We start from the raw sequence: 72,089 nt of genomic DNA, 5'->3' as shown, positions 1-72,089 counted from the left end.
TTCTCCCAGTGGGACCTGATACATCTGTGACGCAGCGCCACGGTTACTTTGTTCCAGTATTTGATATTTGGTCCATTATCATCTGCAGGAAGATTATCAGGCATAAGTAAGTTTAGAGGTCACATCACAAACCAAGGTGGAGGTTTCCCAGATGGCTGTGACACATTCTCAACATCTACAGTTTGAACAGTTATGAATACTGTATATTGTTATCTGTGAAGCACAAGTTTTCAAACCACTGTAAACTGTTATGAATATATTTGGAAACCTACCACTACAGCAATTATTAGTTGTACTGTACTGTATTTTACAGTTCAGTGAGTATTTCATAATGGGAAAATACTGTATTATATTAACCTAAATCAGGAATATTTACCTGTAGGCAGTTTATTACAGATGAGAGTGACATAAGTGGTGTTTTGAATTTCATCTTTGATGCAGGCTAACACCCTGCAGACTATCTGTGCTAGTTGTAATTGATATAACTGGCAAAGACAGTTGGCTAATTCTGGTTAGCCACTGGAGTATGCTGAAAAGAGATCTCCTGCAGTGATTTTCTACTTGCCATCTGATTGTAATGTTAATGGAAGTGCAATACAGTATGTGAGGCATATATTCTAAGTGAGGCGCATAAAGAAGTCCATAGGAACTGTGCTTGTTCCATAATATTTGCAGGGGAGTGTCAGGGATATTGGATGTTCATGAAGGAAGTGTAGAGAAATCCTTTGGCCAGTATCTGTAAAGAGGAATATTATCCACACCTTGTAACTGTATACTGCTGAAGTGTAGACCATATGTAGATATTTTTTGCACTGACGAGTAACCCACAAACCTTGCTTCCTAAATACTGTTAATAGGGTTAGGAAAATGCACTACTACATAACCTCTCACATGTCAGTGAAACCTTGTATAGTTAGCTAGGTCTTTTTTTTTTTTTTTTTTTTTTTTTTTTTTTTTTACAGAAGTATTTAGGGGAAAATGGGGCTTATTAATGGTTCCCTGCAATGCATATTACATTTTCCACAGATGTACTGGCAGTTATTGAGATGCAGCTAGACCTTTTGGTATTACATTAACAGATGAGATAGAGATACTTGAAGGTAATGACACCAGCTGCAAAGTAACCTGGTAAGTAATGTAGCAGTGCAGTTATTTATTCAACTTTGGTAATGAAAATGTTATTGTTTTTCTAACAGTCACAAACAAGTTTAAATGATGATAAGTATGAGATCAAGGTTAAACCAGTTGATTAGTAGATTTTAATATATGATGATGGTATATTGAATAGGCTTTTCAGTGTGAATATATATTGAATAGAATATTATAAATGATGATGCTGAATAACATTGTACATGCTGTGTGTTGTAATATGGCTTTTTGTACAGCTTTTATTAGTGATTAAGGACTGTATTTCAGGAGGAGTCTTGTGCCAATACTTGAAAGGTTAGGATTCTTTCTGCTTTCATAATTTTTATTTCTTGCTGTGTGGAGCATACAGGTTATAGGTGAGGGCAGGTAATCATTAACCCCCCCCTTTCTTTAAGTAATTAGGTCATTGCCTGATGATTTTATTCAGTTTAGGGGAGATTTATCATAGTGAAGAGGTTAATGACGGCTGTGGCTATTGTCTTTAGTATGGAAAATCTCCCCATATCTGAATAAAATTGTACAAAGGTAGCAAGAAAAATGAAAATCCATCTGAATAAAATTGTACAAAGGTAGCAAGAAAAATGAAAATCCATCATATAGAGGGGGTTAGTGACATGCCTGCACTGCCTAAAGGGTCATGTTGTACTAGTGAATGAGTGAATGCATTTTTAAAACTGTTGTTGGTATGAACTGTGTTAGTGTTGAAGAGTCTCATGATGGCAAGATATGATCTGTGATGAAGTGTGTTTGTGCTTTTACTAAATGTTTGATTTTTAAGTTCCCATCCTCAAGACCAGTCCATGTATATGTGTAAGTCAGCTTAGGGATGTATAATTCTTTGTAGAATGGCATTTTCATTATCTTATTATAATATTCGGGTTTTTACTTACGGATCATATGAGAATGAATTGTCAGAGAATGCTAGTTTGTTGTCCGTTATGTTGAACTAAACACAATATTGTAGAGGATAACTTCTGGTAGACTTGGAATTATTACCGTAGACACATATTTTTTACTTAATATTTAGCCTTTATTATGAGGTGTGAATATTGTTTTATATTTCATTTAACTAAATGAAGTTTACTTGTAAATTATATGAAGCAGAATATTGCATTTAATGCATGCTAAGTATTTTTACTTCCCAGGAGCATTACTGAGATGTTCCTATAAAAGAATGATTGACAATACAGTTTTGTGAGTGTAATGGCAATTTTAAATTATAATTACTCTTAATACTTTATTTATATTGTAATTCAGTGCTACACCTCAGATGTTAGAAGAAAATAGAACACTTGGCATGAGTTTTGGCTTTAATGAGGCAGTACAAAGCAGCCAGTGGCAAAGGTTTGTTACAATGTGCTCACAAGAGACAATACTTTAAAATAATCAAAAAAATTTCATGAATGTTATTATAGCTGAGTGTAGGTAGAGCTGATAGCAGCCCTGAGTAGTGGTTCAGCTTGTGGCCATTGCTGGGGCCACTGTAGTGTTCCTACCAGCAGCCCTTCCATACCACTTGGCTGGCAGCCCTCACCACCACCATCAACACCACCACCACCACCACTACCACCACCACCAAGAGCTGTATTTTTGTTGATTATGAGGCTCCCTAACACCTTGTCCATACTAGTATATTTCTGTATCTGGTGCACTAATTCATTCTCACTTTTGTGTGTGTGTGTGTGTATGTGTATGTGTGTGTGTGTGTGTGTGTGTGTGTGTGTGTGTGTGTGTGTGTGTGTGTGTGTAATCTGTGTTGGTGTTAAAAAATGATATAATTATCATACAAGAGAATAAGAAGCTGTACTGTAATATGTGAAATACGTTGTTAAGGTAAAGGTGGTAGAAAGCCTCCTACATTAACGAAAATAAGGCTCCACCACCACCTAGCTGGTAGCCCCACCTTCACTACCTTTCCAGCAGCTCCCATCACTGCCCTCCTGCCGTCGCATCATCCACATCTTGCTGGCAGTCCTCCCATCATTGTGGTGCCTGACCACCTTCTCCGGCAGCTCCCACCACTACTTCCAGTGAACCCAACTACAGTACCTTTATTTTGGTGAACCCTACAACCATGACACAGAATCCCCACACCACATCAGAAGGCAAGCATTTCCTCTCTCCACCATCCTCCACCACAACCCCACCTTACTCGCTGTCTCTCATCCAGCACAGTTGCCACTCTCCCTGCCTGGTGTTCCTCAACTTCTTTTGTATATTACTAGGAATACATCATGTGACTGGGTAATAAAATGTGCATAGTTCAAACATGCATTGGTGGTTTGATTGTTGATTCTATGGACTGTTTTATCAGCAAGCAAAATTTAATTGTAGGATAACCATTATTTGCTTAAAGTGTTAGTTGTATTTTGATGTACTCTCGATTCCAAAATGTACAGCCTACTGCCACTTATGAAAATGTCTTGTTACCTTTTTTCAGATCTAGCATAATGAATTACTAAGTTGTTGTGGTGAGGTCACTTTAGTCTGGTGGTCATGTTGTGCTTGTGAGGTGCAGTAAAGGTGGGCCAGGGACACCAGTGGAATTAGTACTGTAATTGCTACTAATTTGAGCTAAGCTGAAATTAGTGAACTTAGACCAGTATGATTAATTGATGTGATATTTTGAATGTGAATTTATATAATGATAGAAAAATAAAAGCATAGATTAATACTAAGCAGCTAGTTTAATGTACCAGTTGTGTCCCTGCTAGCCTGCATCTTGAGAGACTGTGCCATGATTAGGTAGCAGTGAAACTATTTTGTGGTCATTGTGAGTTGTGATAGTACCAAGTTTTCTCGTTAACTTGTTTCCTCCTCTCTCTTTTTAAGGTTTAGCTGGAGAGCCCAGTTATGTGACCACAATTTTTGTCACAGCAATGTTTTACCCTTGCATTGTAAATATATTACTTGTCATATTTTATATTTTACAATTATTCTACTGCCTTAATAAAACTTATTTCCTATGGAATTTATATTTATCCAATATTCTTATATGTTCATCCATAGGAAAAATGTTTGATAAATGTGACAAAGTTTACCACAATATCTGTAAATCATCTCAACAGTTTTTTTCAAAAACAGATGAAATTTTATTGTATGTTCTCGTATACATATTAACACACTGCTAATTGAACTGCAGATAATTTCAGCTCCCTTGGCCAGCTATGTATTCCCACCCCCCCAAGCCGAAGTAATCCCAGCTAGCCTAAAACCAATAGAAAACAATTAGAAAATCTTAGAGATTACCTGGAATGGCTTGTAATGGCATGTAAATCCCCCAGCTGACCACCTGCAGGTCCCTGAACTTGATTGTTGCTATCTCAGCAGGTTGTGCTTTTCTTTTACCATCGTCATTTTGCTTCTTGGACAACTTTTCATCATATAAAGGTCTCATTTATGTCATGAGATCACAGCACTTTATGTGTGGTAATTCATTACACAATCAGAGAAGAGAACATTAGAAAAATTAGATATAAATATGTGGCACACTTCATTATGATAGCATCAGTCTCCAAGCTGGAGACTTGTGGGTGCATTACTGGGCCGCTGTTGGCTGGGAATTTATAAAACAATTTATATTCTGTAATGGTTTCTGCTGTCTTTACAGCTTTAATGTATAGACATCTAAGTTGAAAAAATGTATTTTGCATTGTATGCACCCCTAACAGGGTTATGGCATCTGCCAATAGTTAGATAGATCAAACTTGAAGGTATGTACAGTAGATGTTGTAGTTCATGTGTGATAGGAATTTAGGAAAGGGAATATTAATTGCAAAGACATCATGCTGTGATGGAATCTGTTTTTGGTGGGATCTAGTTATGTTGTTTTTATGAGATTGATACTGTTGTAAGTGGAAGGTGGGGGCGCTTACCATCCATTCACTCAATGTAATGCTGCCCTCGGGTATCTGCCTTTCCTTCCTTCCTCATCTGTCTTTCTTTACTCATTCTTTCCTTGTCCTTCTGCTTATGGGTGACTGTACACTGAGTGACAAGCCGAATGGTTTTCCTGTACACCAGGAAACCATTTACAATGCTGGGTGGTAACCATATAACCAAATTATGGCGCCTGGTGGTTTAGTGGGTAATTACGGCGCTCCAATCTGATTGAGCCAGTGCAGGTTTATATCCAAGGGGTGGTAGGGGTTTATTGCTTACATATGCCACCCGGGGATGAGTGAGGCTGGTCACTCTCATCTTAAATGTCAAGACCAACTTGCCCAGCCCAGGGCTGCTACGCTCCTCATAGGGCAATATAGGATTCGATGATGAATGGATGGATGGATATTGTTGTAACACAGAAGCTTTCTGATGAAACATTTGAATTTTCTTCAGTGTTCGTTGTGGTAGGTGGGGGCACCCACCATCCACTCACTCAGTGTAGTGCTGCCTATGGGTGACTCTACACTGAGTGACAATACAAATGGTTTTCTGTAAACCAAGAAATCATTTACTACATAGGGTGGTAACCATATAACCATTATGACACTAGGTAGTTTAATGCCTGAAGATGCTCCAACCAAATTGAGCCTCTAAATGCACCAGAAAATGTTTGGATGATGATGATGTTTATTGTAGAGGTGGCAGGTAGGGGCACCCGTTATTCATTCACCCAGTGTATTGCAACCAGCTGGTGACTTGCCAAGTGGTTTCCTGTAACCCAGGAAACCATTTACCACATTAGCATTAGATGGTAACCTTATAACTTATCCATGTGATGGGAAAAAAGTCTGTTAACCCTGTAGTCCGTGTAGGCCTGAGGGCAAAAGAGAAAGAGGGTGGCAGGATTAGGGTTCACTCACCCTTCATCTTACCCCTGGAAAAAGTTTAGAAAAAGCATCAAACCTGGGTTCTGTTCCTGCCTAGGGTGCAGGAAATTTGTGTAGGTTTGTATGGCTGTGTGGAATGTGAGAGATTTGAAAGATTAATGCAGGAGAATGGAAACCAGTATGTTCAAGAATGCAAGATATAGTACAGTATGATAGTTTTGTGTGAAATAAAAGTTAAAGGAAGCGAAGTGGTTGAGTAGGAGGGTGTAAAGTGTGTAGGGTTAGGTATGTGTGTGCATGGCTGGTGTTGTAGAGTTGCCTTGTTGATTGATAAAAGGCAGAAAAAAATGAAAGATAATAAATACATCAACTTGCAGCAAATGTATGTTAAGTTTAGGTTCAAGATCGTCAGCACTGATGTTCCGTATGCACTTTGTAATGATGGGAGGAAGAGAATATGTAGTAAAGGACAAGTCTCAAGAATGTTGAAAGGAGCCCATCCATTCATCCATCATCCAGTCCTATGTTGCCCCATGAGGAGCATGGGAGCCCGGGGCTAGGCAGTTGGTCCTGACATTTAAGATGAGAGTGAAAAAATAATAATAATAATAATGTGCTTTTAATCCTGTTGGTAAGAGGGTGGTGCGAGGACAATGTAGGGACTTGTTTGATAATGTAATTGTGGTATGCAAGGTAAACCTGAGAGGAGTGTGGGGGTTAAAAAAAGCAAAAGTTGGACAGGAAGACAGAGTAAATCTGTCTATCTATCTATCTATAGCCCAACGCCCTAAAGAGTAAAGAAGCTGAGAAACAATGCAGTGGCAGATGAGTACCAGGTAAAGATAGTAAAGATTGGGTAAAAGAATTGGGAGTATATGGATTTGGAAAAATCATTGAGTGCTTGCTAAGTGTGTTTGGTTAGGAATACTAAAGCTGCATGCAATGTTCTAGGTAGCAAGGACTGAGGAAAGTACAGTAACAATGTCTATCTATCTGTCTATTGCCAAAGGCCTTAATCCCATAAGGGGTGGCAACAAACTAATTGCCTCTATGTCGCCCTGTCCCCCACCATTTCACTGCTCTCCCCCCAGCTCATACTTCCCTCTCTTATTTACCTCTCCACTCCATCCCTCCATCTCATCCTCGGCCTCCTCCATTCTTCCCCCCCCCCCCTAAAACCAAGTCCGTTGTAGTCGTGGGGGGGCTCTGGGGTCTGGGGCTGGGACCTGATGATGGGGGTGGTGTCCTTATACCCTGCTTCCCCCGCCCTTGGGTCCCAGTCCTTGGCCCTACTAATTTTGCTTGGTCCTTTTTCGTCTCTTCTCTTCTTTTATTTTCTTTCTTCTCACCTTCCTAAGGTGTGAGAGCCGTGCTGATGGGATGCAAGGCTGTCTCTTCTGTGTCAGTCGCTAACGGCCTCGGGGAACCATGGGTACGGTAGCCCTTGTATTTTTCGCCCTTACTCCTGACCGGGCTCTCAGGAGTGGACCAGTTTAATTCCTGTTATTTACAATTAGGCTCACCATGGCCAATAATGATATATTACTAAATTCTCAAGGAGCAACGGGAGATGCTCCTTCAAAACCTTCTCCTGGACGGGCGGATCCCCCACCCCCTACTTTTCCGCCTCTTTCCTCCTTTTCCTATCCTTCTGTTTCTTCTTCTCCCCCCCTCTCCTTCCTCCCCCCCTCTTTCCAAACCCACCATCAGTAACATCAATTTTTGGTCGCCAGACATGGCCCAAGTTCTTCAACATCCAGCCGACAACAAATGACCTCACTCTCCATCTCTCTCTCCTTCGACAGATAGGTCCCGACATAATATTTACATCACGACCAAATGGAGACCGCCTTTTGACTGTCCAGACTGCTGCGCAGGCTGAGAAGGTGATGTCGCTTACTGATCATTCTGGTCATCCCATTGCAGCAGTACCAGATCCCCACCTAAACTCCAGCACGGGAACTGTTCTAATCCCTTCATATATATCTATAGGAGTTCGCAGTTTCTCAGAATGCTCCACAGATATACAAGCCATCTTGTCAGCCCAACACCTAGCAGTACTGTCCGTTCAGTGTTACACGCTTCCACCTCAGGGGCGCTGGAAATACTCCTCCAACATTGCTAAGATCAGTTTTAAGGGCCGCGATCTTCCCACTTCTGTCATTATTGGTGGCACACGACTCAGTGTCAAAGAATACATACCTCGTCCGCGACAGTGCTCTTCATGTTGGCGCTATGGACATCCTGCCAAATAATCAGAATCAATATGCCCTACCTGCGCCCAACCCGGCCACACCTCAGTCTGCACAGCAAAGACCCAGGTCTGCCCGAACTGCCAAGGCTCTCATGCTGCCTCGTCCCGGAACTGCCCGGTGTATACCTTTGAATCCGAAGTCTCCAGGATTCGCTGGAAAGAAGGTCTTTCCCTCCGTGCAGCTCGTCAACGTGCCCATGATTTAGGTTCTCTACCAATACTACATATGCTCGAGTGGCCCGTTCTGTCCCCACTACCTCCCCCATTTCCCAGTCCCACCACTCTACCACCATTACAACCTCTAACTCCTTTTCTGCCGTCACCTCCCAATCTAACACACTTACTCCCTTGGTATCACCAGTCTCCTGCTCCCCTACTGTCCCAACCTCTTTTTCAGTCTCTACCCATACCTCCTCCTCCTCTTCTCCGACTGTCAGTGTTGTCTCCTCCCCCCCTGTCTCTGTTCTACCCTCTTCCACCTCCCCTTCTCTCTCTTCTTGTTCCACTTCACACTCTCAAACCCCTCTGGTTACTCTTTTCAACTCTTTCTCTGTTCTAGACTCTTCCACTCCAATTTCCTCCTTATCGCCTCTATTGTCTACTCCTATCACTTCTCCTCAACACCCTTCCTGTTCTGCTGCTACCCCTCGCTCCTCTTCGTCTCTCCACCAACAATTACTCCCTCTGCCACAGCGTGATGCCCGCCGCCCGCCTCTCTCTGGCAAACGTGGACTTCCTCCCACCACTTCGGATGCCAAGGGTTTCACAAAACCCACACATTCCCCCTCAACCCGTAAAATGCGTACCTCCCGCCCCTTGCCCTCCACGACAACTACTCCATCAAAGATCCCTATCTCGACTCCACGAACTAGTCCCAACCCTATCCCAACCCCACAAACTACTCCACAACCTGTATCAACTCCATTGCCGACACCACAGACGACACTCCCAGCAAGTGTCGAGAGTGAAACCCTCACAGACATCATGGAGTTTCTGGCAACTCCATTGCAGGAACCCATGAGTTCACAAAAAATAATCCATACAGCCGAAGTCCATTCTGTTCCTTCTGATCTCCCTCCCACTCCCACAGCTCCTTCCCCTTCTGCCCCCCTTCCTTCTTATTCTAATCCCTCTCCTCTATCCCTTCCGATGCCACCGGGCTATACTGACCGTCCCGCTCATCCACCTCCTCCACGTTCTGCTCCTATTCCAACTATCGAACCAACCCGGTGATAGATAATACCAGTCCCCTATAAATTCGTTTTTATTATATTTTATCCATTGTAAAAAATTTTCTTAAGCTTTTACTTCCCTTGGTTTTACTTTTTTAGTTTTTTAAATTTTAACATTTCTGTTTTACAATGGAATCTTAGAAGTTTTACGGCCCATCGTAATGACCTTCGTTATCTTCTCGCAGTTCATCGTCCTACATTAGTCTGCATACAAGAATCCCGTTTGTCTGCCCCCCCAGCACCCATACCTGACTATAGTTTCTTATTTTCTCCTGCTTCTCTTCCTGTTTCCGCCATTTTAGTTCATCACAGTGTTCCGCTAGAACGTCTATCCATTCACACGACGGTTCCGTGTCATTTTGTTCGTGTCTTCCTCGAACGATGGATTACGGTGGTGTCCATATATTTTACTCCCTCCCAACCTATCGATTTCCCTGCCTTATCTCTTTTATTAACACAATTACCCACCCCAATTTTATTGTTAGGAGATTTTAACTGTCGTCATGCCTTATGGGGCGACACCGTTACCAATTCGCGTGGCCGCCAACTTGAGACTTTTATTTTTAATAATGATTTATCCCTTCTAAATACAGGACCTTCAACACATATTGACGACAAAACTCATACTTTTTCCTGTCTGGATCTCTCCTTGTGCTTCTCTTCTATTTCTTTACATTTCCATTGGTCCGTTCTTTCGGACACTGTATATAGTGATCACTTTCCTATAAGGCTTACTCTTACTACATATTGCCCCATACTCAGGCCCCCTCGATGGAGTTTTCCGAAAGCTGACTGGCCGTTATTTACTTCTTTAACTGTGCCTTCTATACACTCTTCTTCATTACCCACTGTTTTAGATATACTCACCTATTTTAATGTGTTAGTTCTAAGTGCAGCTTTGACAGCGATTCCTAGGTCGTCCCGTCCTTTTACTTTGAAGTGTGTACCTTGGTGGGATTCGGACTGTACCGTAGCACTCCGTGTTAAACGTGCACGTTGGAAGAGTTTCCTACGCAAACGCAACACTCCGGATGAACAAGAGTGCATTTCTGCTGTTTAAAAAGGCCCGAGCGGTTCTTCGTAAGACTGTTAAACGGGCTAAACGTCGTAGCTGGAGATTATACGTTTCCACCATTACTGCCAATACACCCATTGCATCCGTCTGGAAACGTATACGCAAAATAGCAGGTAAACATCTTCCCATGCCCTCCCCTGTCCTACATTTGGATGGGGAGTCAGTTGCAGATGCGCATCTAGTTGCTAACGGCTTAGGTCTTCATTTTAGTAATGTTAGTAGCGGTTCTCATCTCTCACCTGAATTCCATACCCTTAAAACTGCTACTGAATGTACGCCAGTTGTCTTCAAGCTGTCGTCTAGTCAGTCATATAACGCGCCATTCACGCTCCATGAATTGTCCTCTGCCCTTCGTCTTTGTAAGAACACTTGTGAGGGTCCTGATGGCATACACTATAATATGCTCCATCACCTTTCCCCCCAGGCCATGGCCTTATTATTAACTATTTATAATCGTATCTGGACAGAGGGTATTTTTCCTCCCTCTTTTTGTAGTGCCACCATCCTTCCATTTCTTAAACCGGGAAAGCAAGGCCATACCCCTCAAGATTATCGCCCCATTGCTCTTACCAGCTGTCTTTGCAAATTATTCGAGCGTATGATAAATCATCGTCTTATGTGGCTCCTAGAATCCAAGCAACTTTTGTCATCTTCACAGTTTAGTTTTCGAAAAGCTCGCGGCACCTTAACTCCACTCCTAAATCTAGAGACTTATATCCGTCCAGCCTTTGCCACTCGACAATCTGTTATCGCAGTATTCTTCGACCTTGAGAAGGCTTATGACATAGCCTGGCGCTACCATATTTTACGCACAGTTCGTTCTTGTGGTATTGATGGTAACCTTGATGTCTTCTTAAAGAATTTTCTATCAGCTCGTTTCTTTAGAGTCCGTGTCCAGCATACTTATTCAGACTCATTTCCACAATACGAAGGTGTTCCCCAAGGCAGTGTTCTTAGCACTACTCTATTTTTATTGGCAGTTAATGGGATTGTTTCATGTCTCCCAGTTGGCGTCCGCTCTTCTTTATATGTTGATGATTTTACAATATATGCCTCAAATTCTGACATCTCTGCCCTTGGTGCTCTTATTCAACGTGCGGTTTCTGCTGCCTCAGAATGGGCCACTTCTCATGGCTTTCGGTTCTCTCCTCTTAAGTCTCATGCTATTACCTTTGCTCGTTCTCATCATATTCCTCAACCACCTCTTTTTCTTTATGGCTCTCCTCTCCCATACAAAACCTCCACTTCCTTTCTTGGCCTTCTTTTCGACTCCCATCTTCCTTGGAAAGATCATGTTGCCTCCTTGAAAACCTCAGCCTTGCAACGCCTCCATCTCTTACAAACTTTGTCTCATGTGTCATGGGGTGCTGATCGAACTACTCTCCTTCGCCTCCATATTGTTCTCGTTCTCTCCAAACTTGATTATGGTTGCCAAGTTTATTCTTCTGCTTCAGACACCGTCCTCCAACAACTTGATTCTGTACATCATCACGGTTTGCGTCTGGCTCTTGGTGCTTTTAAGTCATCCTCAGTCGAGAGTCTGTATACTGAATCAGGAGTTCCATCACTTCCGCCGTCGCGCTCTTCTTTCCCTTCGTACCTATGCTAAGTTGCACTGTTTTCCTCATACCCCTTCTCTACTTCCTCCCAGTCCTGACTCAGGCATATTTTCCACTCCTAGGACCAAGCCACCATTTGCAGTTCGAGCCCGTACTCTTCTCTCGCGCTCCTCTCTTACTGTTAGTAATGTTTTTCCTTTCCGCACATGTCTTTTTCCTCCGTGGCTACTTCTGCGACCCCAAATTTGTTCTTCCATTTTCCCTTATTCCAAGTCCAGTTCTCCTCCATTCATTCTCCGTTCTCGGTTTTCAGACCATCTCTCCCAACATTCCTTTGCAGTCCCTATATACACTGATGGTTCAAAAACTCCTGCTGGCATTGGATTCATGATACTCTTTCCTGACACTTTTTATCATTTTAGCCTTCCTACTTATGCAAGTGTTCTAACAGCAGAGTTATATGCCCTCTTGTTTGCGTTACGGTATATTTGTCGTGCCTCCTCCTCCTCATTTGTGATATTCTCTGATTCATATAGTGCTCTATCCCTTCTTCAGTCACCTTCTGCTTCTCACCCTCTAGTTCTTCGTATCTTGGAATGGTTGTTCCATATCTCCTCTCGTCGTAAAAGAGTCCAGTTCTGTTGGGTCCCGGGACATGTGGGCGTCGCGGGCAATGAACGTGCTGATCAGTTGGCTCGTATGGCAGTTACCAGGGATGTTTCTCCTTCCTTCCTCATTCCAGTCTCTGACCTTCTTCCTTCCTCATTCCAGTCTCTGACCTTCTTCCTGCTCTGTCATCCTTCCTTCAGCACCGGTGGCAGTCTTGTTGGGACTCTATCACTAATAACAAACTACGTGTTGTTAAACCGTTTATTTCTCCTTTGGTCGACCCCTTACCACTGTAATAGGAGGTGGGAGACGGCTTTAGCTCGCCTTAGAATTGGTCATACTCGACTTACCCACTCATATTTGATGTCTGGTGGTCGCCCTCCCTTTTGTACTCGTTGCAATAACATTCTCTCTGTACACCATATTTTCCTTGATTGTCCACTCTACACACTACAGCGACGTGTTGCATTTCCATTTTTGTCTCGTCTCCAACGTCCCCCCTTTCTTGCAGACTTTCTCCGAGAGTCATCATATTTTTCCCTCCACAATATCATGTCCTTCCTTACCTCTGTTGGTCTTCTTTCCGACATCTAATTCCGTTCCTTATTAATAGCCCCATCTGTGATATGATATACTCCTTCCATTGACCCATTTCTTCCGGCCCACCTAACGTACACAACTTGTAGCCGATGATCCGGCTTTGTGCTGGATTTTGGCACTAGGTTCCTATTGTTCTTCTTCTTCTCCATTCTTTCCTCCCCCTCGCCTCATTCACATACACTCTCCTCATAAGTTTCTCGCTCTCCATCCTCTCCACATGGCCAAACCATCTCAGTGTATTTCTCATAATGCTTTCTGTTGCATCTACATGCGCACCACAAAGCTCCTTTACTTCCTAATGTGTCAGTCTGTCTCTCTGTGTAACTCCACCTGCTCCTCTCAAATAACTCATTTCCGCTGCTCTCTCTTGACTTGTGTTTTTCCAACAAGGACCAAGCTTCACTTCCATACATTACAGTTGGTATCACAATACTGTCATGCAGCAACTTTTTTACTTCCATGCTCACTTCCCAACTTCTTATCATTGCTTTTAAAGAACCAGCAACCTTACTTCCTTGTTGTACCCTTTCAAGCATTTCGTCCTCCAAACTTCCATCCTTACTCATCACACTACCCAGGTACTTAAATGCACTCACATTTTCAATTGCCTCATCGCCCAACCTCACTGTACATTCAGTGACTTCATTTCTCTCAAAGACTATAACTTTACTCATCCCTACATTCACATTTAGATTCCATTTCTTACACACTATCCCAAACAGCAGTACAGGAAGTTTCCAAATGCTGCCTTCTCTCATTAGGGCCACTCCAATATCCACTGCCCTACCTTGTATCTCTTTTATAACCCCATCCATATACAGATTGAACAGCCATGGTGCTGATGCATCCCTGTTTCAATCTAACATTCAGATAGAAAATTACGCTCAGTTCACTATCCACATGCACTGCAGCCTTAGCTAAAAAAAAATGTGCCCTGTGTATATCTCAGCTACCACCCCAGAAAGTTCAGAGACGAAAGAGTCATCAAAAACACACGTGGGCATGTATTCGTGCCGCTTAAGGAAGCTCCCTAACACCTCTTCCTCGGGAATTTATTTCTGGATATGGGTGGCTAATTTTCTTTTGTATATTATATATGCAGAGTATAGTAATACTAGAAGGATTTATGTCCCACAGAAAAGGACAGCAAGATGTAATAAACAAAATACTGTACTGTATATTGCTTAGGAAAAGGTGTTAAGGGGCTTCCTCAGCCGAGTATGGGTCTAGAATCTTATGAAAACTCTGCTTATGTGTCATGGCATTACATGATTATCTACCTGCTGTTGCTGTTCCCCTCATTCAAAAATGATTGTCTTACATGATTTACATCTTGAAAACTTGCGAAGATTGCATGTGTAGCTTGAAAAATCCTTATTTATAATGTATAATTCAATGGTTTTCTCATTTTCCATACTAATCACTTACAGTTTTACAGATTGTACAGCATAGTGCAGGATGTACAGATATAACTACTATTATCAATATTGTCATGTCAAAAGTAGTGTATGTGTACTAATCATGTGGCTCCTTACATGGTCAACATTTCCTTTTCTCTGCTGCTGTTGCCTTTTCCTTTTGTTTAATATCATCTCTAGCATGCTTAGTACAGAGTGCAAAATGATCTGGATCTATTAGTATAAATTTTGTCTGATTACATTGGTTGGGAGTTGAATTATGAGGGTTAAGTTCTGGCTTGGTCTGGTTTCATATTAATATTGCCTAAACGTTCTGTTCATTTCCTTATTCATGTAGGAGGAGAGTTCTTCAGCAGTAAAACACTCTTAATATTTGTTCATTTAATGATGAGGTTCAGGAATCCCTCATATTATCACAGATGGTACCCCTACAAGTCATAGTTTGCACTTAACTAGTACAGAACTCATATGAGATTTATAGCACATGATTGTGGGCCAACTAAAAAAGTAAAACAGTAGAGTTGAAATTATGATGGTAAACTGAAGACATCGTTAGAATTTCACAACAACAGTTATGGTTCTAGGTTTTTTAATCCACACTACAAGGTATCATTCAGTTACAATAATTGGGGCATCTTCACTTGCATGTCTAATGGAGTAAACTATAGAATTAATGTTGCACTCAACCAGTCCTATCAAATTTCATCCCTACCCAATGATGTAAAATGTACCATCTCTTTGAAAGGACAAGACTCTTCTATTAGACTGGGGTACCAGCAGCTGACAGATACATATGAAATAAAATGTGGGTAAAATAAACTTAACAGTTTGGAAATGAATGTTGTACAGTTATGGTTAAACTAATATACCATTTGTAACCTGTGATAAAGTTCTGAGGCACCCAAGCCCAAGAAAAAAAGGAGCATTAGCCATTCCCACTGACCACCATACGTTAGTGCACTGGTGTTAACTCGGTCATCAGTCAAGGAGAGAGGTACAGTAACTCCACTGGATGTAGTATGTCAGATGTTGCCCCTAAAGTTTCTTAACCTGTCAATATTACTAATCTGTACAATTATTTAGTTGTAACAAACATCAGCACACATTACATGATATGTCAGTTTAACTAAAATCTAACTGAAACTTGTATATGTTTAGTTTGAGTGATGAGCCATTTGCACTTAATGTCACTCTGTCCCATTACTTACATGTACTGATCTGGTTTGAAATCACTGGTCCTATGCCAACCACACATCATTCATCATCCTAACTTTTTTCCCACCAAGGAAAGTGAAGTTTGAAAGCTGGACAATTATCAATGGTACAGTATGCCCATTTAAGTGTACCAGTCACATCACTTAATCCCTGGAATTCTGGCTCCACATTACAGGCCCTTACATTCATTCACTTATACCCATTTAAGTGTACCAGTCACCCATTCACATCAGTCAGTTCCTGGAATTCTGGCTCCACATTACAGGTCTTACCATCTGCACATATTTTAGTACTTTAATTTTCTTTGTAGATGCACTTCACATACACCTGCCAGACATTCAGCTATAAAGGAATATGAATTCCTCGTCATGTGTTCCACTATCAGCTCCCTAGCCTCATCGCTTTAAATACCTAGCTTTCTCACACCAACCACATCCATATAGAGGGCCAACTGTAAGTAATGAACATGTGAAAGAGTTAAGCATCCACATATAAAGGCAATAAACATCAGCTAATAAAAACAAGTACTATACAGTGACAGCATCAGATATGTATGACCATATTACTGTTATTTGTTTTACATGTTGCTGTTACAGTGTTATAGAAAGGCGAAAAGTTGCTTTTTCACGCAGCTCTCGGTTCTGGTTGTTATTTATCTTAAGCTTCATAATGAGGCTTAACCCTTTCTGACCAAGGATGTACTGTACTTTGCATTTTATTTTACCCAGGACCAGATAATTTTATTCTGCTCATACTGAAGGAGTGAGACTACCTCCCTTAGGATTTTCAGCTCAAGAATTTACTTTGCATTTCATTCTGACATGCCAAATAATTTTACTCAGTTGAGAATAGCCCCTCATGATGAATAAAATGCTAGTATTATAAGAGTTGCCCTCATTAATGCTGCTACAGTCAACCGCCCCTGCTTGAAACAAAATTAAAAAACACGAGACATATGCACTTAAGGAGATATGCTTTCACCAATGCCTGTGCCCTACACACAACATTGTACCTAATCAGGGTCTGCCTCACATGTTACAGCAGATATGACACATTGTCCTCTATCAGTTATAAGAGTCATTGTTTTCTGTTACAGTTGTCAGGTCAGACATTGTTTTGCTACTGGTACTATGTAATCCAGCACTACCTGTTTCATGACTGAATTGTTGACAACTAAATTGGCTGCCTCGCTGGGCTTGTTCAGTAAGGAGGGTTAGACACCCAACAGGACAAAAAAATAAGACCAGTCAAAAGGTGAATGAACTTAAGGCAGTATAAGGTCAGTGTTACTCATTAGCCTTTGCTGGTCAGATCTGGTGCCAGGGAACCATTGGCTAGTGGTGAAATTTCTCTTCACATGGAAGGCTGGGGAAAGGCTTGCACCTTCTACCTGCAAAAACTGCTACCACCTTGAGTATTAGAGGTAGGTAGAGGAATTTGGATCAGCTGTCTTGGTTGATCCTTGCCCAGGTTTTTTGCAAGGGATCCCTCCTCATGTACTGGTGAGGTAGGGCTCTTGCCCCAACCTGATGAGGGGCCCTGTTGAGATGGGACAAGTTATGAAGGTTGTTCAGTAAAGTCAACAGGACCCCAGCATTCAGATGTAGGGAGTAGGGCCCCAGCCTCCATCCTCATTTTAATAATCATTGTGGTGGTGCAGAGTACATGCCTGAATTCTGCCAACCTTAAGTGGGCACTCTGGGTATGGGCTTGGAACATTCCAAGCTATATTCAAGGGGCAAATGACTGACTTTGTTGTCATGAGAGTTGGAGTGACTTGGGGTTAGCATCTGAACTTGAGGCAGCATGGCCAGGGCGATGTCAGCAGGGAAAGTAGGGATGCCTACCATCCTCTCAGGTGACCATAGCTGACTGACAAGCCAAAGAGTTCCTTGTTCACACACACACACACACACACACACGTGTGCATGCAAAACAAACAAACAAACAAACGTGCATGCACACACACACGTGCATGCAAAACAAACAAACAAATGCATGTGCACACACACACACACACACATACACACACGTGCATGCACTCTCTCTCTTTCTCTCTCTCTGGCTCAGTGGCAACACTCTTGCCTGCCATCTGGTAGACTAGGGTTCGCGCTTAGCTCAGGATGCGACAAGTTTCACCGAAGAAGTGGGCAGTTACCAGGGTTGCCAAGGTCGCGGTTTTCCCGCCAAATTGGGCTCGTTTTGAAGCTCTTCCGCGGGCAGATTTTACCGGTCGCGGGTTGCGTTTTTTTTGGGCTGGTTTGAAAACTGTCGCGGTTTTTTGGGCTAGTAAGGAATTAAACCACATCACGACAATATACTGAGAGAGAGAGAGAGAGAGAGAGAGTTTAAACATATGGCGGAGAGAGACCCCCTAATACTCCCACAGGACCCAGTGGATGCAGCCAGTGCGAGACTCCGGAGAGAGTTTTGTTTTATCCCAATTATCGTTGCCAGCAAGCACTGCTGCAGTAGAGAGGATTTTCTCTCAGTATAATTTAGTGAAAAGTAAATGAAGAAACAGACAGCAACATGAAACATTTGAAAACACTCTTCATGTTAGAGCAATATGCAGACATAAAATGTGTTGTAATGATTTCACAAACAAAATTATGTTAGCAACTTTCACATATGACGCACACAGCAACGAAACACAGTGATGATGATCATATAAATTTTTAAATAATATAAGTGTGATGGAAAGTTGACTCAGAGGGAGAGAAAATACCTTCACTTGCATGTTGTATTACCTAGTGTAATGATAAGTATATTTCAACAGAATCATTGTTGTTTTATGGGCAATAGTGTATTTATGGCAAATAGGGAAAGTTTAAGTGAATCAAGTGATCATTTCAGGCATTAATAGGGACCTATATATGAATTATTAATATAAAACACTAATTTCGCATAATAAGAGGATTTTTAAAATAATTATTGGTGTTGGGCTACTTTTGGGCTGGTTTTCAGTTGGGTTTCTGCGGGCAGAGCAGGGTGCGACTTGGCAACCCTGGCAGTTACTGTCCTCCTTCAGCAAGTGTGTGTGTGTGTGTGTGTGTGTGTGTGTGTGTGTGTGTGTGTGTGTGTGTGTGTGTGTGTGTGTGTGTGTGTGTGTGTGTGTGTGTGTGTGTGTGTGTGTGTGTGTGTGTGTGTGTGTGTGTGTGTGTGTGTGTGTGTGTGTGTGTGTGTGTGTGTGTGTGTGTGTGTGTGTGTGTGTGTGTGTGTGTGTGTGTGTGTGTGTGTGTGTGTGTGTGTGTGTGTGTGTGTGTGTGTGTGTGTGTGTGTGTGTGTGTGTGTGTGTGTGTGTGTGTGTGTGTGTGTGTGTGTGTGTGTGTGTGTGTGTGTGTGTGTGTGTGTGTGTGTGTGTGTGTGTGTGTGTGTGTGTGTGTGTGTGTGTGTGTGTGTGTGTGTGTGTGTGTGTGTGTGTGTGTGTGTGTGTGTGTGTGTGTGTGTGTGTGTGTGTGTGTGTGTGTGTGTGTGTGTGTGTGTGTGTGTGTGTGTGTGTGTGTGTGTGTGTGTGTGTGTGTGTGTGTGTGTGTGTGTGTGTGTGTGTGTGTGTGTGTGTGTGTGTGTGTGTGTGTGTGTGTGTGTGTGTGTGTGTGTGTGTGTGAGAGAGAGAGAGAGAGAGAGAGAGAGAGAGAGAAAAGTAAGTCATGGTCTTGCTCTTAGATTGGACTGTATGAACTCTCAGCTCTCTTCTGGAAGGATAAAAGTTGACGATCACAACCATCACGTGATCCTGACCGACCCGGTGAGTTACACACACACGCACACACACACACACTGGCAATGTTTATGTGAAAATGTGTTGGGATGTCCCCTTGCAAAAAGATATTTACTCTTCACAATTGGGTTTCCTGTAAATGGTTATGCAAGTCTCCTTAGCTTTGTTGGCAATACAATTTTCATTCTGCAATTCATGAAAGTAACATTACAAAATGGTGAGATCCAACTGTAGTGTGTGTGCGTGTACTGTATGCACCCAACTTGTAAGCAAACAGCAATACAGGCTTTTGTATAAAATGATTAAGCAATTTAGCAAACATGTTTCTTCTGAAAACAGTTATCAAAAAATTACAAACCTCAGACTGTACCATCAGTTTTGTTTTTTGAGGTTTGCTGCCAGAAATTACATGCAGTTTCAGATGAAACACCAAAACTTGGTATATCTCAAGTTCAGTTTCAACATTTTGTCACAATCCCCAAACCTTGTCATTTCACATGAAGTATAGAAAACTTTCGTAAGTATATAACTGCACAAGTATTACTGTGACCTAAATAACTGGGTAAACCTTTCATAATAATGAAATCTATAATATTTAATATCAGTACAAGGCATTATGTTTTCTTCAGATCCAGTTACTATATAGTACTTGTACCTGAATTCTATAGTCAATGCTGAGTTTTGGGGAGAAGAGTGAACAGTATAGTTTCTTTCATAATTTACTCTTTCACTGTTTATTCATATTCTGTTTATTTCATGTAACATTATACATAGTGTATTTTTTCAATGTAAGCCAGTTTGTTCTATCCAAGGTTATCAGTCATATGACAGTGACTTTTGAATTATGAAGATTATACCAACTTGCCTAGCCCCTGGCTCCTACGCTCCTCATGGGGCAACATAGGATTGAATGGTGGTGTGGTGTGGTGTACTGTTATTAAAATGACGCTAAACAATCATATTGCCCTTTACGTCCCAGCTGTAAACCAAACAGGTGATAATTTTTTAAGGTACTGAATTAAGCACAGCTCATCCATGAGGTACCACATTAGTAATACAAGTAACCTTTCCTAAGCCTATATTTTCAGGGTTCCTTAATACTTACTACATATTTTCACAGATAAAGCCATTTATATAAATACATTTATAAGAATATATACATTTATAGTATACCATATCCTAGGAGAGCTCAAACCCTGAACCTGATGTTATAGCATACAGAAGTTTCTCTCTTAGTGTTTCCTCATTCCTGTACTCGGGCAGCTTGAGGAGGTTCATGCAGGTTGAGGCTGTTGGAAGCCGATCCTCTGTACCTGACGGCCGAATACAGAAGGCTGGCTGCAGGTCCTGACAACAAAAGAAAATTATATTCATTGACCCAAAGAGACAGGGAAATTTTTCCATTTTATTTTAGTTGCCTCCTGACAATCCAAAAACCTTTGCTATTAAGCTGAATAAAATCATCTAACAACAGCAAGAATGAACTGAGAAGGACATTACAGTACAGGTGGGTCCCATTTTACAAGTGGGATACGTTAGTGGAGGACTGTTTGGAGAGTGAGAACTTGTACAACAGGGCACATAACTCATGAAAATATAGGGCTTGGAAAATTTTACCTTAAATCCCAAAAGTGGAGGTCTTGAACAGCTTGTTACAAACTTCAAAAGTTGTCGCTTCTGTACTTCATTAAAACACCGGATAACCTGCCAAAATGCCTGTATGGTTGGATGCTGGGCACTGTACACACCTGGGCAGAAAAATAAAAATTACATTTTCACTAACACATTTACAGTATCTGTATAGCACAGTTTACCCATTCATAGCTGACACTAGGTTTGAATGGTTTTAATGATGATGGACAGTAGAATCTGCAATACTGTATTAGTTTATCATCACAAACAATTTCCCTAAAAGCAAGGTTTAGAAGGATCCAAATATGCTAACATCCAGTCCCATATTACCATCATGACAGGGTAATAACAAACAAAAAGTAATCAACTGTGTGCCATGTGAAATTATAGCTGTGAGCAACAATGCTGGAGTTCAGCAGTCATTGTACACAGCGCAGGCAACTGTAAGTGAAGGATGCAGCACTTTACAGTGGGTGTACACAGCAAAGCACAGTATGTAACACAGTGGCAATATAAGTGGAGGATGCCATCCACTTTAAAGGGGATGTATAAAAAAAGAGTGCTGCACAGCGAAGTGGGGATGTATATGTTGGTGTTACCAGAAAAAGTCAGACTGAGGGTGTATGGGACAGTATAACACAGGGTGTAAGAGTCTGTGTGTGTGTGTGTGTGTGAGAGTCAATGTCAGTATGATGCAGGTACATACTCTATGTCAGATGATGGCAGATTCATTCAAACAGTGTATAAGTAAGTGTAAGAGTGTCTGAGTTAAAGCCAAGGTGTATGAGTGGGCGTGAGGGTGCGCGAGTCAGCGTCAGGGTGAGAGTTTACGAGTAAATGTGAGGTTTATAATTCGCACGAGGGTGCATGAGTGGGTGTAAGTGTGAGTGTGATGATCTGAGGATGTATGAGTCTGTGTAAACATGGTTGAGGCGGTGCAAGAGAGTAGGAATCATCATAAGAGTGTATGTAGGTGCACAACAGTACACGAATGGACGTGACACAGTAAAGCTGACAGCAGCTGATGATTATGATGGCTGATGGTAATGTTGGTACGACACAGGTCCACGGACCTCAGTGGCTAATTGTTATGAGAGTTAATGGTAATGCTGGAGCGATGCAAGTACATGGTTGATGCAGCCTTGAAAATGTTTTATCCAAAGCTTAGGGCTAGAAGCACAAACTCACCAAATTTGGCTTCAACTGGATAAGTGGTATGGTTGTAGAGAATGCCAATGTGGCACAGGTAATCGGTTCGTGGAGACTGAAATATGTTACGTGAAAAGATGATGGTCATAGAGATATAAACTCACCAAATTAGGTTGGATCAGATAATCAGTCTAATTGTGAAGAATGCTGAAGAAACACAAGTGCACGGTCAACAAAGGCTGAAACATGTTTTGTCAAAAGATGATGGTCACAGAGGTACATTAACTCACTAAAATTTAGTTTGGATTGGATAAGCAGTCCAGTTGTGGAGAATGCTGATGAGACACAGGTACTAAATCAATGGTAGATGAATAATAAAAAGACGGTAGTCACAACGATATAAGCTCAGCATATTTGACTTGGTCTGCTTAAGCAGCGTGGTTGTGGATAATAATAATGCGACCCCCGTACTCAGTGGCAGTAGAAAATTTCTCTCAAAAGATGGCAGTCGTAAAAATATGTAAACTTGCTCACTCTGGCTAAAACTGGGTAAGCAGTGTGGTTAGGGAGAATACTATTGTGATGCAGGTACGAGTCCAACGGATGCTGAAATGCTTTGTCAAAATATGATGGTCAAAAAGATACATTAACTCACCAAATCTGATTCTGAATGGATAAGTGGTTTGGTTGGGAAGACTATTGTTGAAAGAGCTTTTTTTATTTATTTATTTATTTATTTTTTTTTATTTTTTTTTTTTTTAATAAGGCATTCCAAAATTTTGTTGCCAAATGATGTGGGTCAAAAGGATATATATGGTCTTGAAATTTGGTTTGGACTACACAAGTGGCTTATGAGTTATAAAGTTTTTACCAAGTGTCCAGAAGAGAGGATATTAATAATAATAATATTTTCATTCATCATCCAGTCCTACCTTCCTACCCTAGGGTAGGGTGAGTAGTAATAATAATTAATAATAATAATAATAATAATAATAATAAACTCGTGGTTGGTGGGAGCACTCATCACTCACTTGATGTACAGTAGTGCTGCTTTCAGGTGGCTGCCCTTTCCTTTCTTCCTTCCTTCTTTCCATCCTTCCTCATCTGTCTTTCTTTCCTCCATTCCTTCCTCTTCCTCCTGTCTATGGGTGACTCTACACTGAGTGACAAGCCAAATGATTTCCTGTACACCAGGAAACCATTTACTATGCTGGGTGGTAACCATATAACCAAATTATGGCACCTGGTATTTTAGTGGGCTGTTAAGGCACTCCAATCAGACTGAGCCTGTACAGGTTTATATCCAAGGGGTGGTCGGGGTTTATTGCACAAGTAATGCCACTCACAGATGAGTGAGACTGGCCACTCTCATCGTAAATGTCAGGACCAACTTGCCTGGCCCCAGGCTTCTTTGCTCCTCATGAGGCAACACTGGATTAGATGATGAATGAATGAATGATAATTTATTCACTCATTCATCATCCATTCACCTGTGAGTGCAATTTGCCCCCCCCCCCCCCAAAAAAAAGGTGAACCTGTCTGGGATTGAATTAATATGATGTAAAGTCCTTCTTTTAAAGACCATTCACAAACTGACCACTGAGCTAAGTCATGGAGGACACAATGGGCCATTTTGAACATAGTCTTCTGATAGTTTCATACAGTGATGCAGGTAGACTGTCATACATTTTTTTCTTTTTTTAACATACCTCCATAAGAAGTGTTCTCCATTAAATCAGCCAGATCTATGGGGGTAGAAGCTCCTGATATCAGCATCTGCAATTCCTTCCAGTCAAACATTTGTAGCCATTCCAGTGGCACCACATCAGTCACTCCTATGGTACCAGAAAGTAAGAGGAAATTAGTTGCATGTAGATACAGAATATAAAAGGTTATGACAATACCATTATTGTAAACAATTTTTCTTATATGGAACCATCAATTGCATATGACCTTCACCTACCTCAAGGTGTCAGGAAGTTACAAAAAAATGTACTGTGTTGTCCTGTTTTGTTTTTAGCACAGCTAAAAAAAAAACCAGTCATACTTGAGTACTTCCCCCTTTATCAGACTAGTTCTCTGATGCATGTAGTACTGATGTAATGCATTTGCTCTGTTGCCCTAATACAAAATTTTTTTATGTCTGGTGGTCTAGCAGGTTTACATGCATTTCATCTGGTTGTGTCCCAAAAGGGTCTACTGAGGGGTGGCTGGAGTTTACTGTTCACATACTGCTGCTATGGGATGACAAACGAGCTTTTGAATGGTAGGTTGCCAGGGCACAATAATAATAACCTCAATGTCGTGCGCCGCGACTATAGTCACTCTCACCTTAAATGTCTGGCTGCAGAGCCTAGCCCAAGGCCTCTAAACTCCTAACAGGGAATAACTGTTTTGAATGAAAGCTGGATGGATGGGTGGTCAAGCTGGATGGATGGATGGTCAAACCTTATTTTCATTCCATATGAAGATTGAAGACAACCAATAAGAAGAAAGCTTTTTCCCTTACAACTTCCACCAGGCACAATGATGGCAGGATGAAATTCTCAGATCAGTCAAAGCAGCAGCAAAATTACCAGGAATTCATCCAGAAGACATGTGTAAGACTGCTATGTAACACCTATCCAGTACATTTAAACTTGCATAAACTCCACTCACTTGATGGCATGCTGCCCTTCTTCCTTAGATATCTCTACACTAAGTGACAGGCCTAATGGTTTCCTTTAACTCAGGGAACCATTTACAATGGCGGGGGTAACCATATAATCAAATAACAGGCTGATGTGGAGCCTACTATGGTACCCCTGTTAACTGGGCGGGGAGATGCATATACAGCATCCATTCAGCAACAACTCAACACCCTTCCCCACTCACCACTGTGGCCAGGCACTGTTCACTGAAGGAGCACATCAGTTCATTGCATGGGACAGCCCTGCAGGAGCAATTCCGTGCCTGTGATTGACGGGTCTGCTCAGCCAGACAGACCAGGGTTATCCAACAACAACAACAATATGAAAAATATATACCTTTTTTAAATGCCTGACTCTGCTTGGCTATCTGCTTATTCAGCTTGTAGTCAGCCATGCGGTAGATGTACTCAATTCGGTTTTCATTTGTCACTGGTACATTTGACCCATTAGGGATCAATTCCTCAATCTGCAATGGAAAAATGCACTGTTTAAGAAACCAATCAGTGGAAAAAATCTGTAAACACCAACCATTCAGAGCTGAGCCCAATCTTTCATATAAATAAGACCAGAGATGAGGCTGAAAATCAAATGATGTTCTACGATATGTATAAACAACAATCAGGAACCCAATAAAATACTGAATATAAGAACACATTCACGGAAATAGAACAGGGGATAAATGGATCAATTCTGGGATGTGATGATGGTATTCTAAGGCAGAACTATTCTGTGAACATATGTCTGATTTGCAATTGTTATTGAATAAAGATACATTGTAAAAATTACATGACACCATTATGTACCCCTCCAGTCATTGACTTAAAGCGGATGGGAGTGCAACATTACTCTGGAAGAACTCTATTAAAGATTTTTCAGTTCTTAATGTCAAGGAATGTCAAGAAAGTTGACATCAAGGATGTTGATTAAATTGAGTATCTTTGTTCATGTTGTTTCACTGTGTTTCAAACAGCTATGTCCATACTTAAATGTGCCACTCTTGTTCACCTAATGGTGAGTCTCTGTTCAACCCCTTAATCATGAAGTCACTTTGTACGACCTCATCCCGTCTTTTTGGTTCCACTTCTTGGTACTTTACCTTCAACATTTACATTCACAGGCCTTTTCATGCAATTTCTTTAATTTATTCCCTCCAGTATCTCATGTCAGTCAAACTTTCAGATGAACAACAATGCATAATACCAACATCCAGAGAACCATTTCTCTATGAAGGAGACTTACAGTGTTTTGTCCCAAGTCTGAAGTGAGGACAGTGAAATCTAATCCAAGATCTTGTACATCTGGCTGGTAGGTCTTCAGGTACAGGAGATTGCGGCAGAGTTCTGGGTCCAGGGAGTCCAAGTGGTGGAATTCTATTGATGATGATGAACGGCCAAGCAACTTGGACACAAAGAATCCAGCCAGTGGTACTTCCACTAATAGGTTCTCATACAGTGCCTAGGGGCAATCACAAATAAGGCACCAGTCAAGACAAGCTACGTAAGTCATCAATCTCTTCATTTATTGTAATTATTAAAAAACCATTACCAAACAGTGAAAACGATAAAATGTCAACTGGCAAATAGTCAAGATCTCTGGTAGTGACAAACCTTTCCTAACATGCGTCCAATGAAATAGTAGTGATTCTGGTAGTCCTCTGCAATATGATGAGCACCAGGGTTAGGATACAATGTGTTCTCCCGAGTAAGCAGGAAGAATCCTCGATTGGGATCAAAAGCAGTCTTCAACAGTTCGGAGAGAAATTCTCTAAAGATTCCACCTCCATCTATTCCCACTTCATTTAATCCCACAGCATTCATTAGGCGAACTCTCATGCGCAAACGTAAGTCAGGTTCTGAAATATAGAATATGAGTGCTATTAATTAAAGGCTTGATTCAAGTTTTTGCTAATACTACTTACTGGTAGATAAGAACAGCACAGAACATTGTGAATAATATATTCTTTCACCAAAATGAAGAAAGTTATGAAAGTCCTATCTTACCATTGTTTGGTGAGAGCTTATCAAATGCATCTTCATAAATGTGTGTTCTCCTGATAGTCACATTGATCATAGGTCCTTCATTGAAGTCGGCTCGCATCTGACTCATGTTTCTTTTGCTGGCCACAAGAGTGCTGAACACCTGAGTCCGCTGCTCAAAAGGAATCACAAATGGAATTTCTTGCAAAATGGTGGCTCGACGCTGCTCACTGATGGAAAGAGGTGGTCCCTCAGTTTCTGTCAAGGTGAAAGAAAGTTCATTTTAGTACAGTATTAAGATTAATAGTGTTTAACACTATGGATACATTACCAGAGAAAACAATTATAACTAGAACTCTAAAAGTGAGTTGTTATTGTTGTTACTCTTACAAAGAGGACTGCCTGTATACATAAACTTACCGAGTTCATCCCTTGTCAGCAAGCGTTGGGGCATAAAAAGCCGCCGCTGTCTCCTGCCAGTACGGGGGACAAAGGATGTGGTTTGGCAATTTCCGAGTGGCAGTGACACGCGAGAGCTCAGCCAATGGCCCTCAGGACAGAACATTCGTCGAGTGTCTCGCAAGTGTATCTGACGCAGAACTCCCACACATACCTGGAAAAATACAATTCCATAAATCTACAGTACTGTGTGTACTCTACCCATACTACTAACAAAAAGTGGGGAAAAAGGTCATGATGATGATGATGATGATGATGATAATGATGATGACACAGTTGATAATGATGATTAACTTTTCCTCCAAGCAGATCAAGGTTAAGCAATGACAACAACAACAACAACATAAACTATAACAAGTGCAAACACAAAACCAAAAACAAGTGATTCAAAACTTATGCCCACAACTGACTGTGCCAGGACCATTTGGTGCAGAAGTGGCCTTGCAAAGTGCAATCAAACTTATCAACACCCACCTACAACTATCTCATTTGATCTCCCCCCCCCCCACCATTTAATAATCCATACATCTAGGCTTCCGGTTACTTGAAATCTGGACTGAGTAATTTGAATATTCTATGGATAACAACTGCCATCTTTGTGAACCTTCAGCACAACAGTTTAACAGAGGAACACAAGAACTATGGGTTTGCTGTCATGAATAAAAGCAACCTTAGCTTCAATCACCACAAGTCACTTCTCTGGATATCTGATAATACAGGTTGTGCTTAAATGTTACCCAGTGGGACACAGTACTCATGTATGAGTACACCATTTAAAGAAAATGTGCTGAATTTCATTTGGCTAAAGGAAAATGCATGTGTCAAGACTTCTGGTGTTATCTTACATAGGAATATATCATGGCATATATAAGAGTACTTGAAGCTGTTTATGAAGGCCCAGTTAGGACTTCTCTGTCCTTTCCCATGCCTGTCGTGTTAGCATGATCAAAATACCTTAAAGCAATGTGCCCACATGGTCTTGTACGAAGTATCTGTGATGGCTGAGATGCGTATATCTGGATGAGCCAGGTCTACCAGCCCCACACAAACATCCCGCAGACTGGCTGACATCTTCACTAACTCTTCAACAGAAAATGGGAAAGGGCTATGCTGTCCCACTATAAGCCGCTGTTCATCACTATCATCTGTAAGACCCAGAAGAAACTGATGAAATGCTGTTACAGGCAGCCAGTGTTATAAGCCACACGCACATTCTAAAGTATCACAATTTTATGAAAGCACTCTTATAGTAAAAAAAATAAATAAAACCGTCAAAACTGAAAATCTTTCCTCAGCTAAAAAAAATAATCTAGAAACAGAAAGATAACAATTAAAATTATCAGACGGAAAGAGTTAATAGTGATAACTTTTTAAAAATACTCAACTAACAATAATGCCAAAAGATATTCAAATGTCTCATCTTCTGAAGAATTCTACATATCTTATTTTTTGTCCCGGTGGAGATTTTCATCTTTTTTGCAGCAAATTTTCTGTGGCTCAGTGACAGAATAAAACAATACTATGAATCTAAATCCTTTTCACTTCTTCATCACTATCACCATACTTTAATTTTCATCTTTTGTTACAACTCTGCATTCAAAATGGAGATGGCAGTTTTATGCCAAGTCAAAGTGGAGAGATTATACTATATATGCTGGTAATGACACACACTTACTGCTGGGCCCAAGAAACTCTGAATCATGAAGTGTAGAGAGAACAGCAGTGAGGGTGGCACAGAAGGTGGCAAGTAGCGGCACAAGGGTATCCCGCTCAGAGGGTGCCAAAGGAGACCCACGAGCCAGGACTTGCAACAGTGGCGGTCCTCCTCGCACTCCTATACAACAAGCAATAGTGTAAAATTACAATATAATTACAAAACTTGAGACTCCATTTTACAACCATGGGGTGGGATTCTCAAAGGTATTTACTATGGATTCTCTGGCATATCTCAGATTAGTTTTTGCAGGGGGGTCAACAACATTATAATTTTTTTGTCTTGCATTCTTTTGCCAAAAACAATTCCTGGTTATGAGAAGAAAACTGTCTTAGCTGTTAGCTGTTTTGGTCAGAAAGGCAAAGAAAAAATATGGCAGCAACTTTCCAAGTCTCCAGTTCTTCCTGCAAAACAAATGGTTACAACAAAGAACCAATCGTAAATACGTCTGAGAATCCCACCCAAGGTTACTTAGTGCTGTACTTTTTAAAGAACAGCATCAAAAGAATTTATTTAACTACAGAAATTACACGTTATGTATAGTTTTTTTTCACATTCACTTTTCACATTAGGCTCATAGTAATTTGCAGAACTGCCTACTAAAATTTAATTGCACTGATACCTATAAGCTAGTTTGCTGCTTGAATCTGTTTTTGAAACGGGTTGTGATATTTTGGAATACATCAGCAACATAAATGAGAACTACTGTACAATACAACCAGTTCTTGTCATCAATCCAAGATCTGTCCTAAATTTATACATCTTTATACACACAACTGTAAAGGTAAATCTGTGTTAGGTGGGGGCGCTCACCATCCACTCACTCGATGTAGTGCTGCTCTCGGGTGTCTGCCCTTTCCTCTCCATCCTTCTTTCCTTCCATTCTCTTCAGTCTTTCTTTCCTTCATTCTTTCCCTGTCCTTCTGCCTATGGGTGACTTTACACTCCCTCTTCTGTCTTTCTTTCCTTCATTCTTTCCACTTCCTTCAGCCTGTGGGTGACTCTACACTGAGTGACAGGCCAAAGAGTTTCCTGTGCACCAGGAATCCATTTACTACACTGGATGGTAACCATATAACCAAATTTTGGCACCTGGTGGTTTAGTGGGTAATTATTGCGCTCCAATCGGACTGAGCCGGTGAAGGTTTATATCCAAGGGATGGTTGGGGTTGATTGCTCATGTAATGCCACTTGGGGATGAGTGAGGCTGGTCACTCTCATCTTAAATGTCAGGACCAACTGCCTAGCCCCGGGCTCCTACGCTCCTCATGGGGCAATGTAGGATTGGTTGATGGATGGATGGATGGATGAAAAGGTAAATAAGGGAACTGGCAAATTTGGCTTTATGGGCAGAAATGGGACTTAACAGACAAATGTTCAGGGATTAAATGTGGAGTTAACAGCACAAAATTAAAAAATCCAACTCATGGTATGGATTAACTGATTATGTACAAATCACTAAGAATAAATCAGTGTATAGCAATTTTATGTGACTCATTAGGAAAAATCAATGTACCTCATTTTATGTATGAATAAAATCATTATACTGTATAACAATTTTATGTATGAATCATTACGAAAAATCAGTGAACAGCAATTTTATGTATGAATCATTTGAAAAAAAAAAAAAAAAAAAAAAACTGAACAGCAATTGTATGTATGAATCATTTGGGGAAAAAAAAAAAAAAAAAAAAAAATCAATGTACAGTAATTTTACATTATGAATCATGAGAAAACCAGTGTATAGCAAGGACTTCAGGACCCACCAAATGCAGGTGTGGATGTGGTGGTGGATGTGGGGAGTGGAGCACCTTGTTGAAGGCCTGAGAGCACCACCCACATGGACCGCAGCAAATGCCGGCGTGCAACTACACTATACAACAATCTGAAACATACATATAAATTTTTGAACTGTACCTTCATGAATTTACTTTGCTTTCTGGCCTTGCTCTCTACCAACGGATGGTCTGAGGTACGGATCTAGAAAACAAGGAAAGAAAAAACACAAAAGAGGAAGAACTATCAACGGCTTGGCCATCCTAAAGATATTTACCTGCACTGGTGGAGCTGAAGGGAAGGGGTGGTAAGAAGGTGGTGTGTGAGGCGTGAGAAATGAAGAAGCACTTCCGGAGACACCTGTCGCTCCACGTGTCTCAGCAGCCACCCTACGTGTTCTGTGCTGTTCACAATACTCACACACTCCTCAGCTAACTGCAGAAATTATAGAAATACAGTAAGAACTTACATCATGTCTTTCTCATACAGTGAGTCTGTCGTGCTTGACTATCATCATCATACACAAAAAAGTAGTCAAGCTGATGATGAGACTGATAATAGGATCATAGTCTTACAATCTTTAACAACTGAATAACACAAGAAACTAACAAAAATAGTCATATTTTTCAGCTGAAGAAAGCACTAAAACTGACACCATACTGTATTTAGTGAATTACAGATAAGGAATGGAGCACTTAATGTTACCTATTTTTTTTAATTCCTTAAATGCAATAGCACATTCCGACTTCAGTTCCCATGTGCAAAGCCTGCTGTAATTTCTGCAGTATTAGTTGTCATGTCTAGAAGCCAATTAATAATTAACCCGCCTCGTCCCGACCAATTTTCCATCACTGACTCCCCCCCAATCCCGACCAATTTTGGAAAAAAAATTTTTTGGCTCAAATCTCCACTTTTGGTGAGAAACATCGAAACTTCATTGAGAAATCGCTCACCTGAGGTTTAAAGTACTGGATACAGGTAGGAGTTCCCCTTACCTTTCTGTGTTTTCTATTTAAAATACTGGATATAGGTAGCAGTTCCCCTTACCTTACGGTACTGTGTTTTCTATCAGGCTGGCTCCAAAGAAAACAAATTTTATGGGAGGGTAACTATTCCACACCACTCATAAACGGTATTTATATATTTATTTGGTACGAATTTATATGTAGTACGAGAGTATATTGGTTTTCACACAGTAATATAGGCAATATAAGCATTGTTTCACTTACCATACACATCAACATATCTGACTTTTTTTGGCGACATTACCTGCTCATCATTTCTGACTGTTTGTTCCTAATGCTATGTAAACTTTGTCCTGCACATTGTCATCGATTGGGGAATTTCATACCGTGGCATGACATGTCTTTACTGGATCAGGTCACTGGTAACAGGAGAATTGCCGAGACAATGGCGTGCGGGAGGGGAGGGGGAGGTCATGCTGGGTAAGGCATTGTCCCTGCCTGGCATTTTGTAGAGGAAGGTGTCCCGTGTATACATACCAAAATCATATGCGAAATTTCAAAAATGTGCAAATGACAGACCTTGCAACTGCAGTGCGTTTATATACGTCAAAGGGACTCACAGTGACAAAACGTTTGGACGTATATATACGTCAACGGGACGCAGCGGGTTAAGTAAAACAAAATATAAGAAGATAAAGCATTTACTATGCTGGGTGCCAACCATATAACCAAATTTTGGTGCCTGGTGGTTTAGTGGGTAATTATTGCACTCCAATCGGATTGAGCCGGTGAAGGTTTATATCTAAGGGGTGGTTGGGGTTGACTGCTCATGTAATGCCACTCAGGGATGAGTGAGGCTGGTCACTCTCATCTTAAATGTCGGGACCAACTGCCTGGCCCCAGGCTCCTGTGCTCCTCATGGGGCAATGAAGGATTGGATGATGGATGAATGGATAAAAGCATATTTTTGCTGATGTACCTGAGTACCATGCCAAAGCATGGTCATTCATTTTCTAAATACAGTACTGTATCACTTTATAGAGACCAATAAACCCTTGTATAAATTTAAGTTCTTAACACTGTCCTGCCAACATGAAGGCATACAGTTTCTTTACTATAACTCAATATAGTTCTCACCAACTCAGCATCTGGGAGTTGTTGCAATTAACTTGAGAAAAGAAAAAAAAAAATGCAGATTTAATCAAGGGTGATCATGGTGCCCTTTAAGACCAATGGTATGGTGGCTTCAGCTTGATGTGACTAAATTACTCTTCTTTAAATACACAGAACAAATGCAGGCTTGAAACTAAACCAATTTGCACCTAAACTCAAGAAGGAATTGTCAAACTTTTAGAGTGAACTTTGGTGCTCTGATTCATGAGCTGAGTTACCCGTGGTGTCACTGAGTCTTAAGTCACGGCTATTAAAAGGTTAAACAATCTCAGCACAACTTTTCCTTGCCTACATTTCTCTAATTCAAGAGACAGCTTATGGTTTACTACAATAATGATGTGAATAATACAGATATTGTAGTATGCCACTGTAACATATACATCTCCACAATTCTTGACTATCATCTAATGTGTATATTACTACCAATCTATAACAGCAGCTTTCCCTCAAAGTCCAAAACACATACCTTACTTAATACGGGATCAACAGGCTTTGAGGAATCCATTGCTTCATCATCATCATCAGAATCAGAATCACTATCATCATCATGAACTGTTAGGAAAGAAGTTGCCCCTCCCACCAATTCACCAATAGCTTGGAGGTAGTTACATAAGGAGAGTCCATCATTGAATTCTGAAACACATGAAATATAAACTAAAAATTCCAAATACTGTATAATTTTTTCCCTACACTCAGTTACCATGGTAGCTACTATATTCTTACCCAATGAGAGTCCAAACTGCACCTCCTCAGTTTTCACTCTCAAATGCCTTCTCCAAGTCAACATAAACTAGGCAAAGTTCTTACTTTTACCAAAGAACTCCTTCTGTAATCAGCTACCTATAAAAAGAACATCTATTGCACCCCTAATTAGCATGAATCCAAACTGTATCTCATAAATTTTTCACACTTTTCCTATTCTTACTCTGAGACTCATGCTGCAGCTTATTATGTACAGGGAATCCATGTAAATACAGAAAATTCCCAGTAATGGTTCCATCTGCTACATACACAGCAGATTTACCAATACTCCCCAAAATATACTGCCAGTGTATGGAAAACAGAATGATATTTTGTAACACATCCCTATATTTATAATGAAGGTTGTCTGTATAAGACCATAAAATAAGAATCAATATTTACCTGTGTTTGAGCGAACAAGTGTGAGGAGTGAGTACAAAAGTGCCGGGGCAGGACAGGCCTGAAGGAGAGGCGAAGTGCGGGTACCTAAGACGGCCACCACACGGTCCATGGGGAGCCGGTAGTGAGTGGAGGTAGCCAAGCACGGCAGCACGTAATTACATACTTGACTGTGGACTGCACTTCCCAGCACTTCTTGGCACACATTTTCTACCACCTGGCACCTGTAAATAAACCACATACTCCAGTTATCAAGTGTTTGTGCAGTCATGTGAACAATGAGAAAAAGTTTGTATCTGTAGTCTTTGAAAGATCAAACTATTATAGCCTTATAACCACCATCATGTCAATCCAGTATCCAGTGTTGATCCCTTTATCCAGTGATACAGTTCTTATTACTGCTTCCTAGTTTCAGCTGCACGTTTACCTTGAATGTAAGGACCAACTGCCTAGCCCCGGGCTCCTACGCTCCTCATGGGGCAATGTAGGATTGGATGATGGATGGATGGATGGATGGATGTTAACTTTCTGCCACTCAATTCAGCAGTGCTTGCATGCCACATCTGTTTCAGCATCATATAAAAAGTGAATGTAGTGGCCTCCATCAGCCCTCAACAGACTGTCAACAACTTGCATATTTTACTCTGGCCAGCATCAAATGATGTTACTCAACAAAGGGAAAGCTCATGTTGTTCATCCATCCATCCATCATCCGGTCCTACATTGCCCCATGAGAAGCGCTGAAGCCCGGGGCTAGGCAATTTGGTCCTGACATTTAAGATGAGAGTGACAATGATAAATAATTACAAAACCTCCCATTGCCCAAGGATAAAGAAACCATCCCAATTAGCTCTTAAATAATGGCTGACAATTTTATTCTGGCTAACACCAGATGATTTATCTGCCACAGGGCAACCACCCCAATGTCCAATGGTCAATATGCTTGTTCAAAAAACAGAAATACCATGTTTTTACTGTGATATTAGACCATTAACATCTTTGTAGAAAAAAATAAAAATGATTTCACTGTGATACTGGCCCAACGTTTGCTCAGATGAGAACTGGATGAGAAAAATTAAAAAAAAAAAGTACTTTCATTCTCAATAACTCATACAGTCTGGCATTAAACAAAAGTCTTTTGCTACATAACAAATCATATCAATATTTTCTGGTACATTTTACTGAAGAAACATGAAAGTTTACCATGTAAAGTGTTGGTGCCTAATGGTCCATCCTGACAACAACACTAAAAGGATACAGTACCAGGTATGCCCTTCACAGTACTTACAGTAAAGATGAGTCTGAGAGTGAGGATGCAAATGAAAGAGGCTTCATGAGAAGGTGAAAAAGAGACTCTGCCAGGGGTGTAGGGGGCGTCTCACTGGAGTCGTACACTTCTGGTACCCGAGTAACCAGTAGGTGTACTATTTGTTGATAGTAACCTGTAATAGTGATCAATAAAGAGCTACACTGAATAAACAAAGAAAGACCTTTGTACATTTACCTAAAATGGGTTGTTCACAGAGATTAAAAAATACTTTAAATACAATGACAAACTCTGAGGAAGGGCAGCATTACTTTGACCTTCACTAACCGACTTTCTTTTACCAGTACACTAATTACACACACAAACATGGAATGGAACCCCATTTCTATCCTCAACTTCTTTATCAATGTTACAAAATCTACATACCAGTAGTTATATACAGAAGTCAGCTTTGTATTATACTGGTTCCTCTTAGAAGCCTCTTAATTATGAACTTTCATATCTTTCTCATCTCTCAACTTGTTTTCATTATTTGCAGCAGCAAGATCATAACAAAAGCTAGCTAATAACTAAAAAACTGCTGATCAGCCTCGGTACAAGGTACCATGAACGAAGGAGTGGTCAAGAACACCCACCATTGCTGATGAGATATGAATACAATGCTGTGAGGAAGACCTGGTGGTGGTCATGTGAGAACTTAGTGGTCCACGTGTCAGGGTTCAAGATGATCTCTAGAAGGCGAAGGGCTGGTGCAAGAGGTGCCAAACCACCAACACCTACAGAGGAACACCATTATTATCAACATATCATTCAATTTTTTCTCTGTGACTTATGGTATTAACATCATTCAGTTCTAATCAACTAGGCAGGTACCAGTACCTATCAAAGTAAATAACAGCAGCTAACTGCATGATAAAAACAGGTTTCAGTCAGTGGTTAATTATACATACTGTTTCTATCTACTAATAAGAGCAAATACAAATGGAGTGATAAACTATTCCAATTGGGTATGTACCTTGTGAAGTCCTTGTAGTGGTGGTAAGAGGGTAGGTAATGGCTCTGAGAGCCATGCTGGCCAGGCGGGGTAACAGATGAGTCCATCGTGGCAGAGAACCACAAATCCATTCTGCCAGCTGCTGCTGTTCACGGATGATCAGCTGGCATACTGTCAGCTGGACAATAAGTACTGTATGAGTGACTAAGTTTATCTTACCAGTAGTCTCACCACTGCTAGAAGAAGATGTCAAAAAAGCATGATGTAGTGAGAGGTGGAGGTTATAACAGAAATGACACATGGAGAGGAGATATCAACTACAAGAAATGTTACCGGTAGATGATCTAATGTGCATGGAGAGAGTGCAACTCTTAGAGACTGTCATGGCAAGGAAGAGAATGGGAAGTTAGGGAAACAGAGATGTGGATGATTTGGTTTGCTGTCAAGTGTCCTCATCACCATCATCCTTATCCAATTATCCACGATCTTAAATTAGATCACCTATGTTTATAACCATCCATCCACCCATCATCCAATCCTATGTCGCCCCATGAGGAGCATGGAAGCCCGGGGCTATGCAAGTTGGTGCTGGCATTTAAGATGAGAGTGACCAGCCTCACTCATCCCTGAGTGGCATTACGTGAGCAAAACATAAAATCACAAATGACCAAATCTCCTTGGAGTTAAGGAAGAAGAGCAGTACTATACTGGGAAACACAAAGCAACTTAACCATATCACACAAAAATATTACTCAATACGTAAGATGGCTTCTCAAAAGTTGGGTGTTGAACATTCTGTTGTAGTAACAGTTAAAAATTTTTAAGACATCTACGGTTAGTTATAGTGAATGCCTTACTTGTGTTGGAAGTGGTCTATAATGCCATTCCAGTTATTCTAAATGGTGTTAAAACTTGGACCAATCTGTTCATCACTAGACATAATGAGAGTGAGGCTACACCTGGAATGGCCTAATTGTTTCCTCTTACAATCACAGTTGTGGAGTCAGTGATAATTTTCCCCGATTTTGACTCCGACTCCAGAAATTTTACAAGTAGGACTCTAATTTAAGTATTTGCTGTACTGATAATACAGCACATGGACATGATGCAGGTAATGAATAATGTTCATGAATTTTGACATAAGCAATTCTTAAATCTTTATTTTAAATTCTCTACTTCTAGTGCTTGCATAATACCAAATAAATCGTTATACAGTACGAGGTTGTAAAACAAACCGAATAAAGTACTGAAAAGATACGACCGACACCACTTCAGAACCAAAAAGCTCAGAGTCGGAGTTGTGGGAATTTTACCACCTCTGACTCCGACCAAAAACAGACGACTCCACAACCTTGCTTACAATGAATGAACCTTTGGTAAAAATTGAAATTTTTAAGGCAGAGGCCTATGTACTATATAAACTGATAATATATTTCAGTCACCTGAAACTAAATATGGTACCTGAAGAAGCTAACTCCACATATGATTTCTTACCAGTCTTTCACCATCTTCCCTTGGGTTAAATATTCTGGCCAGAAGAGCAATCATCCTGGTGGCAGTGGCTTCAGTGATGCCTGCAACCTTAGCTGAGGTCAAAAGTTCATCACACTGCTGGCGGAATTGGCGGTGGGTGTCACGCTGGCTCATTACTCCTCGGGTCCATGCCTGTATGGTCACTGCGGCAGCCTCTCTCTGCCGCTGTCGCTGCAAAAACAAACCAAGTTATAATCTATGTAACTTTTGAATACAGCTCTCATAATTTAGTACGGTTAGTCATCAAACAAAGTAATGCTAATAAAAATACTATCACCAACCTCTCTCTCCTCGCGGTCATTCTTTAGTTGGTTAAGAAGGTCTGACCGCTCAATGTTGCGTGTCCGGCTGGCTCCACCCAACCTCTGCTGGGGTTTCCTCCGGTAGTCCCCCTCAAAGCTCCACATCATGGCTGCTTACTTTACTCGCAATAACCTATCATCAGTAAATAGTGTTAGCACAATAAGGCAGAATATAAAAGTGGAGAAGCAACTGGGTAAATATGATTTGGAGTAGATGGGGGACATGGAAGGTGTGTGCAAGATATTCACAAAAGAAATCTGTGCAGGATGTGAGGTGGTGTGTAGGGTGAAGAGAAGATGAAAGTGGGTGCAAGGAACAGCATAGTGGAATGAAGAGGCAAGACAGGCTGTGGCACAAAAGAAGAAAGCATATAGTGAGTGGATGAGAAACAGGGGCATGGAAGAAGCTGAGAGATGGAAGAGAGAGTTATATGTAGAGAGGAAGTGAGAGGTGAAATGATTAGTTAGAGACAGAGTATGAAGAGACTGGATGAGGAATTTGGAAGAAATCTGAGTGTAAAGTGGAGGGAATGTAAGAAAATGTTCTGGATAGAGGTAAAGAGAGTTAGACTGGGTAATAAGTAAGTCGGGAGTGAAAGATAAAAATGGATGATTGCTTGCGGAGAAGAGAGAAAAAGCGAGCAGATGGAGAGAACACTTTAAGGAACTGTTGAACACAGAGAATGAAAGTAATGCAAGCATAAATGGCTGGGGAATGACTGGGAGAAGGAGATAGGTGAGAAGAGAGGACAAAATCAGTAGGATGGAAGTAGTGGAAGTAGTGAAGAAAGTCAAAATGGGGAAAGCCACAGGAAATGATGGAATGTGTGGTGAAATGCTGAAGCATGGGGGAGAGTTGGTATTAGAATGGATATGGAAGATGTGCAGATTGGCCTGGGAGGAAGGTAGAGTCCCGGAGGACTGGAAGTCAGGTATAATTATTCCCTTATACAAAGGAAAAGAGGAAAAAGAAGTGTGTGGGGTATAAGTATTCCCTTGATCAAAGGAAAAGGGGAAAAAGAAGTATGTGGTAATCATATGGGCTTTTGTCTTCTTAGTGTAGTAGGAAAAGTGGATGGTAGGATACTTATTTGACAGAGTTAGGGAAATAACAGAGGAATTACAGTAGTTGGAGAACAGGGAGGATTTAGGAAGGGAAGAGGTTGTGTAGTTCAGATATTCATTCTTAGGCCTTTGTAGAAAAGTTTCTAGAGAAAGGAAAGAAGTTGTATGCAGCCATCATGGATTTGGAGAAAGCATAAGACAGGGTGGATAGACAAGGAATGTGGAATGTAATAAGAGCATATGGAGTAAATGAGAAGTTGCTGAATGTCGTGAAGAGTTTGTACGGGGAGGCTAAGGCTGCAGTGCGTGTGGATAGTGAAGAGTGAATTTTTATCTTTGAATGTTGGATTGAAACAAAGATGTGTCAAGTCCCCATGGTTGTTCAATCTGCATATGGATCGGCTTATAAAAGAGGCACAATGTAGGGCAGTGGAAGTTGGAGTGACCCTACTGAGAGAGGGCTGTGTTTGGAAACTCCCATATTGTTGTTTGCATATAATTCTGCAGTGTTAAGTGAAATGAAGGGGAACTGCAAGGCTTGCTGAGTGAATATGGGAGTGTGTTAGAAACCGAATCTAAAGGTGAATGTACGGAAGAGTAAAGTTATTGTCTTTGTGAGAAATGAAGTCACTCAATGTACAGTGAGAGTGGATAACAAGGAAATGGAAAATGTGAGTGCATTTATGTACCTGGGTAGTGTGATGAGTAAGGATGGACGTTAAGAGGGTGAAGTGCTTGAAAGGGTACAACAAGGAAGAAAGGTCGCTGGTTCTTTGAATGCAATGATAGGGAGCAAGGAAGTGAGGATGGAAGTAAAAAAGTCACTGCATGACAGTATTGTGATACTAACTCTAATGCATGGAAGTGAAGCTTGGACCTTGTTGGAAGGACACAAGTCAAGAGAGAGAGTAGCGGAAATGAGTTATTTGAGAGAAGCATGTGGAGTTATGTGGAGTGACTGACTGACAAAAAAAGAAGTGAAGGAACGTTGTGGTGTGGATGTAGATGTGATAGAAAGCATTAGGAGAAATACAGTGAGGTGGTTTGGCCATGTGGAGAGGATGGAGGGTGAAAGACTAATGAGGAGAGTGTATGTGAGTGAGTTGGAGGGGGAGTCTGAGGATGAGATGAAGGGATGGAGTGGAGAGGTATATGAGAGAGGGGGGGGGGTGAGCCAGGAGCAAGGCAGTGAAATGGCACTGGAAAGGGCGAAATGGAGGCGATTTGTTTGAAGCCACCCCTTAAGGGATGTCTGGCAATAGACAGACAGACTGACAATAAGCTCACTGTATCAGCAACAATTTTATACCATACAGTATTGAACCTAAATCTGTTTTTTTTGTGATACCGTGATGGATACTGTACCGTGTTCCTGAGGGACATGAAAGTGTGATGGAAAAATAAAATACTGTACATGACATCTGCACTAATGAAAATTGTACAGTACCTTGAAAATATTTTCTACGACCTTTTTTTTTTTTTTTTTTTTTACGTGTCTGACTGGGCAAAGGCTTCAGGGGATAATAATGTGCATGAGGTTGCTTATTTTAATTATAAAATTGATATGAATTTTTTACTGTTAAAGTGTATCACACAGCTACTGGTAGGTATGTGTTTTTTTCCAGGAATGTACGTATTTCTGCCAGGATATTACCAGAGGTTAGGTTAGGTGATGTTAACTGGGTTAGGTCTGATACATTATGCTATGCTGTGAACTAGGTTAGATTAGGTAGTGAACTAACATTATTTTAGGGCTACGTAGTTAACCATGTTTAAATTAATTAGGCATAGTAGTCTATCTATCTATCTATTGCCAGACGCCGCAATCCCGTTTGGGGTGGCCACAAACAAATCGCCTCCAAGTTGCCCTGTCCCCCGCCATTTCACTGCCCTGCTCCCAACTCACACCTCCCTCTCTCTTATACCTCTCCACCCCATCCCTCCATCTCATCCTCGGCCTCCCCCTCCCTCTTCCCCCCTCCACCTCACTCACATACACTCTCTTCGTCAGTCTTTCACCCTCCATCCTCTCCACATGGCCAAACCACCTCAGTGTGTTCCTCATAACAAGGTTAACTCATATTGTGAACTGAGGTCAGGTTAGGCTACTCACAAAAATCCATGTACATTTAAATGATGCACATCCACTTCCTATATCTGGTGAGTCTGTTTGATGAGATTGTTTTATACAGTACATGACATCATAACTGGGGCATGGCTAATTTTAGGATTTTAATATGGGAGTGGCCATGGGATTGCAAAGACAAATTATGAGGTGGCCCAAGAACTTATTCAGGTATGTCCATGAATTTTCCCCATAATCTGAGGTGGCCAGTGCCACCTTGGCCTCCCTCTGGCTATGCCACTGGTTCAAACTGAAATCTACAATTTTCTATGTCCATTTCTTTTGTAATCCAGGTCAGTATCCACATACAAAAGTACCCTATGTCATGATTTCCCACATCATATGCTGGAATACTGAATAATACCTGTACTATACAATCTCCAATTATAGTAAGTTGTATTTACACACAAGTATTAATGGATCTTTTTTTTTTTTTTTTTACCCCTTGGAAAAAAAAAAAATCCAGATACTGTACATGCAGAGATAGGTCCCAAAAGTTCAGGTACAATTGGGTGATGTAAACTTGAGGAAAAGATCAGCAGGGATATAACTTACAACTTCAGGAAAAGCTCTGCGTCTTATACAGCTAACTACGGAACTGTAACAAGTACCGTAATATTATCTTAGTTACTTCAGAAATGGGAACATGAAAGATTACTTTAACTGAATGCTTATTGTCAACTTCGGAACAAAATGAACACAAGGAAAAGGTTACAAACGAAGGCTTTTCTAAACAATGCAATACCTTGTTGCGTTGAACATAGGCAGAACTTTACTTCCAGAAACTTCGTCTTTATATTCTACGTCTCAGAAATTCAGGAAATACATGAGGAATAGTTAAAAACCTTCAGCAACAGTCACCAAGGACTCATGGGCCCTAACTCTTTTATATTTGCTGTAAATGAGGGAACATTTTTGGTTAGGCTACAGCTGAATAAGGCAAACTTCGCCCACTATCTTCATTCGCAGTTTTCCCAGTGATCAAGTACATTGTAAAATCGGTTTTAAACTGAAACAACACTAAACAATTACTTTTATAAACTACATCGCCACGTGGTGAACAGGAAGGTGGAAAATGGCAAATAATACGTTGAACAAAAGATTACCTTAACATGACATGACAACTCCGCCACCAACATTTGTTTTTCTGTGCAAGTTATCTACATACTTTAGACTATTAATTTTAAGGAGATATCACAGATTTATTCTTTAATTATGTCATCCACATTGAGAAACACTGTTTCCTCATACGCAAAGGAACGCTATTATGTAAAAAAAAAATTACAAGTAACATGATTGCTATATAGCTCTTGTGTATATACAAATATCATACACACTAAAAAAAAAAAAAAGAACCCAAAATTTGTATATTATGACACTTTTTTATGCATACAAAATAAAAGTTAGAGTACTTCGGACTTTACCGCCACAGCCTTTAAACTTCCAGTAAACAGAGATAGAGTGGCGGCTCAACACATGAGTCTGTGATCCTTGATTTGCCGTTATTTGAGGATTCTGATCAACTGCTAAGTGTTCGAAAGACTACAGAGATAATTTTGGTGAGTTTTGTGAAATTTAAAAAAGAGTAGAACTACATGTTCTGGTCGACATTCAAGACAGTGGACCTTTAAATTTATCATATCGTACAAACAGTCGCAAAATACTTTTGGGAGAAGCTTATTCAGTGTATGATTGCAGCTCTTAATTAACATCTTTAACTAAGCAATGGGTTTCATGACGGTCGAGGAGCTTGTGCTGTATATGAGCATTTTTAAGTTGTGTTCTGTTTAAGCCACATCATGAGGTGTCTTCCTATTTCACCTCTGGTTGCAGTTATTATACCACTCGATTCAAGTTACAGTAAACCATTTGGCTTTTCATTCAGTGTAGAGTCATATGATGGCAGCACTACCGGTACATTAAATGAGTGGATGGTAGTAGTAGTAGTAGTAGTTGTTCCTTAGGCAGTCTGGCCGAACAGCCCAGGATGGCCACAGCTGAGACCGGGCTTTCCCACTGAGCTCTCAAGAAGTGTATGTTGTGTTGCTGGCGCTAGCAATTGTGTGCAATGCAGTTTTCCATAATGTGCTTAATAGTATGGGGTGCTGTGTTACATCCTGGATAGGTGTCAGTGATGGAGTCATCCAGCCTCTTCATGAGGAGTGGATGGTGCCCACATCTCAGCCTGACCAGGTGGACCCTGTCCTCATGAGGGAGGTAGGATTCAGAAGGGTGGATATCAGGCGGCCGTGCATGCAGTTGTGTGTTGTCTGTGGGTGACTGAATGGAGCGGCGAATGATTTTAGTATGGATATGCTTCTGGAAGCTGGTTTGGGACAGTAAAGGGGGGAGAGATGACAGTATTTGTGTATGATATTGTTTGCTGGGTGTTGTTTTGATGTTCCTTGGTGTGTGTGGATGTGCTGCCATGTAGTGTTGTGGATGGCATGGGTTTATGGAGGCTGCGGCAAGAATTTGTGTGTCTCTCATATCTACAGTAGATGAGCAAGTAGGGAGGCTCACCATCCATTCACGGGGCCAGAGAACCCAGAGTGGATGTTGAGCCTCCATGCTTGCTTTGATTAGTAACTGGTAAATAAGGAGTGGATGGGAATTTTCCAGCAGCCCAGTCCTGTCCCACATCTGTGTTAAATATTAGGTAAGGTCAGTTCATTTTAAGATAGATATGATAACTTTGAAATAACCCCTCAAATGATAACATTTGATGATATGCATCACTATCTGTTAAATATCTGAGGACTGCTGGGCCTCGAGTAGCAGACTAGTTGTGCTCAGAGTCAGGTATATTTTTAAAATTTATGTACAGTATTTCTTTAAGTTCATAAAACACTAGATGTCATTGATAGATGATTTTTTTTTTTTTTTTTTTTTTTTTTTTTTTTTTTAATACCTCAGTTTTTTTTAATGATTTAACAGCAGTTGTACAGAAATTTTTTATATGCCCACAGAAGACCATGTACATTGTGGTTTTCATTGCAGGTGATGCCGGAAGATCGCAAGTGCCTAGGTATACTGCAGCCCAACATGCAGAATCAGACACACCTTTCAGTCACCCCAAATGGAAGTCTTCAGCTCCACCCAGGCAGCAGAGGCAAGAAGAGGAAAAGGTAAATGGCTATGTACTGGTAGCTGTAGTCCAGTGGTGTTTTATCCACCATTCCTAATTATTGTTTGCTTTGTTTCATTTACAGTACATAGGTTCCAACATGCATACATGCATCAGCCTTCATCACCTAATGGTGGCTCTCCACACTGGTTGTTCTCTAGATGTCTCTCTATACAGTCCCTTATCCCAGAGATCACACACTGTGACCTTGTTCCAAGTCTTTTTCAGTCTGCCTCTCGCAACCTTACCCTCAACATTCACAGCACTCCTCCCTCTGCACCCAGTTGTTATCCTCCATCCTCTCCATATGGCTAAACCATCTCAGTCTACCCCTTCTCATCACATCGTTATTACATGTGACTTGTGGATAATGATTACTCGATGTCCATTGGTTGTCTTATTTTTGTAGAGTTATGTTGTTAAACAGTTATACACAGTCCTTGTAAGGGCGTGTCCACACGTGTACTCGAACATATGTTGGCACCATAGCTGGCAACATGTTTGGGAACATGTTTGCAGCAGTATTTGGACAGATGTGTGCAAACATGTTTCAGTTCAGCTTCGATCACTGCCAGCAGAGGCGATGGGATAAGTGTGTCCATACGAGGCATCTGAGACTTCATCGTGATGTTGCCAACATGATCAGGACGCTGCTGTTCCCAACATGTTTGCAGTATGTTCGTTACTATGTTGCTTACATGTTGCCAACACTTGTTTCAGCGCATGTGTGGATGCGCCCTAAGGGATATACGGTACAGTATTCTGATGAGAGAGAGGATAGGGTGGAGAGGCATATGAATGAGGAGGTGTGAGTTGGAGAGAGGAAAACTCATGGCAGAGTATAGGGTGACATGGAGGCAATTCATAGACTGGTATAGCCACTCCCTGTGGGATTAAAGCATATGGTTGTAGAGTGAGGTATATATATATATGTATCTCATCTCATTAGCTGATTGAGTGTCCACTGCAGGACCGGCCTATCCCAACCAAAGCGGGGACAATACAGCCAATGTATCTCTACCAAGTGGCTTAGACTGTCAGGTAGAGATTGTATGTAGGGTGAGAAGTGCTTGTAAGTGTATTGTAGTGTTGGAGTGGCTTTGGATGTGTGTGTAGTCTGTGAACCAAGTGTAATTGGCCTGCGCAAGCCAACTGGGTGCAAACATACTTTTCAGTATGCAACACTGGTTCAGCCACAACACCCCTGATGTCTGCCAATGCAGTACATGGCCAGAAGAATGCTCCCAAAGTTTATTACCCTGGTGGGGCGCAAACCCTCATTCTTCAGTGTACAAAAACGCACACTTTACCACTGTACCACAGAGGCTCCATACATAATATATATATATATATATATATATATATATATATAGATCAGTATAAAACATTTTTCATTCAGTTGGTACCATCCTGAAAAGTAAGGATAACTTGCAGATCAGCTTTATAGATAGTATTGGAACTTCCATTGTAATTTTAATGCAAGCTACCATGAATTTGATGGCAGTATCTCTATGCTGCATGAGGATCCTTAGCACTTTTCTGATGGCTTTGGCTGGAGGATTCGGTGGGCAGTGTGGGGAGCTTTCTTGCATTAGTATCCTTATCATCAGCAAATAGATTTAGATATAATGTCATAGTTTTTTTTGTTGCAAACAGCCTTGAAAGAACAGTAAGGTTTGTTGCTGTTAGCTTTCATTTGTACTCCTTTGCACTCATTGTACTAAAAGAAATTTAAAATGGGACAGCATATAACAAGGATTTGCTGTATTGTTCATTACAGCCTAAAGCATGAAATGTGAATTACAGTACAATCAACAGTGCCTAATTTTGAGTACTGGGTATACAAATGTGGGGTGCATGCTTGCTCAACAGATTAATTATACTTTTACACTTTCAGATGCTAATGATGTCAAGATCCATGTAGATATATCATGTGCTCATATTTTTTATTTATACATTACAGGCTATAGCAACTGTTCACACACACTTTATCTAGTGGTTATCATGACATTCAGAAGAGTATTTGTAGTCATGTTGTATGTCATAGAACTTTCCATTTGTGAATGAATGAGTCTTGGTTAGATTATAGTATATCATTCAGTTGTCAGTCTTGAAGTACCGTAACAGTTTATTTGTAAGTGCAAACGTGCATTTGGAAATTGTACCCTCAGAAATTACTGTTTCTCTTTACAGTAATGAAAACCTAAACAGTGCTAAGTCAAAGCGACGAGATGGAATATATGAAGATCCAGTCATCAAGAAACCTAAGACTTTTGCTTCTGTTGAAGTCCAGACAGATTCTTCTATCAGTTTACCTACCTCATCACCACAGACTCCTGATGTTATTGACATGTTGACTTGTGGTGAGTAGCTTATATAAGCAGTAGACCAGAGATTACTTCTTGGTAACTGTGTATGATACCTAAATCTGTAACTTGCATAGTTTTGATGCTCTGATATCAGTTATGTTCACACCTTAGCTGAGTCTACTATGGCTAAGAATCTCAGATAACTGAGATTCTTAGCCAAATAACTCAAGTAACTGAAAAAGCACATATGATGATCACTAGTATTTTCAGTACTGTACTGTATTGATAATCTAGATATCAACAATACCGGTACAGTATTTTAACTCACGTCTGATGTAGTGCACTGTACCGTACCTTATAATTTTTATAACCTTATAAAATATGTATGTGGGAAGCTTAAATGTCCAACTGACTCAACCCCATCAGACTGCTGATGTATTTTATATATTAGTCTTGCTGTCTCAACAGGTATTTTATTGAGGTTCAGAGTGACATCATACTGGAGGAGTAAGATATATATAGCCTTCATTAACTTGTCCATTAGGGGGCTACCCTGAGCAGAACAAACTCATTTAATAAAAACAAGAGTCAGTTGGAAAAAGATGTCCCTGGATTAAATTTTGTAAACCCCTAACATCTTTCATGCAGAAACCCCTCCTCCTGAGTACTGGAAGGGCTTGGCAGAGAAGAGACGTGAGGCTCTTGAGGAAGCACTAGAGGAGAATGAAAAGCTGCACTCTGAGAATAAATGTCTTCAGGTGGAGGTGTCTAAGCTAAAGGAGGAGAACAAGTTATTGGAGGAGATGGTGGATGAAGCCAAGCAACTGGCACTTCTTGTGCAGGTAGTTACTTGAAGCTAGAACATAATGACTGAAAGCTACATTTTTTTCTTCTGTGGTCTAGGTATTTTTGTTTTGCATGCTCAGTGCACTGTATAAACACTATGGATGCTAGTGCAGTAAACTGCTTATTCGTTAAGTTTCTGATTTCTTGCTAGCATAGGAGTTAACTTAAATGTATGTGCAAAAATGACAAAAATGTAGTCAGAGAAAGTGGAATGAATTACTTTATGTGTGGAAAACATACCCAAAGGGTTTGTTGAGTGGAGCTGCATTAGTGCAGTGGATGAAGGTTGTGACTGTGAACTTCCCACTACTGCATTCAAGTGCTGTACCTAATACTTTTAAAAAATTACAATTCATTAGCAAACTATGGAGGAAAATTTATTTCTAGCAATAGCGCTGCTAATTACTATGGGTGAAGGTGCTCTAGGTATGTGTGACCCATATGGATCTAAGTCCATATGATAGGGGCTATTTACTCACAAAGTGCTGCTCGGAACAGAATGACCGGTAACTCTAGCCTTACGTGTCGACCGAGCAACCTAGCCCAGGGCCCACACACTCCAGTGAAAGAGGCATTAAAGGATTTGATGGTAGATGGATGAATTAGTGATCATGGTAGTGGTTTTGCCTTATATGGTGGAAAGTGTTAGAAGAAGTATTACTAACTTTTGTAGTTAGTGCTGTCAACACTGGTTGATCCTGTTTATGAAGCTCTTCTCTTCTGAACCATTTTATCTATGTTATCTAACTGTCATTCACAAATATTAAGAAAACCCAGAACCAGTCCGCAAAGATCTCATTTAGCTGCTGTTAGCAAACAGCACAGTATAACCTATATGCATCTAACCTGAAATATTTTGTTTCAGTGTTCAAAACTGGATTCACTTTTCTGTCACTCACTTTGACCTCCCCTACTTCCATTCAAATACCTTACAGAACAAACGTGGGGATGTGACATGTATACACTTGTCTCAGTCTGACATGGTACAGAACCACTTACTCAGCATCCACCTATCATTACACATGCATTGCTACCATGAGCAAAATTTTAGTGTGTCATATTTTTGCTGCCAGACCACACACATTAATCCTATCATAAACATATGCCTTCTCTGTGTTCAGTATAATACTGGGAAGAAAATTGGGATGGAAATAATGATTATATTGTGGAGAAGTTTATAATGTTCAACTTTCTCTTACAGGATGTTGTGCAAGAAGAGGGGGAGGCAGGGAGCCTAAAAACAGATGGCAAAAATGGCATATATACAGAAAAGACTGAGTGATCAATAGTACAGTGCAATGAAGAAGGTACTATAGTCTTAAGCCAAACAAGGTCAAGGATGTGGGGCTTTTGAAGCTTAATGGTAACTCAAGCCAGTTTGAAGTACAAAATTAGGCAAAGTTGATTTGTGCTGTTGGTGAGTTTCAGTGATAAGTGAAATAGCCTTAGTAGTGGTGTTTGTGTGTTGCTTGGGACGAGAGAAATTTTCTCAATATCAACTGTTTTTATGGCAAATTTCTAAGAAATATTGCTGGTGGTATCCAAAATCTATGTATCTCATCAGAATATTTACTTTTGAGATTATGTGATTTTGATATTCACCACATATTACATGTAGTTTATCAAAAATAAACTATTTTTAAATTAACAGTATCATGATTTCCAATGTACGTTGCATTGATACAATACAATTACTGTATGCCTGTTTTTTTTACTGTACAGTATAGTAAAAATCCACCCACCTGAAATTCATTTTCCAGGAATTACAGAACTTGGAACTGTGAATCATTCAGAGAAAGCCAAAATCACAAGTCATTGCTTCCACTTTTGTCTTACTTAGCCATTACTTTTTCCAATCCACATATCTTCAGAAAGGTAGTGTTATGCAATACTTCATGTATTCCATTCATGATGAGGACAAGGCAATATTTGTATACAGTACTGTACCTTTATGGAATGTGTTACAGAGTATATCTTTCCTTTCAAACCTCAACCCAGTAAAGTATAATGTAGGACAGCACAGTTTATATCACCATGTAAGATGTGGCATTCAGAAAATCACTCTATATGCAGCTTGACACTGGGATTTCATAACTCAGATTTACCCTTTGGAATGGGCTTTCTTCAACTTTCAGTTAGTTTGGGAAATACAGTACTGCATCTGTATGCACACTGCATGTGAGGTGGAATGAGAATGTCAGCCTTGATAAAATTTGATGGATGTGTGGCTTACATCACTGGGCACTCTTTTGACATTTTTCTTACTTTTATGGATTCCTACTTCTTTTTCCAAAGCTCGCCCACCCCACACATCTGTGACAGTGCAGAAGGAAGACACTCCTCTTTGTGGTTCCAGGGACAAAGTGAAACATCAGGGGATGAGTCTGCAAACTCCTAGACCTACCACTGCCAGCTCTTCATGAGTGTATCTGCAACACAGTCAGGTAGAATCTGTTGTCCTTGGAGCTCAAAAGAGTGCATGTGCTAGAGAAGGATGGCAAGGTTGGCTTCACATTGTCTTGTATCCAGAGAATCCTTTGCTTCAACTCCTCTGACACTAAGGATGACAGTTCAACCAGGTCAGCTTCATCCTACTGGAATGACAACCACAGTAGCAGCATATAAGACCCAAGTGTGGCTGACTAGAAAATATGGTGATGGAAACAACTCCATTATACTCTCCAACCTTCTGTTGTCCGGCTTGGAGACAGAGTCCCTTGCCCAGACTTGACCTGTGGTAACCAGTCAAAACTCTGCATATACTGGACAACCCAAGAACTGTCAAACATCTGGGAAGGTGGCTCAGTTCCCTTCTCTGCCTCAGCTGAGAGGCTTACTTATCTCAAAAAACCGGGTAATCTCAGTGTCAATCTGTCTCAAGACACCATCTCAAAAGCTTGCTTCATCTTAGAAGCCAGTTCACCTCAGGACATCTGCAATTCTTCAGTAGTATCATCATCATTGGCCCTTCTACAGCATCCTGGTACCTCATCAATCATTGGTGCCACTTCTAGCTCCCTCCTTTGCTACAGTACTGTAGCTGAAGAGCCCCACCTGGAGTGCCCTGACATCTGAGGAGAAAACCCTGGAGAAACTGCTATCTTGTCAGACACCTGACATACAGTATATACTCACTGTGAATTTACAACCCTCTCCTCCCTTTGGTCAGTGGCACACCATACTACCAGTACACTCTGAATCCTAAAATCACATTCACTACAAGTATACACCTTTCACATCCACATCCATTCACATATTTTACATATGCAGGTAATTCTGTACCTGAATTATGCAAATATTGTTCTGTGTCCATATATTGCTAATTTATTTAGTGTAAGGAATACTACTCATCAGGTGATTTGCATTTCCATTCTTATGATGTAGTGCTACCGTATGACTAAACACAGTGCCAAACCAAATGGTTTCTTGTAGTCCAGTAATTCATATACTGTGATGGGCAGTAGCCATATAAATTAGATGGATGCTTGGTCATCTAGTGGGTTAAGGTACTCCAGCCATATGTCATTAGAGTGAATTCAAGGAAGAAATTTGAGATGAAAGAAGAGGTAGCACTGAGAAAAATATGTAAGGAGATAAGCAAACAGAAAGAAGAAAGAGATAAATAATGAATTTTAGTCCCGGGCTCCTACGCTTCTCCTGGGGCAGTGTAGGATTAGATGATGGATGGATGAAAATGGAATGTAAACTAAACATAAGATTTTTAAAAAGACATGCAAAAATGTAGGGACAGCCGTTCCTTTATAAGCTGATGAATAGGAGAGCAGTAGAGCTAGCTTCAGTTCCCTTCCCCCAACAGTGTACACAATATCACCCAGATAACACGACTTCCCTAATGTACTGCACATCTGCCAAGTATATCTTATCACACATAGCCCTTTGTTCATTTATCTTATCACATCTAGCCCATACCCCACATTCACTTTACACATGGCATACATGAAACAACTTTGTAGTACACTTACTCCTACCACCACTACTCCTCATGTGAACCTAAGTGCAGCATTACATGCACTTATACTGTACATACGTTTATGTTTATAGGTTGGACCATGCTGGCACGTGTAGATTGTCACCTGATGGTAGCTCGCTATGTATTGCCCGGTCTCCATGAAGGACCTCACCCAACATCTTCCTTAGTCTGTCTCTGGCCATTCCCTTCCACTTTCGCACCTGCCATCCTTCCCAGCCAGTCATCCTTGTCCCTCCTCTTAATATATACAAACCATCTGTCTGATGTTTCCTATGCCAGATCATTCATTCATAGACACAGTTCTCAGTTCTGTGACTCAGTGAAACCTTGTTGATCTGTCTAAACACGAATTTCTGTGCATTACAATCTGCATGAATTTTTGTTTCTTACAGGCCAAGTCTCACTGCCATATGCTAAATGATGACTGTGTGGTATGGAAGAGAAAATGGAGTAGTACAGGTGGTCCCTGACTTAACGATTGTGTTACGTTCCGAAAATCTGATCATAAGTTGAATTTTTCGTAAATAAAAAATGCATTTAATACACTTAACCAGCCAAACATCATAGCCTTGCCAAGCCTACCAAGCCTGTTAAATGTGCTTAGAACACTTATATACATTAGCCTACAGTTGGGCAAAATCATTAACACAAAGCCTATTTTATAATAAATGTTGAATATCTCATGTAATTTATTGAATACTGTACTGAAAGTACACGATCATAAAGCCAAAAATTCGGATGTCACCCAGTCATAAGTAGGGGACCGCCTGTATATTGGTGAGGGAAAAGGAAGAGGAAGAGGAGTGTATGAGAGAATGAGTGAGGTATATGAGAACAAAGTAGTCTGGCAGCATTTGTCTTATAGTTCACCTATTGAAGGGTTTGCAGAAGGGAGCAAGGCACTGGAGATGATGATGAATGTGATGGACAAATCCAGCTTGTCTTTTTCACAACAGGTGTAAAATGAGGAATCATATAAAACTGCACAAAATCTTTGTATACAGATGGCCAGCCCAGGTGAAGTGTATGGACATGCAGGAGGATTTGGCAGGTAAACTGGATCAGCTGGCAAGTTCCCCTAGTGTACTCAATGCCCAAAGGAGACACAAGCAATATTATAATGTATCAGAGAACTCATGAAACTACCTGGGCCCCATTCAGGAGAATGCAGGCAGTTCTTGTCTCTGGAGGACACCATATTCTAGGCACTAAAAGCAACACTGATGTCAAGGGACCTGTCACACTTGTAACTGACACCAGATTACAAACCACAATCATTGATGCTTGGTACCTTCTAGCCTACAGTGACAACATGGAATTTAAGTCTCATAATGTTTTCCCCTTCTCTTTTTCTTTTCTAGGTTACCAGTCCCCAGTACCCCTACCCCAGCTCTCATGAGTGTAGTACCTAGCAAACCTTGACTCATAATTTAGTGGAGTTTTATGTTATCCCCATCATCATCCCACCTCTTTTTTCCCACCTTCAGGTGAGGTGAGGTGAGGTAGTGTTCAAAAACCAAGGAAAAGGAAAGAAAATGAAAGTTGGAGAATTAATCAACAGCATGCCCAATGAAATGGGTCACACATGCATTCATTAGTCATTCAAGTCCCCAGAATCATGGCTCTGCCTCATCGATACACTTATTCCACATATAGCTTCACATTTTTCTGTCCGTTAGAGTCAATCCAATGACTGTCAATTTAAAAATGGGTGCTAGACCCTGGTCATACACTCCTCCATACAAAATTCATCCAGCAAGCTTAATCCTTTGTCAGTTCTCTAGCCTTGCCAGTCTCCACACCTCTCTTTCTCATGCACTCACTCACCATAACTATCCACCTTCTATTTGGCCTACCCTGCCTCCTCCCATCTTCAGACTTGGTCAAATATACCCTTTCCACCACTCAATTCACATCCAGTATCTTCAAATGACCATTCCATCTAATCATGTTTTCATGAATACCCAGTGTAATTCCCCCAGTATATGGTCTCTCACACGGTTGTATATTAGTGAAGAACATGGAGAATCTGAAGGGTTAAACAGAGTGAAGTTGAGATGGGATGGTGTTAGGAAAGGGAGGAGTTGGTTGTTGAGGTAGCAGTGACAGTGATGGTGCATTGTCCTTGGCAGAGGAGAAAATCAGAGATAAGGTGGTGGGGATGAGATCAGAATTTAAGGGCAGAGTAAGGGATTTAATCCCCGAGCTAGGCAACTATGACCATATAGCCCTACTAGGTTACAGGAGCGCGCTACCACTCCCAGCACGGCAGTCCCGGCCGAGGCTCAAACTTGCAATCTCCCCATCACGACTCCGATGCTCTGCCAACATGCCCTCAAAGACAGAGCAAGGATGGGAATGGGATACGAGAAGGAAGAGATAAGATATGGGTATGGAGGCAACTTGGATGGAAGTATGAGAAGGCAGAAAGGATGGGGGAGGGTTTAAAGGAAGGTTAGGATGGAGATTTCCAACAACGAAATGGAATTGTTTGGTGATAAACTAGAATAAAATAAGCTACTTGGGTGAACCTGTGACCTCTTAAGGCTTAATTAAAATGTAAATAAAGTGGGTGTATGATCTTACCAGCTGTGCTACATATAAAAACAAGGCAGATACTGTACTACAGTCTACAGGTATTTTCATACCTTGATGACCTTGTATATAGTGGGAACCTGCTGAGGGAGTGATGGTGGGTAAAAGGGAGGTGGGCATGGGCATAACAACAGGTAAAATTCCCTCCCAGCTTAACACTGCTAAAATCTGATAAGGAAGAGAGTACAGTAGATGTTAATGGTTATATTTCTAGCACATCTGTATTAATAGTTATATTTGGTTATTCAGTGCTTGTTAGAAATACAGTATCAAAGTTCCAGTGACTTGACTGGCTCATAGACAACTGCTTTCTCCATTCGGCTGAGGAAGAGTAATTTTGTGAAACTTGCATATACTCGTACATGTTAAATAGTTCAGTACTGTAACTGCATAGATAAGAGACCACATACTACAGTATATTAAACAAAAGAAGTTCCATCGATGGATGACCTTAAATACTGGAGAACTGAGACTAGTATTGATTCTCGTTTGTTTCCCAGTTAATACCTTTAACCATCTCGTAATAAAAGGAAACAAAATAAAGTAGCATAGGAGCCAGACAGGTTTGTTTATTTTTTGCGGCCTTTAACTCTCCGTTTCAGCCAATCACGCTCAGGCTAGCGGTAGGTGTGTTCTCGGTTGAAGGTTTACACTTTTCTTTTGCATTTATTCTCCCAAGTATTAAATTCCATTGCTTTAGAAGTATCATTATCAAATGCAGAAAAAACAGTGGATCTGGTGGCGAAAACAAGGTAACATTGAACCTTGTGGAACAATTTTGTTTTAATGGAAAATTACTGGGTACTTGGCAACTGCTTACAAGACGAAAACGCTTTCATAACCGAGCCCTTGGTAGCAGTGGTACTCGTCCTGTCTGCATTAACTTAAGGCGTTCCATCCTTGGATCCGGTACCACGGTGATAAAATGGCTTCCAAGATCGTAAGGAAGGTGATATCCACGCCAAAAGCACCTGCTGCAATTGGAGCTTACAGGTAAGTCGAGCCTGTATATTTGTATTTATTTTGTTAGGAAAGATTCATCTTCATATGGCCCAGTTCAAGTGGTTTGAGAAGCTTATGACAAGGTTTGTTTCAAAGGACTCATAGTAGGTAAGGTAATGTATTGTCAAATTTCATGCAGTACCCGGTACACTATTATGGATATTTCCCGGTGTCGTATGCACAAAGTGACTTTATGCAGGAAGTTACCGTTCCACTAAGTGAGCATGCGCCAATTGCCCTTTTAGTTGCTGAGCTGATAGTATCTGCATGTTATCTCAAGTATTGTGCCATTTATCAACAACGATATATGACGGTGGGGGCGCCCTTCATCCATACACTTACGGTAGTGTAGTGGTACTCAGTTTTTAGGATAGCTCTACATTGAGTGGCAATCCAATTGATTTCCTGTAAACCAGGAAATCATTGACATCACTGGGTGGTAACCTCAAACTAACCCACACGTGTTCCCTACTTGACAAGTGGGTTGGCAGAGGGTTAGTGCCCCTTCCCGGAAGACAACTACCAGAAACTAAAAATATGAACAGTGGCCACCCCTTACGGGATTATGCGTCTGGCAATAGATATATTGAAAGACAGATACAATTTAAAAAAAAAACACCCTTCAGTAGTTAGGCCTAGCACCCAGTAGGCTATACTTTCCCCCTGACATCCCCAGACACTGATGAGAACATGCATCATAATGCTCCCCTTGACAGCATACCCAGACACTCTCCCATAGACAACATACAATGACACCCTTCCCTTGACGGCATACCCAGACACCCTCCTCTTGACAACATACCCAGACACCCTCCCCTTAACAAAATACCCAGACATCCTCCCTTTGACTACATACCCAGACACCCTCCCCTTAACAAAATACCCAGACACCCTTCCCTTGACAGCATAGGCCCTACCCAGACACCCTCCCGTTGACAACATAGGCCCTACCCAGCCACCCTCCCCTTGACAGCATAGGCCCTACCCAGACACCCTCCCCTTGACAGCATAGGCCCTACCCAGACACCCTCCCCTTGACAACATACCCAGACACCCTACCCTTGACAACATACCCAGACACCCTTCCATTAACAAAATACCCAGACACCCTCCCCTTGACAACATACCCAGACACCCTCCCCTTACATCATACCCAGACACCCTCCCCATGACAACAGACCCAGACACCCTCCCCCTTGACACTACCACCCTTAGATGCCCTCCCTCTGGTAACACCTCCAGACACCCTCTCCCTCAACATCCCCAAATACACTGTCCCCTCTCAACAGTACTCCCAGGTTGTCCCCTTCTGTGCTAACAACCCCAGATAAATATACATCAAGAGACATCAGTTCAGACATCACTCAGTAAAGTTTAAGCCAGTCACAGCACAGGCCAGACAGTAACCCCTCCATTCCCCAATGACTCAACTGAATGAATCATTCAGTAGTAGCTAGGATAGAAAACTAGAATTGTCCTGACCATTAGAGGGTTAGTGATGACAGTATCAACACTTGGACTCCAGTGACTCATTTGAATAAATTCATAGAGTATAGCTAACTGAAACAGAGTATTGAAATTATTCCTGTTATTGAGAGGATTGAGAGATAGATACTGTACCTTGTACATAGCTACATGGAAAAAGGTCAGTATCATTGTGTTCTTAATTGGATATAAATTTTGGTGAGTGGTCTATGATATGGCACTGTAGTGTAAGTGGTCAAGTGAGTGGGAGTGTGATGTGTACTATTGTGTGATGAGACAGTGAGTGGTGTGTTATGTGAGATCTGACTGAAGGGAGCAACACATAATGAGAATGCTAGAGGTTGCCACATTTTTAATTTGAAAGCATTTCTGAGGGTGTCATTGAATTGGATTTTTCTTGGCACATTTTGTTATAGATGAAAAGTAAGTGGTCATGTTTGGCTGCCTGTCTTTTACAAGTGTAAAAAAAAAAAAAATAATGTGTGTGTGTTTGTGTGTAAGTCACCAGGTCGGTCAGGATCACTTGATGATTGTGATCGTCAGCTTTTACCCTCCCGGAAGGGAGCTGAGAGCTCATGTAGTCCAATCTAAGGGCAAGGCTGTGACCTTCACACATGCGCACACCCATCCTCTTGCTCAAGGGGGACAGTAACCACCCACTTTGTCAGTGAAACTTTTTCGCAACTTGAGCAAGGTACGAACTCCCGTCTAACAGTATGGCAAGCAGGAACGTTACCACTTTGCCAGTGAGCGGTGTGTGTGTGTGTGTGTGTGTGTGTGTGTGTGTGTCACATTTGTACATTCTTATGAAGTGCACGAGTCTTCATTCTGCGAAAGTGGCTACCTTTGGTAGACCTGTGTTTAAACTTTGATTCTCACCATAGTATACTAATATAAATACAGTACTGTATTTAATGTTTAATTAGTTATTAGATGATTGAGGAACCAGTGGATATGGAAAGGATTGCCAGACAGATATCGCATGCAGTGCTGTATTTTTAGGTGAATGATAAAGGATCAGATGACTGTTAGGAACTAATACTTTGATCATACTGTACTAAGTGAATGAATGTGTTTCCTTTATGTGCAGCCAAGCAGTGCAAGCAGGCAACACTCTTTACATCTCTGGGCAGCTGGGCCTGGATCCTGCCAACTTGACCATCACTGGGGATGTGGCCCAACAGACCAACACAGCACTCACCAACATGGGTCATATACTGTCTGCTGCTGGATGCACTTACAAACATGGTAATTGCAGTATAAAAAGATTTTGTTATACAGTATGTTGACCTCACACACCATCTGCAGAAGGATACCCTTACAAATATGATTATGAGTCACAGTACTGGTAATTACATTCCTCAGCTGCATGTATTTAAAAACAATATGTGGCATAGCTAGATTTTTCAGAATGAAATAGCAATTGGGTGGCCAGACTCACTTATGGCGTTGCCCAAGGAGAACTCTTCAGGGGGGTCTGAAGGTGTTCCTCTGGAAATTAGGGGTGGCAGCATATTTCAATGGTGGCCATGGCCACCCCTCTGCCCAAATCATTGCTTGCAAACATGTTACTTTTGTTCACCATTACAGGAACTACTGTACTATATGAAGGTTTTTGTAGTGATAAGCACATCTGTCCTTAACTGAGGAAAAAAAGGCCTGGATGATGATAATGATAAAACAGTATAATGCTGTACACACTGCCCTTCATTTTCATATAAAGTAATATGATATATAATAAACATTACCGTAGTTTAATCCATCCATCCATCATCCAATCCTATGTTACCTCATGAGGAGCATAGGAGCCCGGGGCTTGGCAAGTTGGTCCTGATATTTAAGATGAGAGTGAATATAAATATGAAAGTATATGTAGAAGGAGGAGTAATGAATAGCTGTGTGTCATTCGTGGATGTAATAAATTGTACTTGTTCAATACCTACAGTGGTCAAGACAACCGTGTTGTTGGCAGACATCAATGACTTTGCCAAAGTGAATGATGTTTACTCAAAATGTAAGTATTGTATCCTCTGTAATACTGTTGTACTTTATAGCTGGTCCACATACACATAGGAAGTTTTTTATTTACCGGTAATTGTGTTTGCGTGACATAACTCTTTTGACAGTAAAATTGGTGGGCAGGGGCAGGAAACACAGGAAAAGCTTAAAGTTGTTTATTACTTTGACATTTTGGACTACCCAGAGACTATCTTCTGAGAGACTGTACACAAAGAGAAGAAGAGAGACTTTACTGCACAATAAATACCAAGAGGACCTAACATAGTCACCTTGTCATGTTGCTGCTTAATTGATTGTTGATAACATCCATAATTGTAGTGTACTGATGCAAGGGTAACAGCTTATATGGTTGCTGTCATCACAGTTTACAAGGAAGTGAATGAGGTGGATTAATGGACCTAATCAACAGGTGTCTTTCACAAAGTTTTCTTGTGACCCACTTTAGCAACATTGCTTTTGTCAGAAAAGATGTAGGACAGTTGAATTTTAGCACAGTGTACCGGTACATGGTTAATTTTGGTCTGAGCAGCCTTGTCAAGTAACTTCAGAACAGAAAGGCATGCATGGTATGTATTGTAGCTTACTATTGTAATAAACTAAGCTAAACTACAGGATTAAGATAATGAGATGACAGGTGTGTTTTCCAGTTCACATTTATTAAAAGAAAAACAAAATATATATGGTCATTAAACACAAAAAACAGGCACTGTATGCTGTATTTTCACTATGCAGCATTATCTAAAACACCCAGCTAAGTCCACTTCAGTAAGTTACTGGGCCCTTTGCCTTAAATGCCTGTCCCATGCAGTCTACCCCTAACACCATTGTATCTTTTGTGACCTCATCTGTTACAGGTTGAGAGGATAATATACCTCTCAACTCCCTGCTTACACACAGCACAAAGCTACATTCCTTCATCCATAACATTATCTCCGTCACAATTACTAGCCTTGACCCTTGTTTTACCAGTTTTAACTTTCAGCCCTTTGTTTCCATCCCATCACTCCTGTTCTCAAACTAAGTTATCAGCATATATTAGCCCCCATGGTAGCCCGCCTCTTAAGTAGAAATTACTTTTCAGGTTGAAGGATATAATGCAGATGTTTTTAACAACTTCAGGCTGAGGATGTCTAACTTAATCTGAAGGAATCATCTGGCTTTAGCATAACAGAATAGGAGACATTGTTGGATTGAAGGAGTTAAAGACAGCATCAGAGTCTTTATATTGTATGAGTATTTCTTTCACTTCCTTTCAGTTTTTGCTGAGTCGACCCCTGCCCGAGCTGCCTACCAAGTGGCCAACTTGCCAAAGGTACGTAGCTTGTCACAGGTCTCCTGGCAGATTTTAAGTGTTTGTTAGTAATTGTTCCAAATAGAGCTAGCTAGTGAAGTTTTCCAGTCAGAACTCTATTTTTTTCCTTAATCTAGTGTACAGTTTGGAATTTTGAGGCATCTTCATGGTTAGTATAGCAGAGTAATTGTGTTTTTCATTCAGCAGTGATGCTATAATGAAGTATAATGGCACATTCTTTTTGGCACAAGCTCTTTATACTGCAGTGTATTACATTTGCCATCTGTATTCATTTTGACAATGATTATAGCCAGTATGCTATTAAAAATACAGGCAGGCATTAAATCCAAGAGCATAGTATATATTAAATCCAAGAGCATAATATATCAGTTGTGTAAGCATGATAGGGGGAGGAATGGGTAAGCATAATATATATATATATATATATATATATATATATAAGAGAGAGAGGGAGAGAGCAGTCTTATAATTCATGCTAAGGCAACTTTCCAGAATTCATGTACTGTATTTTGTATACAGGGAGGTCTTGTGGAAATTGAAGCCATTGCAATAGTGGGAGAAATAGACCACCAGTGATGCAACATCCCTCACCACCACCATTACCAGTCTTCAGGGCACCTCAGTCATCTTCTTGTTTATTTAGTAATACAGATCGTAAGACTTTCAGCATAGTAATTGTAATGTATTTCCATTAGTACAGTGCTGAAATATAATAAAAGTATTGTGCCAGATTAAGCCTAAGTACTTGTTAATTTTTAAAATTTAGGTATGAATGTTATTTTGGTTTATGTTATTGTTTATATTTTTCAATTTTGAAAGTTTTATATAAAGACTTACATTAAAACTGCAGCTTAGCTTCCATATGACCAGTGCATTGTTTTCTTCCAAGCCATATACTGTATGCTGTATTTGACATCAGAATACTGAACACGTTAAAGAAACAACATATTCCATGTTGCAATGGCTTGGCAGAGGGAATGCTGCTAGGATATACAGTATTCTTCCCTTCCACCTTCCCAGTCTCTCCAGTTTCTGAACTGTCGCCCAAACTTTCTCAAATTTCTACCATCCCCCCCTTCTTCCATTCTCTCCTTTGAACCAGCGCTTCAGTATATGCTATCTTCCTCCCTCCGTTCATGTTTTCCATATCCTAAGTTTCCAAATTATTGTAGAGTTCACCGAAGGGTATGGTATTATCCTAAAAACAGAGATGAGAAGTATTAGGGACAGACTGCAAGGCCATTTTCCTGGGTGTGATTGTGAAAAATTTGAATTGGCAGTGAAGACAGTAACCCATGCTAAAGGGATATTACTAAATTTGAGACAAGGTGGCTCTACATTTGAGGAAAAATAAATTTATAGATGAACAGATGCAAGCAACACCAAACTTCCATCAGCACTCCAGGTCATTTCAGGTACAATAAAACTTCACAAATTTGTTTCCCATAAGGTTTTAATTTGTTTTGAATGAAAGAAACAGATAATCCTATATAGTTAGGAGTTTTAAATCATATCACTGTGCTATTTTCTTTTACTGAACTTGTCATGCACAACAGTCTCAGTGGTACATTCATTACAGTACATAACTGTACCATGTCTACAACAGAAACTGCTCCACATTGCACATACCAAGGACTAATCTGTTTAAAGTCACTACCACCTAATGCAGCTTTTCAGAAATACAAATAGATCCTTGATTTAATGAATGCTATTAATAAGATCAGAAACATCACAGATCAAGGACAATTCTTTCTTATAAAATCTTCTGTGATACCATAAATCAAAGAACCAGTGTTGCTGTGATAGATGAAGTTGTCTGAAAACAGACTTCCAGTATATTAAACATTCCTCTGTCTTTGATGTACATGACTTATACAGTTTGTCAAATCAAGAATCTATTGTACTTCCTTTTTCTCAGTGTGATAGTTTCTTTGCTGTGGCTGTCATCTCTAAAGCTCTCTGACTTTCATGCAGTCTGTTACACTAGGCCATTTTTTTTTTTTTTCCCCCCACATATTCTTCAATGAGAATATGAAAAACTGCAGATCAAGCATATTACACCCTAAACATGGGCAAGACATTATAGTATATACACTCCTTCACAACATCTGTATTCAAGATCAGGTACAAAAAACTTAAGCCTATTTATAGTCTCTGTTAAGGTATAATTTTATTCATTAACTACACTACAACTGGGCTAACAAAGAGAGGAATGTCAAGGGGTGGTAAAAGTTCACACAAATTAAGCTTTTGGCTAGGGTACATTTCGGTGAACTGAATAAATGTATCCATAGTAAGGCAGAATACAATACATTTTTTTCCCTCAGCCAAAGTATATTATCATAATACTGCAGTTTCATTTTTTTTTTTTTTTTTTTTTTTTTTTTTTTGGAGGGGGGGGGGAGTTCCCTTGAGCACTGTAAAATCATCTGATATTTGCCATTATAAAATTAGTTTACACTGGGTAATTTGCAGTCAAAGGGTACAACACCTTAGTAACACAGTAAAATTCCATTTCTCTGGAATTTGCTGGGAATGGGTTCATTACATGACTACCTGACAGGTAGTATATGTGAATGATTATGCCTGTGAGGTGGAGTTAGAATTCTGGGGCCTGAGGTAACCATATAACCAAACCGTACGTGTTCCCTACACGTCAGCAAGTGGGTTGCTGGAGGGCTAGTGCCCCTCCCAGTAAAACAAATAACTCAAAGTCAAATGGCCACCCCTTTGGGGATTATGGCATCTGGCAATAGATAGATAGATAGATCTGTTGATCAGTTCTCCATCTGTCATGCTTCTCTCTTTTCTTGCTTTCTGGACCATATCTTACCTCATCCTTGGATAGGAAAAGAGATTGGGATGATGAGATGAAATGAGGTTACTTGACTGATGTTTTGTGTTTCACCTAATTCATCTCATCATAAACCACATCAAGACTTGCATGGCAGGATTGACTTTCCCATCAATGATTTATCAGTTCTATTCTACATATTTTGACAGTGAGATACAAATACCTATATAATTTTGCAATTTTTGCTACAGGATGGCTTTATATATTGCTCCAAATTTAGTATTTGGATAATTTACATCAAAATATGTCACATGACAGTACAGTACAGTGAATCCCATAAGTTGTGTTTAGCATCTGTTATCAAACTACTGACCTGTACTGTAGACACCAAATGCAGTGCATATGAACCAACCATTACAACTGGGCTAAAATATGTATGATGGCCTTGAGAACAAAGTATAAAATTAAATATAAATATTTCCAATGATCTTGGACAGACATTTATAAGATATATTTTTTAAACTATCATGGATGCTCAGTGAACTATATGCTTAGACACTGAATGTATCATATAAAACAAGACTCTATGGAAGAAGGGGAATTATAAACACAAACCTTATGGCACTGCTATGGCAATATCAGTTCCCAGTACTTATGGTATAATCTGCAATCTGTGACTGGCATTTCAAAGTATATTCTAATGAAAGGTCAGAGCTTAGGGTGTCAGCACAAATGGCTGGTTGCTTACTCATTTCTTTACTGCTTTTGTTTCATTGGTTTCTTGATCTCTCATCCCCCAGGAAAGATGTTTAAAATGCTCATGTTCATGATGAGGCTTGAATGATGTATGAATGACTGTGTGGCAAATTTCACTGAGTTCTGGGTCATACCACACCCTATGCTTAGACTGGAAAAAAAATAAAGCTGATAAACATTGTGAGGAGTGTCTGCAGAGTGGGTATGCAATGGATGAGGATGATGCACACTGAGAATATAAATAGATTACAGTAAGTGGTAAATAAATATGATTGCACTGCTGTCAGGAGAGACAGTAGAGCATTATGCTTAATACAATATAGAATTTGGATAATATGTGACAGTGACTGCAACCAAGAAGAAATTTTCCACAACCACCACCTCATAAAACAGATTTTCAAGGAAGGGGAAAAAAAGTTGCAGATATTGATTCACTGACTTATGCATAACTCAGGTGGTAAGAGGGTCATAAGGCAACCAACTGAGCCTCATATTCCTGAACTGTGTGAATGCTGCACATGATATTAAAAAAAATTGTATGTACACCAATATCTTGAGTAATGCATCAGTTTTTTGCTTAGTATGTGGAGAGCCGCCATTAGGTGACCAAGGCCAACACAGGCAAGCATGTTGGAGCCTTTAAAAACAAAAACGAATGCGTGATTCTTCCACCAGAGGTGTGGTCAGAAACAGTTATACAGCTTGAGTCAAGTGTTACATCACCAGCCGAGTGTAGCTGACGTGTGTGCGTGTGTAAATGTATATACAGTACACTATTACAGCATTTTTGTGCAGGCAAGATGTTAAAGGTAATTTTTGTTGAGATATAGAAAAAAGGTGACTGGTTGATATGCCAGAAATCAAGCCTTTATAATGGCTTTCCCATACAGTACCTGATTAATGCAGCAACACCCCAGAATCAGTTAACTATACAGTATTACTTAAGGTACTGGTGTATATACATATTTTGACAATGATGTACTGTATTGCTTAAGTGAGCTAAATTCTGGAGGTAGTGGTATCCATTAGTCCCCTCATAAACCCTGTAGTTAAACCTCTAACAAGGTCATGTATTGCTGTTCAGTTGTCAAATGATGAAGAACTAGATAGCTTAGCCCCACTGCTGCTGCTGCTGTCGGAGGAGGAACTTGCGGTCTTCTTCATACGGGACTCTGTTGTGTCTGGGCGGCTGCCATCACTTGACTGTTCCATCTCTTCTGGGTGCCCCACTTCTGAGGTCTGCTGGTCTGGATTGTTGTTGTTGTTGGCTGTTTGTTGTGGTGAAGTGTTTTCAGTCGACTGGTTGCGGTTTGTAGCTTCAGTCTCCTCATCCTCTTCCTCTTTGAGTATTTCTTCCTGGGCAGCTGCAGACACAATTTAGATTATTAACTGATTCTAATATTGTGCCTGAATTTACTATAGTATTCTGCAGTGTGGAATAATAGATGCAGGTGCACGTCAAACCAGATACATCGTAATGTGGTCAGTGAGCAATGGGTACTGTGTGGTATCCTCTCTTACATTTACCCCATTCTGGTGGTTGCTATTCACAGTGAGACCAGATCCAGTAGAATAATATTGGAAGGATGGAAGATAAAAATGAATGATTAATTTTAACAGAGAGATACTTGTTTTAGGAGGTGATATCCCAGGAAGATGCTAAGAACTGAACATGTGTAACAGGCAAACATTAATGTGCATATCACATTCCTGCACAGTGCTGTTAGGCATAAGAAGGTAGGGAACATTAAATGTACTGCACTTGTAATGTATGACTACTGTTGGGTAATATACTTGTATTTTTATAGTAATGATAAACTCAGAAATGGTAATTTGGTAATTTTGATCATACTGTAGGGCAGTCCATATACTGTATTTGACTAGGATACAAGCATTTTCTGTGGAACTCACCTGCAAAGGCTGCCGGGTACTGGTTTGACAATTTTGTTTTAATTGTTCGGATGCGTTTGAATACATTATCAAGGTCTTTCTTCATCTCGACAAGAAGAGCTGTGTGTTTCTTGAATTCCTTCTGTGCAAGAGCAAATCGTGTGGCTGAGAGAGAGTTACAGTTGCTCAGCATTTCATTTGTCTTCTCAAATCTTTGCAACCTAGGAGAGGAATAGATATGGTACAGTGTACATTCACGACAAACTGTGTTCGTAATATAAATGTCCTTTGTACTGAGTGGTGCTTCATAATCTGCACAATACAAGTGAAGTGACAGAAAAATTTATACTGGCTTACCTAACAGCAATCATAGAACTGTATAATGTCATAAGTAATATCTTCAAATGTGGAATTTTCCGTCTTCACACCAACATACCGGTAATCAAAAAATAATGTACAAACACAAAAGAAATAATAAAACAAGAGGGCTACAGAACCATGGCCACTGATCATTTTGAATACTGCAGTAAAGTACATTATGTCCAATACTCAGTAGCTGTCTAGAAAAATGAAATAAATCACCTCAGCACAATGAGAAAAATGGTTATCATAATCAGTGACTAAAGCTATTTTTATCATTCAGAGTCTGTGAGAATTAGAAAGATGCCACAAAAAAATTTCACAATCTCATCTATCTTCATCATTAAAATATAATGCTTTAATGGCTTTATTACTACACAATCACAGTGGGCCCACTGGTAATGCATAAGGCTACCCTCTTTCAGAATGATTTTATCTTTCATCATGAAATTAATGGGATACAGTACTTGTACTTTTTTTTTTTTTTATACAAGTGCTAGTTCTAATACAGATGTCCCGAACTCATCACAATGGATATGATTTTCAGAATTCCTCAACTGTGGACAGAGTGCCATGAAATGAATAAAAAAACATGCCTAAAAACTTGAACTAGTAGGTCTATAGCCACCAATGTACAGTACTGGAAAAATCATACAAAACCTCCCTGAAGGCACTGTGTAAGTGTGGCAGCTAATAGCCTTTTAAACTGTTACCGGTACTTTAAGAGGTGATACTGGTAGCTTTACAAAATCATTTGGTATTATTGCAATTTTGGACAGTTATTCCTTCCCCCATTTTTTTTTTTGAATTAACCAAACTGTGGGGGATCTTTTCCACGTCTTTTCTGTTACACGTTTCATGAGGGAAGGGGGGATTATCACCAAATATGTTCATACACACCTAATTATCTGATGTCTAGTCAAAATTTTGTTTAATTTAACTATTAATTTTAAAAAATCAGGATTCAGAGAGAAAACCAGTTAAGGTTAGCGGAAGTGTTTCGTATTTAGCTTGACAACTTGCCTTGACAGATTTGTAGTTTGTATAAATATTGATTTAATGTGCAAACATATTCATTTGCATTGGAAATCAATATTAATGCAAAACAGAAGTCTGTCATGGCATCTTGGCGACCTACAGGGGAAATGTCCACTAAATTTAGCACGTATTTGCTCTGAATCCTGATTTTTTATTAACAGTTAAATTAGGCAAAAATTTTTGACTAGCATTCAAATAATTAGGCGTATGTTAACCTATATGGTGATGAAAATGACAATTTTCCTATTAAAAGTGCCAATTCAGTAAATGACAGTCAATTCGGTATTTCATTGCACCGCTATCCTAAGTTAAACTTAGGTTACACTACATTTGGTTAGGTTCAATTACATCAGATTCTGTTAGATTTTATTAGCTTATCTGAATGTAGCTGGAGAATCTCTCTCCTTATCTGCTAAGTAGCAGAAAAGGAAAAATAAAATTAAAAAAATATATATATATAGTAAATAATACGGAGATAAAAATTCTGAAGAAAAATTCTATCAAGTGCAGACCTTTTTAGTAAAGTTTAAAAAAATTAAACAATGCTTCTGGTGGTAAAATTGATTTTAGATTAAACGTCAGATAAATTTAGACACTTGAACTTACATCTGTTTCTGTGCCCGAATAATGGCCTCTACATCTTGCTGATTTATCTGACCAGCCAGTCCTTGAACAAATACCTCCGGTGCTGTGTAGTTCTGGAAGCAATCTATACTACCTAGGTCACTTTCAGGTGAGGAGGCGGCCATCCTCCTGGTTGTAAACAAACTCAGCTGATCGATCACCTCCTCCGTGTCCCTCATCGCTGACTTCGACATCGTTTTGTGTTTGTATTTTTTTTTTTTTTTTTATCATTATTATTCTACTTTCACAGCCATATACAACTTAGCATTAAAACAAAACTGTCGATGAAGTGTATGGAAAAATTGGTAATGTTAGTTTACGGTAACTACACTAAGAGCACAAATAATAGCGGTTTTCTTTGCATGGAAAATGTTTTCTATTTATGCAATAGGAGCCTCTATTGTAAGAGCATTTTATGTCCTTATTTTAATCATTCCACGATCCTGTCAGTAGCTTTTGCCATTATATACCCTATTTGCCAGGTTCCTTTCATAGCAGCAGTGGTATGAAAAGTTGTAAGGAAAACATCCCTTACCCCTCCCCCCCCCTTTTTTTTTTAAATCTCTTCGCCTACTTCTTCCTTATCCTTTATCATTCTTTTTCTGTGCCTGCCCTCCTCTCTTCCTATTTCTCCCATCTTTCCTGTCACTTCTTATTACTTTTCTTTCCTTTTCAGTTGGCTTTACATTGAGTGACAAGCCAAATGGTTTCCTGTAAGCCTAGAAACCATTTACAGAGCTGGGTGGTAACCATATAACCAACGCATACGTGCTCCCTACGTGTCAGCAAGTGGGATGGTGGAGGGTTAGTGCCCCTCCCCATAAAACAAATAACTCAAAGTCAAATGGCCACCCCTTACGGGATTGTGGCGTCTGGCAATAGATGGATAGAAGACCTTTGCTTTCTCTCCTTTATCTTTTTTGTCTTTCTTCCTTTACCTTCATTGCCTTTCTCTCCCCTTTACTCCTTCTATGATTATTCTCTCACCTTTGCTGTGTTGTATTTCTTCTTTACTTTCACTTTTTCCTTTGTTTCTTCTTTTCCTACCTCTCCTCTCCCTTCGGTAGTGTGTGTGTGTGTGTGTGTGTGTGTGTGTGTACTATTTTATCCTTATAAGTGGTAAGTGGTGGGGCCCATTATCTACTCACTAAATGTAGTGCAGCCTAGTCCCTTCATCTTCATAATTCTTTTCCTGTGTCTGCCCTCCTCACTTCCTCTTTCCTCCATCCTTTCTATCACTTGATTGCTCTTCTTTCCAGTTCACGTGGTCTACATTGAATGACACCTCTAATGGTTTCCTGTGACTCAGGAAACCATTAACCTCACTTACTTGTACCCATATAACGAGATATGGCGTTCCTGTTAACTGGGTGGACACAAGTAGGACGTCCAGCCAGGAACCAAACCCACACACTCTTCCCCGCACCTTGCTGCGCTGTCAGCCACAAAGGAACATGGTTCATTGCAAGGGATGGTCCTGCAGGAACAGTTGCTTGTCTGCGGTTGCTGGGTCTGCTAGACCAGACAGGTCAGGGTTACTCAGCAACAACTTTAAATTGCTATTTTTCTTTAATAATTTCCCTTTCTTCCTCAATTACTTCCCCTTTCTACCTTCTTTACTCTCTCTCTCTCTCTCTCTCTCTCTCTCTCTCTCTCTCTCTCTCTCTCTCTCTCTCTCTCTCTCTCTCTCTCTCTCTCTCTCTCTCTCTCTCTCTCTCTCTCTCTCTCTCTCTCTCACACACACACACACACACACACACACATCACCTCATGATTTATGTGAAAGTTGTGACGAATTATGATGATGATGATGATAACGACGACATCGATGATGATGACGACGACGACGATGATGATGATGATTATAATTATTGTATTACTATTCCAGCAGGACGACTTTGAGAAGCTGCTGGCTACGAACCAGTGATGAAGAAGGACTGACTGTTGATCTAAGCTGACTGGATCGAACTCAGAAGAAAGAGGAAGAGGAGGCTGACAGAGAGAAGAAGTGGACCGGCTAGGAAAGTGACAAATAATTCTGTACATTAAGAGACTGACTAAAAAGAGTATGTAAGTGGGAGAAGAAAGGGTCAGGAGATCGAGGATGAGCTGGAGGAATGGAGTGGAGAGGTATATGAGAGGGGTCTAAGATGGAGAGAGGGCATTTTGACGGCGGAGGATAGGGTGTCATAAAGGTGATTTGTTTGTGATCATTTCTGCCTGGGTCAAGGCGTCTGGCAGTAGATAGGTACAGACAGATAGAAAAATACACAAACAGACAGCGATTGATAGATGAGACGATTGCTAAGTGGTCTCCCCATCTGGTATCAAGGCGCCTGGCTCTAGATAAATAGATATATATTGCCAAGTTGTGTCAGAATCATAGACAGACTATTCCTTGTAAAAGTTGGGGTTTAGCTCATGACTCGTGTATAAGCAGACAGGTAATTGTAACAGCGTGGTTTTGAAAAGAAGCATGTATTTATTTATCCTGCAATGGCGGATCTAGATTTTTTTTTTTTTTTTTGGGGGGGGCTAGAGTTTTGCACTCCCCTTTTCAGTTGTCATATTTTCCCAAGAATGCCGGGGAAAAAAAAAAAAAAAAGGTAAGCGCACTGTCTCATTGAAATAAAGAAATACTGTATGTTATCCAGAACCTTATCTGAATATGACGAGTGATAAAACCATGAGAGGATGAAGAGTGAGAGACTGTTTTGTAGGGTGTATATGAGTGGAGTGGAGGGGGGGAGAGGAAGGGGGAGACCGAGGATGAGATGGAGGGATGGAGTATAGAGGTATATGAGAGAGAGGTGTAAATTCGGGAAAGGGCAGCGAAATGGCAGGGGACAGGACGATGTGCAGGCGATTTGTTTTTGGTCACCCCTTACAGGATTAAGGCGTCTGACTATAGTTAAATAGAATGACAGATAAAGTTCTAACAAGAGTTGTAAAGAAATACAGGACCTCCCACCACACACACTGGTTTAAGTTTGATTAAGATGATTTTGATTAGATTAAAATAAATTAGTTTGAATTTGATAGAGATCAGGTTAATTTAGACAAGGTTAGGTTAGAGTAGGTTAGATATAAGTATTCAGAACTAGATTAGGTTTGATTAGGACTAAATTATTATAAACTCACTTATCATATCTTACTGTAAACTTTAATTTTTATATAAGCTTTACGTACATCATCGCAAAACCTCTGATTGTGCTCATTAAATCTTTCTTATTTTTAACTGGAAATAAAATAAATACGATCTGTGTTTTATTATTCCTTTTAAAGTATGTACTCAGTGTGGGATAGAGTCTTAAATAGAGGGTTAGATATAGTTACATCTGCTGTGTCTACTATCCTGCTGTCTACCGTTGCTGGAAAACTAGGACTATCTGCTTACATAAGAGTCCCAAATTCCTTGACCATTCAGCGACGAGGAGGATATTACGTCACGCCGACCAATCAGTGACCAGCAGCGATTAGGATAAGATTGAAGTGAGAAGGGTATGGATGCTGTGAGAGGGGTATGGATGCTGTGAGAGAGGTATGGATGCTGTGAGAGGGGTATGGATGCTGTGAGAGAGGTATGGATGCTGTGAGAGAGGTATAGATGCTCCCATCATCCCTACATAAACCTCTCCCAGCATCCATACTGCTATCCCGGCATCCCTACCCCTCTCCCAGCATCCTTACTTATCTCCAGGCATCCCTACTACTCTCCCAGCATCAATACCCTATCCCAGCATCCCTACCCCTCTCCCAGCATCAATACCCTATCCCAGCATCCCTACCCCTCTCCCAACATCCTTATCCCTCTCCCATCATCCCTACCCCTCTTCCAGCATCCATACCCCTTCTCCAGCATCCCTTTTCTTCTCAGCATCCCGACCCCTCTCCAGGCATCCCTACCCCTCTCCCAGCATCTCTCCCTCTCTCCCAGTTTCCCTACCTCTCTCCCAGCATCCCAACCGCTCTCCAGGCATCCCCACCCCTCTCCCAGCATCCTTACATTTCTCCAGGCATCCCTACCCCTCTCCCAGCTTCCATACTCCTCTACCAGCACCCCTTTTCCTTTCCCAGCATTCCTACCCCTCTCGCAACATCCCTACCCCTCTCCCGGCATCCCTTCCCCTCTCCCACCATCCCTACCCATCTCCCAGCATCCCTACCCCCTCTCCCAGCATCCTCACCCCCTCTTCCAGCATCCCTAACCCCTCCCAGGATTCCTACCCCTCATCCAGCATCCCTACTCCTTTCCGAGCATCCTTACCAGTCTTCCAGCATCCCTACCCCCCTCCCAGCATCCCTACCTCTCTCCCAGCATCCAGATTCCTCTCCCATAATCCCTACTCCTTTCCCAGCGTGTGTACCCGTCTTTCA

The 72,089-nt window shown here is 40.6% G+C and overlaps 4 protein-coding genes across 4 annotated transcripts; 2 read left to right on the top strand and 2 right to left on the bottom strand.

Annotated features, from left to right (window-relative positions):
- Window positions 1-20,539: 20,539 nt before the first annotated feature.
- On the bottom strand, window positions 20,540-42,695 carry LOC145406214 (ubiquitin-protein ligase E3C). The gene is made up of 20 exons (XM_080277420.1): window positions 42,671-42,695; window positions 38,354-38,507; window positions 38,034-38,243; window positions 36,561-36,717; window positions 36,181-36,321; window positions 35,567-35,720; window positions 34,282-34,502; window positions 33,605-33,771; window positions 31,278-31,435; window positions 30,991-31,109; window positions 29,186-29,344; window positions 28,465-28,655; window positions 27,472-27,664; window positions 27,076-27,309; window positions 26,683-26,927; window positions 26,315-26,530; window positions 25,412-25,541; window positions 24,095-24,220; window positions 21,222-21,352; window positions 20,540-20,951 (listed from the first exon to the last, which is right to left on the bottom strand). The coding sequence occupies exons 2-20, from the start codon at window positions 38,480-38,482 to the stop codon at window positions 20,784-20,786; spliced, it is 3,249 nt and encodes a 1,082-aa protein (XP_080133546.1). The 5' UTR covers window positions 38,483-38,507; window positions 42,671-42,695; the 3' UTR covers window positions 20,540-20,783.
- On the top strand, window positions 31,344-49,128 carry geminin (geminin DNA replication inhibitor). Its single transcript, XM_080277368.1, has 5 exons — window positions 31,344-31,457; window positions 44,565-44,692; window positions 46,885-47,054; window positions 47,649-47,842; window positions 49,048-49,128. The coding sequence occupies exons 2-5, from the start codon at window positions 44,568-44,570 to the stop codon at window positions 49,126-49,128; spliced, it is 570 nt and encodes a 189-aa protein (XP_080133494.1). The 5' UTR covers window positions 31,344-31,457; window positions 44,565-44,567.
- Window positions 49,129-55,285: 6,157 nt separating this feature from the next.
- On the top strand, window positions 55,286-62,600 carry UK114 (reactive intermediate imine deaminase A homolog UK114). The gene is made up of 5 exons (XM_080277393.1): window positions 55,286-55,425; window positions 58,010-58,167; window positions 58,865-58,933; window positions 60,195-60,250; window positions 60,770-62,600. Exons 1-5 carry the CDS (start codon window positions 55,358-55,360, stop codon window positions 60,824-60,826), a joined length of 408 nt encoding a protein of 135 aa, XP_080133519.1. The 5' UTR covers window positions 55,286-55,357; the 3' UTR covers window positions 60,827-62,600.
- Window positions 62,601-62,649: 49 nt separating this feature from the next.
- On the bottom strand, window positions 62,650-67,867 carry LOC145406220 (kxDL motif-containing protein CG10681). The gene is made up of 3 exons (XM_080277432.1): window positions 67,695-67,867; window positions 65,712-65,911; window positions 62,650-65,164 (listed from the first exon to the last, which is right to left on the bottom strand). Exons 1-3 carry the CDS (start codon window positions 67,835-67,837, stop codon window positions 64,881-64,883), a joined length of 627 nt encoding a protein of 208 aa, XP_080133558.1. The 5' UTR covers window positions 67,838-67,867; the 3' UTR covers window positions 62,650-64,880.
- Window positions 67,868-72,089: the final 4,222 nt, after the last annotated feature.

This window comes from Coenobita brevimanus, chromosome 69, assembly GCF_032717465.1.
Source record: "Coenobita brevimanus isolate Jiangsu-jjx chromosome 69, ASM3271746v2, whole genome shotgun sequence".
Taxonomy (NCBI): domain Eukaryota; kingdom Metazoa; phylum Arthropoda; class Malacostraca; order Decapoda; family Coenobitidae; genus Coenobita; species Coenobita brevimanus.
Note: the sequence above shows the minus strand (reverse complement) of the source record. Positions and strands in the feature narration are given on the sequence as shown.

Coding starts and splice junctions, on each gene's coding strand:
- LOC145406214 (XM_080277420.1), bottom strand. CDS start 38,482: ATGATGTGGAGCTTTGAGGGGGACTACCGGAGGAAACCCCAGCAGAGG. Junction 38,244..38,353: donor ATGACCGCGAGGAGAGAGAG/GTTGGTGATAGT, acceptor TTGTTTTTGCAG/CGACAGCGGCAGAGAGAGGC. Junction 24,221..25,411: donor GAGTCAGGCATTTAAAAAAG/GTATATATTTTT, acceptor CTGGTACCATAG/GAGTGACTGATGTGGTGCCA.
- geminin (XM_080277368.1), top strand. CDS start 44,568: ATGCCGGAAGATCGCAAGTGCCTAGGTATACTGCAGCCCAACATGCAG. Junction 44,693..46,884: donor AGAGGCAAGAAGAGGAAAAG/GTAAATGGCTAT, acceptor TTCTCTTTACAG/TAATGAAAACCTAAACAGTG. Junction 47,055..47,648: donor TATTGACATGTTGACTTGTG/GTGAGTAGCTTA, acceptor TCTTTCATGCAG/AAACCCCTCCTCCTGAGTAC.
- UK114 (XM_080277393.1), top strand. CDS start 55,358: ATGGCTTCCAAGATCGTAAGGAAGGTGATATCCACGCCAAAAGCACCT. Junction 58,168..58,864: donor TGGATGCACTTACAAACATG/GTAATTGCAGTA, acceptor CAATACCTACAG/TGGTCAAGACAACCGTGTTG. Junction 60,251..60,769: donor AAGTGGCCAACTTGCCAAAG/GTACGTAGCTTG, acceptor TTTTGTATACAG/GGAGGTCTTGTGGAAATTGA.
- LOC145406220 (XM_080277432.1), bottom strand. CDS start 67,837: ATGGCCGCCTCCTCACCTGAAAGTGACCTAGGTAGTATAGATTGCTTC. Junction 65,912..67,694: donor ATTCGGGCACAGAAACAGAT/GTAAGTTCAAGT, acceptor TTCCTCTCCTAG/GTTGCAAAGATTTGAGAAGA. Junction 65,165..65,711: donor GTACCCGGCAGCCTTTGCAG/GTGAGTTCCACA, acceptor TTGTGTCTGCAG/CTGCCCAGGAAGAAATACTC.